Source organism: Haliotis rubra, unplaced genomic scaffold (assembly GCF_003918875.1).
Source record: "Haliotis rubra isolate DU_JTF1 unplaced genomic scaffold, ASM391887v1 Scf151, whole genome shotgun sequence".
NCBI classification, from domain to species: domain Eukaryota; kingdom Metazoa; phylum Mollusca; class Gastropoda; order Lepetellida; family Haliotidae; genus Haliotis; species Haliotis rubra.
In genome coordinates, this window is record NW_025765459.1 from 271,481 (window position 1) to 343,569 (window position 72,089).

The 72,089-nt window shown below is 40.9% G+C and overlaps 1 protein-coding gene and 3 long non-coding RNA genes across 4 annotated transcripts; 1 reads left to right on the forward strand and 3 right to left on the reverse strand.

Moving 5' to 3' along the window:
- Positions 1 to 7,039: 7,039 nt before the first annotated feature.
- Positions 7,040 to 27,456, reverse strand: LOC124270359. Its single transcript, XR_006896739.1, has 3 exons — positions 27,291 to 27,456; positions 21,293 to 21,300; positions 7,040 to 7,092 (listed from the first exon to the last, which is right to left on the reverse strand). It is a non-coding gene; the product is annotated as an uncharacterized LOC124270359 (long non-coding RNA).
- LOC124270345 (ankyrin repeat domain-containing protein 17-like) lies at positions 22,702 to 24,159 on the forward strand. The gene has a single exon (XM_046705394.1). It carries the CDS (start codon positions 23,142 to 23,144, stop codon positions 23,973 to 23,975), a length of 834 nt encoding a protein of 277 aa, XP_046561350.1. The 5' UTR covers positions 22,702 to 23,141; the 3' UTR covers positions 23,976 to 24,159.
- A 4,409-nt stretch (positions 27,457 to 31,865) lies between the features above and the next one.
- LOC124270352 lies at positions 31,866 to 34,288 on the reverse strand. The gene is made up of 2 exons (XR_006896734.1): positions 34,163 to 34,288; positions 31,866 to 31,922 (listed from the first exon to the last, which is right to left on the reverse strand). It is a non-coding gene; the product is annotated as an uncharacterized LOC124270352 (long non-coding RNA).
- A 16-nt stretch (positions 34,289 to 34,304) lies between these two features.
- LOC124270349 lies at positions 34,305 to 41,632 on the reverse strand. Its single transcript, XR_006896731.1, has 3 exons — positions 41,519 to 41,632; positions 35,041 to 35,177; positions 34,305 to 34,344 (listed from the first exon to the last, which is right to left on the reverse strand). It is a non-coding gene; the product is annotated as an uncharacterized LOC124270349 (long non-coding RNA).
- Positions 41,633 to 72,089: the final 30,457 nt, after the last annotated feature.

Sequence of the window (72,089 nt, forward strand, 5' to 3'; positions counted from 1 at the left end):
AAGCTAGACTCTCTGATGTTTATCACCTTCTTGTGTCAGAGGGGGCTGATGTGTCACTTACAGATAACAGGGGAAGAGATTGCCTGATGTATGCATGTGAGAGAGGTAACATGTCTATAGTTAGGCATCTACTATCTTTGGAAACAATCAACATCAACAGGAGAGATCACGACAACATGACACCAGTCATGATAGCAGGTAAAGCCAGACACTCTGATCTTTATCACCTTCTTGTGTCAGAGGGAGCTGATGTGTTACTTACTGATGAGATGGGCAGAGACTGTCTCATGTATGCATGTGAGCTAGGTACCATGTCTATAGTTAGACACCTACTATCTTTGGACAAAATCAACATCAACAGGAGATATCACGACAACATGACACCAGTCACGATAGCAGCGAAAGCCGGACACTCTGATGTTTATCACCTTCTTGTGTCAGAGGGAGCTGACCTGTCACTTACTGATGATATCGACAGAGACTGTCTGATGCATGCATGTGTGGGAGGTAACATGTTTACATTGCTTTTAGGAACCTCAGATAAGGTGTCTATAGTTAGACACCTACTATCTTTGGACAAAATCAACATCAACAGGAGAGATCATATCAACATGACACCAGTCATTATAGCAGTTCAAGCTGGACACTCTGATGTTTATCACTTTCTTGTGTCAGAGGGAGCTGATGTGTCACTTACTGATAACAGGGGCAGAGACTGTCTGATGTATGCATGTGAGGGAGGTAACATGTCTATAGTTAGGCACCTACTATCTTTTAAACCAATCAACATGAAAAGGAGAGATCACGACAACATGACACCAGTCATGATAGCAGCTAAAGCCGGATACTCTGATGTTTATCACCTTCTTGTGTCAGAGGGAGCTGATGTGTCACTTACTGATGACAGGGGTAGAGACTGTCTGATGTATGCATGTGAGAGAGGTAACATGTCTATATTTAGGCATCTACTATCTTTGAAAACAATCAACATCAACAGGAGAGATCATAACAACATGACACCCGGCATGATAGCAGTTGAAGCCAGACACTCTGATGTTTATCACCTTCTTGTGTCAGAGGGGGCTGATGTGTCACTTACAGATAACAGGGGCAGAGATTGCCTGATGTATGCATGTGAGATAGGTAACATGTCTATAGTTAGGCATCTACTATCTACGGACAAAATCAACCTCAACAGGAGGGATCACGACAACAGGACACCCGCCATGATAGCAGCTAAAGCCGGACACTCTGATGTTTATGACCTTCTTGTGTCAGAGGGAGCTGATGTGTTACTTACTGATGAGAAGGGCAGAGACTGTCTGATGTATGCATGTAAGGGAGGTAACATGTCTATAGTAAGGCACCTGCTATCTTTGAAAACAATCAACATCAACAGGAGAGATCATAACAACATGACACCAATCATTATAGCTGTTCAAGCTGGACGCTCTCATGTTTATCACCTTCTTGTGTCAGAGGGAGCTGATCTGTGAATTACAGATAACAGGGGCAGAGACTGTCTGATGTATGCATGTGAGGGAGGTAACATGTTTACATGGCTTTTAGGAACCTCAGATAAGGTGTCTATAGTTAGACACCTACTATCTTTAAACAAAATCAACATCAACAGGGGAGATCATATCAACATGACACCAGTCATTATAGCAGTTCAAGCTGGACGCTCTGATTTTTATCACCTTCTTGTGTCAGAGGGAGCTGATGTGTCACTTACTGATTACAGGGGTAGAGACTGTCTGATGTATGCATGTGAGAGAGGTAACATGTCTATAGTTAGGCACCTACTATCTTTGAAAACAATCAACATCAAAAGTAGAGATCACGACAACATGACACCAGTCACGATAGCAGCTAAAGCCGGACACTCTGATGTTTATCACCTTCTTATGTCAGAGGGAGCTGATGTGTCACTTACTGATGACAGGGGTAGAGACTGTCTGATGTATGCATGTGAGAGAGGTAACATGTCTATAGTTAGGCACCTACTATCTTTGAAAACAATCAACATCAAAAGGAGAGATCACGACAACATGACACTCGCTATGATAGCAGCTAAAGCCGGACACTCTGATGTTTATCACCTTCTTGTGTCGGGGGGGATGATGTGTCACTTACAGATAACAGGGGAAGAGATTGCCTGATGTATGCATGTGAGAGAGGTAACATGTCTATAGTTAGGCATCTACTATCTTTGGAAACAATCAACATCAACAGGAGAGATCACGACAACATGACACCAGTCATGATAGCAGCTAAAGCTAGACACTCTGATCTTTATCACCTTCTTTTGTCAGAGGGAGCTGATCTGTCACTTACAGATAGCAGGGGAAGAGATTGCCTGATGTATGCATGTGAGACAGGTAACATGTCTATAGTTAGGCATCTACTATCTACGGACAAAATCAACATCAACAGGAGAGATCATAACAACATGACACCCGTCACGATAGCCGCTAAAGCCGGACACTCTGATGTTTATGACCTTCTTGTGTCAGAGGGAGCTGATGTGTTACTTACTGATGAGATGGGCAGAGACTGTCTGATGTATGCATGTGAGCTAGGTACCATGTCTATAGTTAGACACCTACTATCTTTGAAAACAATCAACATCAACAGGAGAGATCATAACAACATGACACCAGCCATTATAGCAGTTGAAGCCGGACGCTCTCATGTTTATCACCTTCTTGTGTCAGAGGGAGCTGATCTGTCAATTACAGATAACATGGGCAGAGACTGTCTGATGTGGTATGCATGTGAGGAGGTAACATGTTTAAGTATGGCTTTTTAGGAACCTCAGATAAAGGTGTCTATAGTTGGACACCTACTATCTTTGGACAAAATCAACATCAAGAGGAGAGATGATATCAACATGACACCAGTCATTATAGCAGTTCAAGCTGGACGTTCTGATTTTTATCACCTTCTTGTGTCAGAGGGAGCTGATGTGTCACTTACTGATAACAGGGCCGAGACTGTCTCATGTATGCATGTGAGAGAGGTAACATGTCTATAGTTAGGCACCTTACTATCTTTGAAAACAATCAACATGAAAAGGAGAGATCACGACAACATGACACCAGTCACGATAGCAGCTAAAGCCGGACACTCTGATGTTTATCACCTTCTTATGTCAGAGGGAGCTGATGTGTCACTTACTGATAACAGGGGTAGAGACTGTCTGATGTATGCATGTGAGACAGGTAACATGTCTATAGTTAGGCATCTACTATCTTTGAAAACAATCAACATCAACAGGAGAGATCACGACAACATGACACCCGCCATGATAGTAGTTGAAGCCAGACACTCTGATGTTTATCACCTTCTTGTGTCAGTTTGAGCTGATGTGTCGCTTAGTGAAAACAAGGGCAGAGACTGCCGAAATGTAATGTATTGTACGAGATGTTATGAACAGGTAACTTTGTCTTCACAAACAATAATCTCCAAAGGAATCGACATTGAACAGTGAAATTGAAATTATGAATGTATTCGTGTCTCATATTAAATTAACTAAAAATCTTATATATTTTATTAACATGTATGCAATTGTTTGTGCACATTTCAGAAATTGAGGATCACAATTCAACTGTATTCTCTCTTTCAGAAATGTCCAGACGAGGAAATACTCAAAACACGATTTTCAGTTTTCATATTTGTGTTATAAGCCGTTTGTTGCTACCGTCCCTACATTTTGATAATGTAACTATTTGTAGCCAGAGTTTACACAATGATGTGGACAATTCCAGTAATTCTCCAGTGAACCAATCATAAGTTGAGTGGCACCTACCTCCAAACAATTTGATCTAGAATTATTCGGTGATTTGAGTGCTGTAAGTCCTTCATGTATGTGAAAAGTGGGTGAGTGAGAATGATTCATTATTGCTTAACCTCACGTTTGTTCCAATATATTTTAAGTGTTATGTCTCTTTGAGATCGTTGTAGGTTTATTTGTAGTGATTGTTGGAGGCCACGGGGAAAAAACTGAAACGGTCGTGAAATATTGAGCGTTGTTACTGGAGTGGCTAATCTTCACCACAGGTGTGATTTGGAGTTACCTCCTGGCATACACAAGATTTGATCATTCCAGAAGTTTTTTATGTGTCTGTTCGAAGATGGTGGGCTGTATAAAGGGGACAGGATGGCGATGTGAGGCTTTTAATGATCTGAATTATCTCTTTGCCAAGGGAGAGACAAGTAACCTATCTGAACAGCCCAAATACCCTAACAGTTTCAAGGAACACTTCATTTCCAGCAGCAGAGTATGGGGAAGCCGCCAAGGCTGAGTGGGTTAGTCAATGCTGACTTTGTCCATGCTAATATAAGGTTTTAGGCTCTGGGAGGTGTGAGTTGGAATCCTGGATGGGACTCAACCCAACAAAAGTACTAGGAGAATCTGTACTTTTACTGAGAAAGTGTATTCTAAATATAACATATGTTACATTTGAAAACCTTTCTTAATGGCATTGCGTATTCATAGCAGAGTGTGTGCGTCAGTCAAGACATCTCACAGTGATTGTCAGGGGTGCAGGTGTCATGTCACCCATTGGTATTGCTGCTTTCACTTATTTGATATATTTGTATTGCCTTATTTGTTTCTGTGAATCATGTTCATTTTTCACTGATCGTGTTTAGTTTGTAGTTCTGTACAAAAAGTGGTTTTGAGAAGTAAACCCACTGTAGTAAAACAATATAGAACCAACATTTTAATGATTTACAATGGCAGTTGTTGTCCATAAGTTTTGTACAAATTGCTGTTTTCCTATTTCTCCTTGTCCTACTTTTTCTTTTTGATTATCATTCATAAACCTGTGTGTAAAAATAACAGCTTGTTATATTGTCAGAATCATACAATGTTACAGTGTTAAGCTTTAAGTATTTAGTTATCATGTTGATGGGAAAGGGTTTTAATCTATATTATTATTGGTTATGTTATGGAATTTAACAGTATTTTTAGATCATTCAACCAACATGGTCATAGTTCAGACAAAGCATCAGCATGGGCAGAGACAGACAAACAAGGAAAACATACTTACAGACATGGTCAGAGTACTGACGAACATGGTCCTGGTACTGACCACTGAGCATGTGGCACGAACCAACATAGGCACGGTGCTGACAAACATGATCACGATTGTACCGATAAACATGGACAGATTGTGTGTTTGTGTGTATATACTTTGCATGTATTTTACATATGTTAATGTATATAATGCTGTAATGAGATAATGTATTCAGATGAGAAGCACGGCCCATGGCGGTTTTGACAATAGCGAGCACAGCACAGACTCAACATTGGCGGATACTGACAAACATGACCACCATTGTACCAATCAACATGGACAGATTCTGTGTTTACTTTTGTATTTTACATATGTTTATGTATATAATGCTGTAATGTGAGATGATGTATTCAGATATGGAACAGTGCTGACTGACATGGGAGCAGGGGCAGATACTATGTTCATAAGGATAGTGTTGACCGACATGGGGACATGGACAGATATAGAGATTACTAAACAGAGTGTCTCTCAGATATCATTTATCTTACAATGAGTTGTTTCAAAACGTATTTAACGAGCGAAAGCCTGACTGTCTGACAGACACGAGGGTACAGTAATCTGTTTTTAGCTGCACCATAAAATCGCACCATTTTATGGTCGAATAGATTCAAATTTCCTATTTTCTCCTCGTAGCTGTGCAATAATACCATACAATGTGTTTATGAATGGTAGACGTCACTTGGCGTCCCAATCACTGCAAGCTCATACCCAAGGTGACCCACCTCCACAAAAAGTTTCTGCCACATCTTCGCGTCATCAAGGCAGTAGTAATAATGCAAAGTAGATAAGATCACAGAAAATTAATTAAACCTCTAAAACGATGATGTTACCATGAAAATGTGTACAATTTAAATTCTTGCAAGCAAAAGTATTTGAGCGTGTGACGTCATCGTCATCATTTTGTGGTTGTCGCTCATCGGAAGATTGTTTTGGATATGTCTGCACATTGTCATTGGGGCATCTGTACTTGTTGCACAGGTTTACGTTCAATTTCTCCTATCGAATTGGAGCCAAAACTATTGAGTGTGTGTTTATTAGGTGGCAACCCTGTGCTTGAATAATGAATATGACATTGCTGAGGTTACGTTCACTGTCAATGGGGACTACTCTTCTTCGCCACATCGTTCTCGTTTTCCCCGAGCCAGAATATGCCACTTAGGTATGTAAACGGAATTTACGGAGTTGTCAGGTATGAAATATGGGTTGATTACATCGTGTATGTTATGAAGACTTGAACTTTTGTATTATCAGGCGTCGGAGGAATATCTTAAGCAATGAGCTTATGTGTAGATTAACCGTTCCTGGTACATGTTGGATTGAATAGAGAGGACGTGTGTGCCACCATTTGCACTCATGAACCCTTGCAAAAATGTTGTACATTGCTTCTCCAACGAGTGTGTTTTGGTTCTGATTGTCATGAGTAGAATGTGATAACATTAGAATCACATGGTAGCTCCGGAGCTGGAAGTGGGTTTTTCATCGTGTTTATCAATGAAATATGTCATCTTTATCAATTGATCCAAAGAAACGAGGCAAAATCGATCTCTCAAAATGGACAGGCACTTACTATCGTGTCAGATATTTTTTGCAAGAGGATTTTATGACGTATCGCATCTCCCCGATATTAAAAAGTACCATTGTTGTACATTTTTAAATATTCTGTTCTAGAATAACAATGCAACTATGTTTCTTGTATACAATTTTATACGGTTTTTATAATTGTTTCAAATAGATATTAATTCATACATTTCCATATATATGTGTATATTAAATGCCATTTTTATAAAGTCACTTTGTTACATGGATATCACAATTCGTTGAAGACGGAACACACCCCATAAAGCATAAATTATATCCCATCACTTCTCTCTCGGTGTGTCAAAGCTTAACTACCACGGCAGTAGCTTGTTAACGTATCCTCTTCTGGCCATCACTTCCATATGTCAGTATCCCAATATCGTCCGGCTAAGCCAGTGAGATCACTGCTCACTTCATTGTTGTTGTTTTCCTTAAATTACCTTTGCCAGTCTCTGTGACGATGCAATGCACTACAGCGTAAATATTACATATTACTGTATTGTTTCAATTTTGCTGATACATAGGGTCATTGTGAAACATTGCCACGGATCCTTACCCTAACAGGTTTGACTGCATGCTCCTTGCATATAAATACTGCGGCAGCATCCGCATGGAGTTCACTCTTGAACTGCAGTCAGACTTGTTGGTCATATTGTTATTGTTTAGGTAAGACCTTGCATTATATTTTTCATGTGTTACTTGACGTTACGCATTTAATGTCATGAAAGGTTACTAAATAGATTTTTAACTTATATGTAACGTCTAATGCAACAAAGCATGCTTAATAAGTTATATTTTTGACATGCAGAATAAGTTATGATCGATGAAATACTAGACTTTTGACATGTATATGTAACTTGCTATTTCATATTATCATTTTAGGTAGTTCTGTTTATGTAATTTAATATACACCTCAGGTATAAATCGCCAATCTATAATAACCATCGTTGCGTAATTTACCATCAAATATGTGTTTTGATTATGAAGCCGACCGAAGTTTGTTTTATGCCGCTTTTAGCAATATTCCAGCAACATCACGGCGGGGGACATACCAAGAAATGGGGTTCACACATTGTACCGCGCATGTATTAGGGGAATCGAACCAGCGGGTCTTCGCGAGCGTGACAGATCCAACTTTTACCCACTTGGCTCTCCACCGCCCCCCGTTTGATTATGAATTTATACTAACAACATAATTTTTCTTGTCTTACAATAAACACTCTTGAACTGCAGTCAGACTTCTTGGTCATATTTTGTTGTTTAGCTTTAGATAACTAGTGAGAATACAGGGGAAACTGCGATCTCATTCGAAGGGAATCCCCGGTCTTCCCTTATCTTTAACGGCGATTTTCACATAATTGTTTTAATTACACAGGTTTCACTGATTGTTCGAGAGATTTTGAATTCCTTGACTAGAAATCAAAAGTTTTAATAAAGGAATTAGGAAAATAAATAGATTTGTGTTATATTTCTTACAAATTCTGTTTCATTGTATAAAGGGCTTTTTTTGGCACGAGTAACAGGTTTCTGTTCGATTGAAGCATGAGTAACTTATCGATGAATTATAATCTTGGAAAGTGAGGTCCGTTTAGCCTGACCCTAAGTCATCTCACCATGGGTAGCCAATCACGACTGACCTTGTAAAACATGGGCGATACTGATGTTCATAAGGACAGTGCTGACCGACATGGGCATGGTATGGATCCAGTGATTGAGTATTGATCTATGCATCATGTAGATATGTAAAGTGTCAGCCTGATACTGACAATCGTGAGCCTGGCACGAACCAACATGGAGCATGGTAGCTATGAACATGGACAGATACTGAGCGTTCATAAGGTCAGTGCTGACCGATACAGTGTTGACGAATACAATTTGTGTGTTAACTTTATGTATTTTACATATGTTTATGCATATAATGTTGCCAAGCAGATGTATTCAGATGAAGGTGCCACGGCCATGGTACTTGACACAATCGTGGAAAGTTAATAAAGATCGACGAATGAACATGACCATGGTACCCTATGAACTTTGTATCTGTCCATGCGTTCATAAGGAGTGCTGACTGATACGATGCATGGCATGGAAAGGATCTGAGTATTGATCTAGATGCAATTTTAGTACGATAACTTGTGTCACGTCAAGTCACAACTTCTGATGCAAATGACAATCATATAAAAAAATACCATCTGTGTTGTTCGGTAACCCCTGGATGGCAAAACATAGGCGCTGAGTATTGACCAACATGGTCTGATCCAGGATTTTACACAGGATGAGTGGAGTCGAGGTGACCACTGAAAAATTAGGAAAAGTGCAGGCCATTCATTCAATTCTCTTTAAAGTCCTGACAGTTCCTTCCTAAGTTACTGGTTCATCACGTTACACCTTGAGAATGAAAACAAAGCAGATGACTTCTTTCGTTGGCTTTTTATTCACAAACAATCTCATAATGCAAAACTTATTGACAAGCATCATTGATGATAAAAAGATCAGTTACGTGAAATAAGCACCTTCTTTTGACTTCAAAATTAACTGGCATTTTGTGATAATAATTTATTTCCAGAATGTTAGCAACCTTTATCTGTCTTAAAAACATCGGCAAAACAGAGAAAAATGAACCTGTTGCTTAGCAAATTATTGGGTCATCTACCTCTATTTGACACAATGGAGGAAAAGGGGTCACCCATCACTGCCAGACTACATAACAGAAAACTGTGGAGATCCAGAGTTAGTAGATACAAATGTAAAACACACGGTACAACTTTGTAGACATCTACAGCAAAGATTGAAGTGAGATTAAATCATTTGGCATTTTGGCCCCCAAATCAATGCTCTTCTTCCTGGTTTTGGCAGAGTATTCAACTCTGCCAAAACAATTAATCTACTTTAAGCGACCCGCATGTCTAGAACTCAGACATGTGACCGATAGCGAACAATATAAGTTAAATATACCAAGTACGCTAACTTTTAGCATTAGCATTAACGTCACTTGTGTACTGGAAGAGGTTTGGAGTATGACACAAAGCGACATTTTCTAAGATCGTAATTCGTATCAAGGAAAACCATGGGAAGTAGCGTTACATCACACTACTAAAAGTATCATGTCGTACAACACATGACGTAAAGCAAGACATTTCACAAGATCGTAAATTAATGTCAAAACCATGGAAGTAGCGTTACATCCCGCACATCAAAGTGTCATGTCTGTACTTATGACATAAAGCTATGACATTTTTTCTAAGATCGTGTGGTATGTCAAAACCATGGAAGTAGCGTTACATCACACACAAAGAGAGTATCATGTCACAACATGACGTAAAGCATTTTTGACATTTTCTTAAGATCGTAATTTCTGTCAAAGGCTCCTTGGAGTAGCGTTTACATCACAATACCAAAAGTATCATGTCACAAACTGACGTGGCAAAGCATGAACATTTTGTCACAACACATTATCCAAGCTCATCGACAGCATGTTGACTTAAACATGACTGAATGACATAGGAATATCTGATAATGCGTCCTCTTTATCACCAATAAGGGCTTTCAGTAATCCCACACTAAACCCTTTGAGGCCATTCCCATGGTCCTTGTTACACACCCCTCGGTTTTTCATTGCCATTTTAGCAACCAATTTAACCTCTGGTTGCCAGCGACAGAGAAATGGGAATTAACTCATCACCTAGAAACTTAAAGCCACCAACTAGTAGGTAAGTATGTGACAGTAAAACATCCCTTCCATCAATTGATTTTCAGTTTTTCAATACTGAATTTCTCGCAACTTCAAAATCAAAGGGACAGCCTCCATGGTGTTAATATTGTCAGCCATACTGGAGGCTGGCTTGTAAAGTCAAGCATTCCTGTTGGGTATGTTAGAAGGTAAAAATGGCAAAAATTAATATCAATTGATGGTAATATGTCCTCATCAGAACAACAAGAATGGATTCAGAGTTAGTGTAAGCTCTTTTGCCGGAAATAACAAAAAGATATATGATTTGGGAGACATTAGAAGATGCTATCAACGACAACAAAGACATTGCTAATGCAATAACACAGTGAGACATGACTAACGGTTTTATGCAAGGTGATCTTTCAAGTGACACAATATTGTAATGCTGTGATGATGTGATGCATCATGTGACCATATATTACATAACACGCAACATGTAAAAACGCCACAATAGTCAAAGTTCATCATAAAAGCCAAAATGCCATATGAAGCTGTACATTGAGAAAACCAAAACGACAGTGTATGACAGTTAAGGCTACCTGAAATCATGATACTTCTTGAGATGTCTCCCGGAGGATTTAATTTGTTGTTTACGCTGTCCTCAATAATATTCCTGCCGCTATATTGGCTCGTCGGACATAATAGAATCTGGTTGACAATCCTGTGATTGATATCACAGGCATCAGTCTATTAATAAAGGGCCTGTAGATTGATTTAATGCTACCTTGAACAGACATTTCTACTGAGGTGTATGTCTCTCCAACGGAACGTATACAAATGTTGAACACTTTATTTGAAACTGATGGGCAATCTTGAGCCTGTAGACAAAACAAAGGTTGACAAACCTGATATCTGAATGCATATCAAAGGAACCAGCGTGAAGGGCACTAACACCAAATCCTAGGATGTTTTCAGGTAGATTCTTCAACAGGTGAAACCTCTTACTTTAAGATACGTAGCAGGATCAATTCATTTACGCCAAATGTTTTAACAAAATATATTATTTTTCTGTGTTGGCGCTTAAACTGCCATCATGGGTGGATTACAGATGGGTGGAATAATGTTCCTTCCTTCAACAATCCACATTTTTTCAGAGATGCCGTTCACAGTGGAAGTGTTGATATTAGTTTGTTTCAATAGAGGACTCGGTTACACCTGAAATCAAGTAGCTAACACCCCATCCCAACCCCTCCTAAAGGAACACCCTCTACAAACAAAACAACCCTTACAGACTTCAATGGCTCTCTTATTACACCGTACACAATCCAAAATAGGATAAAACGTAATGTTGTCTACCTCATTCTACTCATGTTCAACATGCAAACTAGACGATCTTATCTGGCCCTGGGCTTAACTAACTACTGTGTGCCTTCACTGTCAGCAACGACCTTTGTAGAATTCCACAAGCACCACAACATGAAAACAACATTAATTCAAGCAATTTACCTTATTAAAAATCCGCAGAGCACCGGGTTCGATTCCCAACTTATAGGTACTATTATGCGAAGCAATTTCTTGGTGGTAGCCTTAGTGGTTAAAACGTTAGCTCGTCACGACCGAGGAACTGGGTTCAGATCCCACAGGGCACAATGTAGTGATGGCTGGTGTCCCCACTTGATGTGCTGGAATATTGCTGAAAGCGGCGTAAAACTTCAATACCCTCCCCAGTCATCAGTTATGGCTGAGCATAACATTCTTACAGATAATGTAAAATACACTTTCTAATCACGAAGATATTAAGTTCTCTGGTCTCATTCCGCATGATGGCTTCCGTGTTGAACACGTCACGTGTTGTCATTCCATAATCGGCTTTGAATGTGATCAGTTGTTGGTGAAGTTGACAGGTGACTAACATTTGGGTTCAAATTTGCACCTACGAATACAGGTTGGCTATTCTGTGTGTTGATACGCTTGTGAAACAGCACAGAAAAGGTTCAGATGTGGCACACGTATATCTTGTGGCCCTTGCGTAATCGAACTTTGGATATAATTTTACTGATGTATGTTCGTCTGTAGAAACATCAAACATATTTAATGGTATTTGTAGGTAAGGTGGTGTTTTTACCAAATCAGACTTTTGATTTTCTAACATTTGTTTCAGATTATTACTTGTAAAAGCCATTATGTAACGCCATTGCATTTTGAGGTGCTTTAGCATATTACATGCTGTAACCTTCTTAACACACTACACATAGCCTTGTGTTGTATTTACATGAATTCCGACAGTCATTGGCTTCCTTCGAGGTCGTTGGTAGCAATACAAATATCAATTTGAAACAAATTACCAAAATCACAAATAAAGCCCCTTGACGGAGATTTCATTCACGAAATATTTGGCAGTCCAAGATTAATAACTTTTGTTTCATACAGTTTGACTAGTATTTAACACATAACGATGTTTTCAACAAATCATTTTTAAAATATAAATCAAAATGAATAAAAATGGCCTGATTTGGGCTCCGATAAGCCTGATTCTTAATTAGAAATAGTCATGTTATATATGGTCCGAATTGTCTCACTTGTGCCGATATGATTGGCACCCCGGAATAAATGAAGATAGTAATGCTATGAGGTTATGAGCCCAAACATGCTGTGTACACTTTTCGTTGGAATCAACCATATGGATCTACGCCATGCGTTGACGTTAATCAAACCAGGCTGTTATCTACTAAACTTGACCCAAAAAGCGCTTATCGCTCAGTGAAGTGAGTTTGCATACTCTACTGGCGTCATTTACAGCTACATGCTTATCTCATCGATAAATCACATTCACCAACAGATGCCTAAAACATTTTGGTTGAAAACAATTCTGGAAGATGTATATATTGATATCTCATATCTAAACTTGTTGCTTCACCAGTTACTTCCCCTTGTTGCTGCACCAGTTACTTCCCTTGTAGCTCAATACAGAAAGCAGGATGTACTTCCTTTGTTACCCAAGCATTACATTCCCCCTCTGAGGCGTTCTTTCATTTTTATAATGTAAACAATCCAAACAATGCTGATTGTTGGCATAAACAACCCTTCATTCACTCACTCATTTGTGTGTGAAAAGTAGTAAAATGTAACCCTTTGACCACAGACCATACAGAATTATGCATCTGATTAGAAATTGAGGTCATTTGTAGTCAGCAGTTGCAGGCTCAAAGGGGTACAGTGATCTAGCTGCATGTGACTTTTGTCCCTTATCAGTCATGTGTCCACCTCTAGCTGGCTGGAATGTTTTTCACATCTCCCTACACCCGACTGCCATTCTTTAGACAGCTAAGGATCGGAAAGGCAAGATATTTATCGACTTTTATATCTCTATTATGGTTAATGCAATGTTTCCCTTTACTGTTGGTATTCTGCTTAACAATGGAATAAGGATCTATACTGTATGGGACCCTGATCGTTGGTCTAGCACCACCCACTTGGGCTCGTGGTTCTCATATGTCAAGTCTACTATTATGACACAGTTGAGCTGAGGGTGCTGAATATACTTATTATTGAATACTACTCTTATTCAGATATGTTTGACTATGTTATTTAAGTGATCATAATTACATATTGATTATTAGGATTAAGATATATGACCATTAATATACTGAACTACAAAAAGAAACGCCACACCAATAGAGGTTTCTTTAAAGCATACACTTTAATTCCCCTTAATCAACAATCGAAACGGAGGTGGATTGAGTTCAAACTGACGATTATGGTTAACACATTTGGGGAATCACAGTTAGAGTTCACACAAACAAAATCACTACGAAACTGTACCAATAATGCATGATACCTCAAAGTTAGTTTCTGCGTGTGCGGCCTCCATTGGCATTTTCTGATGACGGCGTCTACATACGCCAGTACATTGAATGAATTAGACGGCTGATGAAGGCCACAGGCACATGGGCCAATATTCTCCTGCGATATACCTGATCGAGTCCAGCCGCAAATTGTCGGTCTTGGTTGGAGGTCATTCAGTCATCTTGAATCTCGTCCAAAGGTAAAGTTCTCTCTTTGGCCATAAATCGGACTGAGTGCAGGCCATTGTAGGGTTTGGATGCCATGTTTGGTCTTAGGGAAGTCCAATGATGCTCTGGCAGTGTGGGCACGAGCGTTGTCTCTGCGGGAAGATCTGATTTCTGAGCGTCAAAATATGGTACAACGTGGGGTCTTATGACTTGGTCAATATAGCGAGCAGCTATCATGCCATGTCCCTCGTCCTGGACCGAGAGATCCTTCTTTGAATGCAGAGTGGCCATTGCAGTCAGTTTTAGTGCAAGTTGACGTTCTCGGTGATATGCGGGACAACGATTTTGGTTTGTGACAGCAGAGGGGTTCTTCCGCGCAAACGCCGACTTCCACTATATCGCGCACTAATTGGGTATATTTCCTGACGTGCTGTTTCCGTCGCTCTGGTAAAGCGATCCAGAGCAGATGGTTGCGCACATTCCCAATGGTCTTGACGCTGAGATGTTAGTGCAAGTGAGGGTTATCGTCCAATGCGTGATCGGCCTTTGATGCCGTTAGTGACCTGATACCGCCTCCTGCAGTAGGAAGGTGAAATGGTTGGCCGCCTCCGGTGCAGACGAATGCGTCAAACGGAACATTTTACCACGTTTACCTTTTAGGATGTGCGTTTCATCAGAAAAACACACTGATGCTATGCAATAACTGCTCAATGAAGTTGGAAAAACGACGTGAACAAACCAGGTATTAATCAAAAATACAACACCTCCACCTTGTAAGAACACAATTTTTGCATTTGGTTTTGAAGCATTGGCGTTTTCTTCTATCCCGATCAGCATTACTTAGACGCCCCGATTAACATGGCATTAAGGCTAACAATGTTACATTAAAAAGGAGCAGGAAGAGTACACCTAGTATATGGGCAGGTATCCAAACCAGTATAACCACATTATGTCATGTGCATATATTTCTGATTCTGATAACCCATGATAACAGTCTGTAAAAAAGATGTCACTTTTGAAATATTGGCAGGATTTTGAAGATTGCAATCATTTTCTTATTTCAATAGGTGATATGTTGATAATCATAGCCCGAATAACTACTATAAAAGGGGCAATCCTAGGACGCCATCTTTGGATTATTCGGAAAATGGGTCCGAAAATCGAGCACACTCCAAAAAATATAAGTTTTATCATCCTTCGTACTATAGCACTGCAAGGTTTTCTGTTTACTACACAGCCGGGAAAAAGTCGTGGCGTAGTTTTAGAGGTGGAAATCTTTTATTTTTGGCGGCCATCTTGGATTTTTCGGAAAATGGCTCCAAAAAATCAGCCCCCCACCAAAATAATAATATAAGGTGTTTTATCACATGATATTTCCCAAACTCTTTGCAAAGTTTCATGCTTTAGTCCGACAAGTATCGATTTTTCACCCTAAGCCACTGCACTAAAAAGGGTTTCTCAACAGTTACTATACTCTGAGACAATAAAGCATTAATACTTTTCACACAAAACTTATGTCCACTTCTAATGCCCATGATATAGTATTGAAAATATAACATGAACTACAGGGACAATGCTTTTGAGTACAATGAAAGTACCAAGCCCATTCAGGCCAACAGAAGAGAAATATTTTATATAAATCAAACATATAGTCACCTCGACTTGAGATGGAGTCACCTATCTTAGATTGTACACCAGATCTTTTGTTGTACTAGTTACTTTACCTCAGGTAGCTCAGTTGAAAGCAGGATTTACTTTCTTCTTGTTACCTGGCAAGAACAGAGACATCCCCTCTCTGTACGTGTTTCTACAAAATTAAATAATACACATATTGCTGGATTGTTGCATAAAAGAACCTATATTGGACTCTCATTTTGCATCATGCGGTAAATAATGACACAGAACCAATATATATTTCTTGATATAGATGCTTTTACAGGACAACAACACTTTTCAGGATACATACACATTCTTCACTATATTCGTGATGGACATTGCCTGGGTATGCAGCCGTTGTGCAGCCTTTGGCCGGGTCAGCGAAGCACCAGCGCAGCATGCCCAGGGAATCCTGTTATATATTACATGCCTTTGCGAGACAAATGGAATATGACAAAAGCAATAAAACAAGTCACTATACTTGAGGTCTGTGACTCATCTCCATCACTGCTGTGTTATTTTCCTTGAAGGTACTGAATGTAGGATAAAACAGCTTGGTTGGACTTGTTAATAAACATTCACTCACTCACGAGACTTTGCGTACAGATAGATGAGGCTGCTTCAACCTGGGTCCTAGGGTATGCAGCCATTGTACAGTCCTTATAATGTTAGGGTACAGTGACTCACAGTAATCACAGTCACTGAGTCGGGTCACCTGATATACTTTTAGCATCTTTACACCACAAGCAGCAGCTGGGGAACTATTCTAATGAACACTGTTAGGGTACAGTGACTCGCAGTAATCACAGTCACTGAGTCGGGTCACCTGATATACTTTTAGCATCTTTACACGACAAGCAGCAGCTGGGGAACTATTCTAATGAACACTGTTAGGCAGGTACGGTGACTCACAATCATCAGTCACTGAGTCGGGTCACCTGATATACTTTTAAGCATCTTTACGACTGACTAGCAAGCTGGGGAACTATTCTAATGAACACTGTTAGGGTACAGTGACTGCAGTAATCACAGTCACCTAGAGTCGGGTCACCCGATATACTTTTAGCATCTTCAGCGACCGACTAGCAGCAGCTGGGGAACTATTCTAATGAACACTGTTAGGGTACAGTGACTCACAGTAATCCACAGTCACCGAGTCGGGTCACCTGGATATACTTTTAGCATCTTTACACGACCAGCAGCAGCTGGGGAACCATTCTAATGAACATCAAGTTAGGTACAGTGACTCGCAGTAATCACAGCTCACTGAGTCGGGTCACCTGATATACTTTTAGCATCTTTACACGACAAGCAGCAGCTGGGGAACTATTCTAATGAACACTGTTAGGGTACAGTGACTCACAGTAATCACAGTCACTGAGTCGGGTCACCTGATATACTTTTGGTATTCTTACATGTGTAACAGGAGGATCCTGTTTCGGGTCCTCAGGTCGGCAGCATTCAGGGGTTGAAAGTCACAATGACAACCATTTAACGCAAGATTTTGCAAACAATGTCCCAATCCTAAAAACAAGCCTAATTTCTACTAAGAAAATAACCCTACCATTAAACTCCACCTTCTTAAGATCTTTGAAAAAAAACAACAACAAAAAACAAACAAAAAACCCAACGGGATTGATAATTTGCCCTTTCTTATTTACCATGTCCACTCTTCAAATTCAGGAAAGAAACAGTCCTGGGCATAGGAATGAACAAGGGGAGGAAGAGGTACAGTGATTCAAAGTAATCACAGCCACTGAGTTGGGTCACCTGACATACTTTTGAAGTATTCTTCCTCCTTATAGAGGCGGTGGAGTAGCCTTGACCAGTGTGCAGTTCGCCTCGTCACGCCGAAGACCCTGGTTCGAATAATTCACATGGGTACAATGTGTGAAGCCCATTTCTGGTGTCCCCCGGGCCGTGATGTTGCTGGAATATTGCTAAAAGCGGCGTAAACCCCAACTCACTGACTCACTAGTATTCTTACTTGAAAAACAGCAGGCTCCTGGGGAAACTATTCTAATGAAGACCCCGACTGGGACTAATTATATACTAATCAGTGTTCAAAGATATGTTTTGTTTGTTCTAGGAAACTGGATTGAATTCAAAATGACCCTGGAATCTGAAAAGTTATGTGTGGAACAAACTAAGATATTTTGAAGGATGGAAACTTCCACAGATACTGTCACTTCCACAGAGGCAAGACAGCAGCAGGGGGGACAACCCACAACAACACAGATACCAGATGGCGGTGTGGCTGGACCTTATACAGATACTGTCACTGCCACAGAGGGAAGTCAGCGGCAGGGGAGACAACCCACTACGACACTGACACCAGATGGTGCTGTGGCTAGTACTACCACAGGTACTGTCACTGCCACAGAGGGAAGTCAGCAGCAGGGGAGACAACCCACTAAAACACTGACACCAGATGGCACTGTGGCTAGACCTACCACAGGTACTGTCACTGCCACAGGAGGGAAGCTCAGCAGCAGGGGAGAAACCCACTACAACACTGACACTGGTAGATGGCACCGTGGCTAGACCCACCACAGTGTACCGTCACAGCCACAGAGGAACAGACAGCAGCAGGAGAAACCCACCGCCACAACACTGGCACCTTCGAGGATGACGCTGTGGCTAGACCTACCACAGATACTGTCACTGCCACAGGGAGCAGGTCAGCAGCAGGGGGACAACCCACTACAACACTGGACACCAGATGACGCTGTGGCTAGACCTACAGAGACCTACTGTCACCGCCAGAGAGGAAGTCAGCATCGGGCGGGACAAACCACTACGCTAACACTGGCTACTGGATGGCGCTGTGGCTAGACAACATACTCTCCGCCACAGAGGCAGGTCAGCAGCAGGGGGGACAAACCACCACAACACTGACACCAGATGGCACTGTGGCTAGATCTACCAGATGTTCTCACCGTTACAGAGGCAGGTCAGCAGCAGGGGTACAACCCACTACAACACTGACAATCAGATGGCACTGTGGCCAGACCTACCACCAGATACCTCACTGCCACAGAGGCAGGTCACAGCAGCAGGGCTACAACCCGATTCGCCAACACTGACACTAGATGGCACTGTGGCTAGATTCCACAGATACTCACTGCCAGAGGGCAGGTCAGCAGCAGGGGGTGACAACCCATTGCCAACACTGACACTCAGATGGCACTGTGGCTAAGACTCACCACAGATAATGGCCACCGCCACAGAGGGAAGTCAGCAGCAAGGGTACAATCCTTAACGACCACACACACAACTGCCTCCACTGGGTGGAGGCTGTTTGCAAAACTTTGCATTTGTATTTCTCAAGCAAAAGGGAAGGGGGTCGTGTGTGTGTGTGTGTGTGTGTGTGTGTGTGTGTGTGTGTGTGTGTGTGTGTGTGTGTGTGTGTGTGTGTGTGTGTGTGTGTGTGTGTGTGTGTGTGTGTGTGTGTGTGTGTGTGTGTGTGTGTGTGTGTGTGTGTGTGTGTGTGTGTGTGTGTGACGAAAGCACCAAATGTTCACCAAGCTTAATCCCTTGCTTGTATAACAATCCTATGATCTTGTGTTTCACATTGAATATTTACATTGATTTATTATGTATTTTGGGCTGCCAGAATCAGACCCGTGCTTTTAGGTTTTACTAAAGTGGTTCACATCTGAGTCTCTGACTTTTACCATAAGTGTGGTAACATGGAAGACTCCCCTTTACATCCTTATCTCCCACACATCAGCGTGGAGGGCTGATATTAACAAATGACAAGTCTGATAGAGATGTCTAATTTCAATGGTTTATAATGGAGTTCGTTTTCTTTAACCTTGTAGGTTGTTCAGTTTCACATTGTGACATGTCCAACTCCCTCCAACATTGCAGTCGGAGACAGCGGACATCGAGGCTGTATATCACAAAGGTGGGATAAATCTAGATAACTACCTGATGTTTTTAAGTGGCCAGATCGCTACAACGACCTGCTGTTTGGTCCTGAAGTTGTTCGATCAACAAGGTTACAACATCCATCTAAGTTTCAAAAAGTTTTATGGAAGATATGAAGAGAACATTTCAAATGTCTGTTGCATAAATAAGCTAAAAGCAACCCACTGTACATAAAATGACCCACTGTAATAAATGACCACTGATGTATATAAATGACCCGCTGTATATAAATGACAAACTGTATTATCATGACCTGCTGTATATAAATGACCCGCTGATGACCTATATAAATGACCCAATGGTATTAAATGACTCTGTACATAAATGACCCTCTGTACTAAATGACCCGTTGTATATAAATGACCCGCTGTATATAAATGACCCACTGTATATAAATGACCAGCTGTATATAAATGATCCACTGTATTAAATGACCCCCATACATAAAGGACCTACTGTATTAAATGACCCGTTGCATATAAATGACCCGCTGTATAGAAATGACCCGCTGTACATAAATGACCTGCTCTATATAAATGACCCACTGTATCAATGACCTGTTGGATAAAGACCGCCTGTATATAAATGACATGTTGTACATAAATGACCCACTGTACATAAATGATTCTCTGTGTGTAAATGAGCTGCTGTATGTAATTGACCCACTGTACATAAATCACCCGCTGTATTAACTGACCTGTTGTACATAAATGACCCACCGTATATAAATGACCCGCTGTATATAAATGACCTGTTGTACATATATGACCCGCTGTATATAAATGTCCTCCTGTATTTAAATGACATATTGTACATAAATGACCCGCTGTATTAAATGACCTGCTGTATATAAATGACCCTCTGTATCAATGACTTGTTGGATAAAGACCGCCTGTATATAAATGACCTGTTGTACATAAACGACCCACTGTACATAAATGACCCGCTGTATATAAATGACCTGTTGTACATAAATGACCCACTGTACATAAATGACAAGCTGTATATAAATGACCTGTTGTACATAAATGACCCACTGTACATAAATGACCTGCTGTATATGAATGAACCACCGTATAAATGACCCACTGTATCGATGGTAAATTCAGCTGTATAATTTACCTGCCTTATAAATGATCAGCTGTATAACTGACCTAGCGTATAAAGGACTCGCTGTATAATTGACCCTGCTGTATAATTGAATTGGTGCATTTAAATGACCCGCTGTATAACTGAACTGCCTTATAAATGATCCGATGTATAACTGATCTGCCTTATAAATGACCTGCTGAATAATTGACCTGCCTTATAAATGACCCTCTGTATAATTGACCTGCCTTATAAATGACCCCATGTATAACTGACCTACCTTATACATGACCTCCTGTATAATTGACCTGCCTTTTATATGACCGCCGTATAATTGACCTGCCTCATCAATGGCCAAATGTATGTAAATGAGCTTCGGTGGATCTTCCATGCTGACCCAATGTTTAGTCATATTGATTATCTGTAAAAATACCGGCAGTAAATAGCATTATCTGTGGTATTCAGAATTATATTGAATTCAGAATGGTCCAAAATTTCTCAAACTTTGAATTTCAGTTTAAATTTTATGTTTGTCCTCATTTCCTCCAGAGAGTCTCAGCATAAGGATCAACCAGCTCAGTAATATGTTAGTGCAAACCCGTGCTCTTCACAAGACTACTGCTGCTCTAAGGATCTGTGAAGCGTATATGAAGAAAAACTATCAAGTATTGTTTGCTGAAAATATTGAAGAGTTTGACATTGATGTCGTCATTAAGCGAAAGTGTGACATGTTGGTTGTGTTTGATGATATCTTTGGTTCTGTTGTATTTCCCAGCAGTTTGGAGAAATTACGTAAAGTGTTCAATGCCTTGGTTGATATTTTATTTCACTTATCAAGAGACGAGGAGCTAGCAGCCGAGAAAGAAAAAGAGAGGAACATTAACAAAGGTATGAAAAAGGAAGCTGAAAAGCAATGTGATAACGAAACGACCAAAACATACCAGGTTCGCTTCATTTTCACATCCAGGAACTACAATTGGAATGAGGGATGTGCAAGACTACATCAGTTCAAAGTAAATCTGTTTAAACATGAAACCATTGTTGATATGATCAAGACATGTTTAACCATTGAAGAAAAGAAACAGATCATGACATTGTTCAGGACCAGAAGCCGAATCTGCAGTATCTCCGATAAGGACATGAAAACTGTTACAGAGTTAAAAGACAGCATGTTTGGATATCCTTTGACCTGTAAACTGTACTTCACGAACCCAATGTTCCAGATGCACAGTCTTGGGGACTTTTTCCTGAAACCAGTGACATACCTGAGAGGTGACCTTGACACCATTGTCCGTGAAGGCAGCAGCAGATCGGCTGCTCTGATTCTCCTGGTCCTGTGTGGAGGGAAACTGGACCTTGCCTCCTTGATGTGTGGGACGGACAAGCAGGTCACAGATCTGTTTCATGTTGTAAAGGAGAAGGTAGCATCATGCACTGATACAGACATAGAGAGAGAGATAAGCAATTTTACCGGCACCTACTGTGTCGTGGAGAATCATGTAGCCTCCTTTTCACATCCAGCCATCCATGATGCTGCCGCATGTGCTTTTGGGAATCTCAACAGTGTTCTATTAGTAAGACACTGTTCCCTTCAGTTTTTGTATGAAAGGGTTAGACCAAGTATGATTGATCCTCGACAGACAACCAAAGCTGATGATGTGACAAACATGATGTACATCACTTCTCGTCTTTACCCATTGATGATCGACAGGCTAGTGGAAGGTATCCGTGAAGATTGCTTCAGATGGACAGTAGGCCACCCTGTATTCAGAAACGATGAATTAGCATCCTCACTCATGACGGAACTGAAAAATGACTTGCCTCATATAGTCCACCGAAAGGACAACACATCTGGTGAATGTTTTCTATACTGGACTTCCCTGTCTAATAATGATTTACTGTTTAGACAGTCACTATTACTGATGAGTGAAAAGGAAATTCTCTCCCCTGAAAATGTCAAAGACCTGTATGAGAGTATTACAGGGTGCATAAAGGCTGGCAAGGTGGGGAATCTGCGACGTATAATTGATGTGCTAAAGCATCATGGAGAATATCATGCAGACAGAAGGACGGCGGCAGGCAAAACACTGCTCATAATTGCTGCAGAGGCTGAACAGTTGGATGTGTTCAACTTTTTTACTGCAAGAAGGAGCAGATGTTTTATTGAAGGACAGGAAAGGAAACAGTTGCCTTCATCATGCATGCATTTCAGGAAAAAGAGATATTGTGAAAGTTGTTGTTGAAAAGGTTCCAGGTATGATTGATAATTCGAATTTTCGAGGTCTTACATCTACAATGTTGTGTGCTGAGACAGGCCAGGAGGAGATCCTCAAGTTCCTGGTGTCATATGGTGCTGATCTCTCTGTTAAGACATTTGGGGGTCAGACGTGTTTGCATGTGGCATGTGCGAGTGGTCATTTATCAACCGTACAATATTTGTTGTCTTGTGAAACTATCGACATTAGTGAAAGAACAATATTAAACACAACGCCGATTATGATGGCTGCCGAAAAGGGACACTCTGATGTTTATCACCTTCTTGTGTTACGTGGAGCTGATGTGTTCCTGACTGATGACGAGGGCAAAGACTGTCTGATGTATGCATGTCAGAGAGGTAACATGTCTATAGTTAGGCACCTACTATCTTTGAAACCAATCAACATCAACGAGAGAGATCACAACAACATGACACCAGTCACGATAGCAGCGAAAGCCGGACACTCTGATGTTTATCACCTTCTTGTGTCAGATGGAGCTGATGTGTCACTTACTGATGATGTCGGCAGTGACTGTCTGATGTATGCATGTGAGGGAGGTAACATGTCTATAGTTAGGCACCTACTATCTTTGAAACCAATCAACATCAACGAGAGAGATCACGACAACATGACACCCGCCATGATAGCAGTTGAAGCCGGACACTCTGATGTTTATCACCTTCTTGTGTCAGTTTGAGCTGATGTGTCGCTTAGTGAAAACAAGGGCAGAGACTGCCGAAATGTATTGTATTGTACGAGATGTTATGGACTGGTAACTTTGTCTTCACAAACAATAATCTCCAAAGGAATCGTCATTGAACAGTGAAATTGAAATTATGATTGTATTCGTGTCTCATATTAAATTAACTAAAAATCTTATATATTTTATTAACAAGTATGCAATTGTTTGTGCACATTTCAGGAACTGAGGATCACAATCAAACGGAATTCTCTCTTTCAGAAATGTCCAGACTAGGAAATACTCAAAACACGATTTTCAGTTTTCATATTTGTGTTGTAAGCCGTTTGTTGCTACCGTCCGTACATTTTGATAATGTAACTATTTGTAGCCAGAGTTTACACAATTTTGTGGACAATTCCAGTAATTCTCCAATGAACCAATCATAAGTGGAATGGCACCTACCTCCAAACAATTTGTCTAGAATATTCGGTGATTTGGTGTAAGTCCTCCATGTATGTGAAAAGTGAGTGAGTGAGTGAGAATGATTCATTATTTCTGAACCTCACATTTGTTCCAATATATTTTAAGTGTTATGTCTCTTTGAGATCGTTGTAGGTTTGCTTGTAGTGAATGTTGGAGGCAGGAAAACACTGAAACGGTCGTGAAATATTGAGCATTATTACTGAGTGGCCAATCTTCACCACAGGTGTGATTTGGGAGTTACCTCCCCTGGCATACAAGATTTGATCATTCCAGAAGTTGTTTGATGTGTCTGTTCGAAGATGGTGGGCTGTATAAGGGGGACAGAATGGCGATGTGAGGCTTTTAATGATCTGAATTATCTCTTTGCCAAGGGAGAGACAAGTTACCTATCTGAACAGCTCAAATACCTAACAGTTTTAAGGAACACTTCATTTCCACCAGCAGAGTATGGGGAAGCCGTCAAGGCTGAGCGGGTTAGGCGGCTGACTTTGTGTGCTGGCCTTAAGGTGCCTGGCTCTGGGGGTGTGAGTTCGAATTCCGGATGGGACTCAACCCAGCAAAAGTACTAGAATCTGTACTTTACTGAGAAAGTGTATTCCCAAATATGACAAATGTTACATTTAAAACTTTCTAAGTGTGTATTCATTGTAGAGTGTGTGCCTCAGTCAAGACATCTGCAGTGATTGTCAGGAGTGCAGGTATCATCGCACCTGTTAGATATTGCTGCGTTCACTAATTTGAACCATTTGTATTGCCTTACTTGCTTCAATATATTATTTTCATTTTTCCTTGATCATGTTCAGTTTAGTTATGTGATTTCAGAGTAAACCCACTGTAGTAAAACAATACAGAACCCAACATGTTAATGAGTTACAATGACAGTTGTTGTCCATACGTTTTGTACAAGTTGCTGTTTTCCCTATTTATACTTGTCTTGGGAAACCGGCTAAATTGTTTATTGATTTTCATTTATAAACCTGTGTAAACTAGCTTGTTGTATTGTCGGAATCATACAATGTACAGTTAAGTATATAGTTATCATGTTGATGGGAAAGGTTTTAATGTATATTATTATTGGTAACGTTATGGAATTTAACAGTATTTTAGATCATTGTAACCAACATGGTCATAGTTCTGACAAGCATCAGCATGGGCAGAGACAGACCAACAGGAAAAACGTACTTACAAACATGGTCAGAGTACTGACGAACACGGTCAGAGTACTGACAAACACGGGCACAGTACTGACGAACATGGGCACAGTACTGACGAGCATGGGCACAGTCCTGACAAACATGGGCACAGCACTGACGAACACGGGCACGGTACTGACGAACACAGGCACGGTACTGAAGAACACGGGCACGTACTGACGAACACAGGCACGGTACTGAAGAACACGGGCACAGTACTGACGAACACAGGCACGGTACTGAACAACACGGGCACAGTACTGACGAACACAGGCACGGTATTGAAGAACACGGGCACAGTACTGACGAACATGGGCACAGTACTGACCACTGAGCATGGCACGAACCAACATAGGCACGGTACTGACAAACATGACCACGATTGTACCGATAAACATGGACAGATTGTGTGTTTGTGTGTATATACTTTTTGCATGTATTTTACATATGTTTATGTATATAATGTTGTAAGCAGATAATGTATTCAGATGAGAAGCACGGCCATGGTACTGACAATAGCGAGCACAGCACTAACCAACATGGGCGGGTACTGACAAACATGACCACCATTGTACCAATGAACATGGACATATTGTGTGTTTACTTTTTGTATTTTACATATATGTTTATGTATATAATGCTGTAATGAGATAATGTATTCAGATGAGAAGCACGGTCATGGTACTGACAATGGCGAGCACAGCACTAACCAACATGGGCGGGTACTGACAAACATGACCACAATGGTACCTATGAGCATGGACAGATACTGATGTTCATAAGGACAGTGCTGACTGACATGGGAACAGGGGCAGATACTGATGTTCATAAGGACAGTGCTGACTGACATGGGAACAGGGGCACATACTGATTTTCATAAGGACAGTGTTGACCGACATGGGAACATGGGCAGATAGTGATGTTCATAAGGACAGTGTTGACCGACATGGGAACAGGGGCAGATACTATGTTCATAAGGACAGTGCTGACTGACATGGGAACATGGGCAGATAGTGATGTTCATAAGGACAGTGTTGACCGACATGGGAACATGGGCAGATAGTGATGTTCATAAGGACAGTGTTGACCGACATGGGGACATGGGCAGATACTGATGTTCATAAGGACAGTGTTGACCGACATGGGGACATGGGCAGATACTGATGTTCATAAGGACAGTGTTGACCGACATGGGAACATGGGCAGATACTGATGTTCATAAGGACAGTGTTGACCGACATGGGGACATGGGCAGATACTGATGTTCATAAGGACAGTGTTGACCGACATGGGGACATGGGCAGATACTGTTGTTCATAAGGATAGTGTTGACTGACATGGGGACATGGACAGATACTGATGTTCATAAGGACAGTGTTGACCGACATGGGGACATGGACAGATATAGAGATTACTAAACGAGTGTCTGTCAGATATCATTTATCTTACAACGAGTTGTTTCAAAACGTATTTAACGAGCGAAAGCCTGACTGTCTGACAGACACGAGCACAGTAATCTATTTTTTACGCACCATTTTATGGTCGAATATATTCAAATTTCCTATTTTCTTCTCGTAGCTGTGTAATAATACCATACAACGTTTAAACGAATAGCTTTGACTGCTCACTTCATTGTTGTTGTTTTCTAAATTACCTTTGCCAGCCTCTGTGACGATGCACATGCCTACGGCGTAAATATGCCATACTACTGTATTGTTTCAATTTTGCTGATACCTAAAGGTCATTGTGAAACATTGCCGCGGGTCTTACCCCAACAGGTTTGACTGCATGTTCCTTGCATATAAATACTGCGGTAGCATCCGCATAGGTTCACTCTTGAACTGCAGTCACACTTGTTGGTCATATTTTGTTATTGTTTAGGTAAGACCTTGCATTATATTTTTCATGTGTTACTTGACTTGCATTTAATGTATGAAAGGTTACTAAATAGATTTTAACTTATATGTAACGTGTATGTAACGCTTGTCTATGCAACAAGCATACTTAATAAGTTATATTTTGACATTGCAGAATAAGTTAGATCAGAAATACTAGACTTTGACATGTATATGTAACTTGCTGTTTCATAATATCATTTAGGTAGTTCTGTTTATGTAATTGTAATATACCTCAGGTATAAATGTAATCTATAACCATGTTGTCAATTTCTCAAATATGTTTTTACGCCGCTTTTAGCAATATTCCAGCAACATCACGGCGGGGGACACCAGAAATGGGCTTCACACATTGTACCCATGTGGGGAATCGAACCCGGGTCTTCGGCGTGACGAGCCAACGCTTTACCCACTTGGCTACCCCACCGCCCCGTTTGATTATGAATATATACTAACGTCATTATTCTTGTCTTTACAATAAACACTCATGAACTGCAGTCAGGCTTGTTGGTCATATTTTGTTATTGTTTAGATTTAGATAACTAGTGAGATACAGGGAAACGGCCCGATCTCAATTCGAAGGGAATCCCGGTCTTTATCTTTAACGGCGATTTTCACATAATTGTTTTAATACACAGGTTTCACTGATTGTTCGAGAGATTTTGAATTCATGACTAGAAATCAAAAGTTTTAATAAAAGGAATTAGAAAATACATAGATTTGTGTTATATTTCTACAAATTCTGTTTCCATTGTATAAAGGGTTTTTTTTGGCACGAGTAACAGGTTTCTGTTCGATTGAAGCATGAGTAACTTATCAATGAATTATAATCAGGAAAGTAGTCCGTCATAACCTGACCCTAAGTCATCACCATGGAGTAGCCAATCACGACTGATATGGGAACATGGGCAGATATTGATGTTCATAAGGACAGTGCTGACTGACATGGGCATGGTATGGATCCAGTGATTGAGTATTGATCTATGCATCTGTGATATGTAAAAGTCAGGCCTGATACTGACAATCGTGAGCCTGGCACGAACCAACATGAGCATGGTAGCTATGAACATGGACAGATACTGACGTTCTTAAGGTCAGTGCTGACCGATACAGTGTTGGCGAATACAATTTGGGTGTTAACTTTATGTATTTTACATATGTTTATGTATATAATGTTGTAAGCAGATAATGTATTCAGATGAGAAGCACGGCCATGGTACTGACAATCGTGAGCACAGCACGAACCAAAATGACCATGGTACCTATGAACATCGACAGATACTAACGTTCATAAGGAGAGTGCTGACCGATACAGACATGACATGGATCCAGCGATTGAGTATTGATCTAGATACAATTTTGACACGATAACATGTCAGTCAAGTCACAACTTCTGATGCAAATAAATCCTCCATAAAAAATACCATCTGTGTTGTTCATGAATGCCCCTGGATACAAAACATGGGCACAGTATTGACCAACATGGTCTGATCCAGGATCACACAGGATGAGGGAGTCCGGGTGATCACTGAAAAATTAGAAACTAGGCCAATCACCATTCTCTTTAAAATCCTGACAGTTCCAAGTTACTTGTTCATCACGTTAAACCTGAGAAAATGAAAAACAATACAGAGACAGACTTCTTTGTTGGCTTTATTCACAAACAATCTTCATAATAAAATTTACTGACAAGCATTGATGATAAAAGATCAGTTACGTGAAATAAGCACCTTCTTTGACTTCAAAATTAACTGGCATTTTCGTGATAATAATTATTTCCAGAATGTTAGCAACCTTTATCTGTCTTAAAAAGTATCAAAACAAAGAAAATGAACCTGTTACTTCTAGCAGATTATTGGGTCATCTACCACATTTGACAATGGAGGAAAAGGGTCACCCATCACTGCCAGACTACAAACAGAAAACTGTGGAGATCCAGAGTTAGTGATACAAATGAAAACACGTTACAGTACAACTTGTGAACATTTGACATTTCCCGGCCCTAAATCAATGCCTTCTTCCTGGTTTGATATGTTCAACTTGACAAAACAATTATTTTAATTAAGCAACCTGCATGTCTAGAACTCAGACATGTTACCAATAAGCACACATGTTAACAGACAATGTTAAATATACAAGTACGCCAGCTTTAGCACATTGGATTAACATCATGACACTGGAAGAGGTTTGGAGTATCATGACACAATGTATGACATTTCATAAGATCGTAATTTATGTCAAAACCATGGAAGTAGCGTTACATCACACACAAAAGTATCATGTCACAAACTGACGTAAAGCATGAAGTTTTGTCACAACACATTATCCAAGTCATCGGACATGTTGACTAAAACATGACTGAATGCACAGAACATCTGATAATGCATCCTCTTTATCACCAAGGGCTTTCAGTAATCCTACACTAAACCTCTTGAGCCATTCCCATGGTCCTTGTTACCCACCCTCGGTTTTCATTGCCATTTTAGCAACCAATTTAACCTTGACATTAAGAACAGAGAAATGGAGGTAACTCATCACCTAGCAACCAACGCCACCAACTAGTAGTATTTGCCAGTAAGACATCCTTTCCATCAATTGATTTTCAATACCGAATTTCTCAAGAACTTCAAAATCAAAGGGACTGGCCTCTATGTTAATATTGTCAACCCAACATTGAGGCTGGTTTGTAAGTCACATTCTGTTGGGTATGTTAGAGATAAAAAATGGCAAAACGACATCAAGTGTGGGTAATTTGTCCTCATCAGAACCACAGAATGGATTCAGAGTTAGTGTAGGTTTATGGAAATAAAAGATATATGATTTGGGAGACAGAGGATGCTAACAATGTTTCAAGACATTATTCAATGCAATAACACGACACATGACTAACGGTTTATGCAAGGTGATCTGTTGTGACACAATGTTGTAATGATGTGATGCATCATGTGACCAAATGTACATAACACGCAACATGTAAAACTCCACAACCAGTCAAAGTTCATCATGTGCCAAATGCCACTATGAAGCTCAAATGAAGTACATGTTGAGAAAACCCAAAACGACAGTGATGACAGTCTTTACCAATCACGATGTATCTTAGATTTGTCTCTCGGAGATTTAATTTGTTGTTTACGCTGTCCTCAGCAATATTCCTGCCATATGATGGCCGTCTGTACATAATAGAATCTGGACCCGACAATCCTGTGATTGATATCACAGGCATCAGTCTATGTAATAGGACACCATGGAGATGGATTTAATGCTACCTTGAACAGTATTTCACTGAGTATATGTCTCAACGGAACCCGGTACAGATGCTGAACACTTTGACGAAACTGATGGGCAGATGTGACGCAGGCTAAACAAGGTTGACAAACCTGATATCTGAACATATCAAGCTTGAACCAGTGTGATATCCTAGGATGTTTCAGATTCTTCAACAAGGTGAAACCTCTTACTTAAGATACGTAGCGGGAATTCATTCTATGTTGGCGCTAAACTGCCATCATGGGTGGATACAGATAGATTGGTTTGTTCCTTCTTCATCAATCCACATTTTTCAGAGATGTTCACAGTGAAGTGTTGATATTAGTTTGTTCAATAGAAGGACTAATTACACCTGATACCAAAGTAGCTAACACCCCCCCACCCCCACCCCTCCAAAAGAACACCCTCAAAACAAAACAACCCAACAGATCAATAGCTCTCTTATTACGCAATACACCATCATCAATAGGATAAAACGTAATATTGTCTACTCATTCTATCATGTTCAACATGCAAACTAGATCTTATCTGCCCTGGGCTCACAACGAACCACTGTGTGCCTTCACTGTCAAAAACGGCCTTTGCGAATTCCACAAGCAACACAACATGAAAACAACATTAATTCAAACGTCACCTTATTAAAATCCTGTTTTCTTGGGATTAATGCTGTTTCCTGGTGATAAATGTTTTCACAATTTCTAGTACATCAAGGGCAAAGAATTAAAACATGATATTTTCCAGTTATCTTTGATGCAAAAATACATTGTATGGTAAAACAAATAGAAAGGTTTGGAAATGGATGGCATCATGTCAAAAGAAATACAAATAACTCATGCTGACTGTCATGACTTGTAGAAAATCTCTACTTCCTTCAAGGATGTCGGTTCCCCTCACAGCGGAAGTGTTGGGACAATGCAGGGCATGGACTTGGGGATACTCAATCATCAGCAGGACTTGGAGAACCACTCCTTTCTTTTTCGCTTCTTGTAGGGGATGCGGCTCTAGAGGCATCAGACTCACCCCGACCATCTTGCTCACCATTTGTTTGTTCCGACGATTTACTTTTAGAACGATTTCGGGATTTAGAGCGACTTTTAGACTTGCTGACCGATTTTTTTTCAGACCTGGAAACAGAAATGGACCATACCTAATCATGCTGTCAGCATTACCTTGTCTCTGTCCAAATAGTGAAAACACCTGGATGCTGAGGGTGTTTTTAACATACATCTTTACAAAGATACTGGATCTACATACGGCTGTAATAATTACATTGAGGTGCAGAATATTACATTTCCTATCCCATGGTGTAAAATAGAAAACAAACATGTATGTGGTTTGAAAAACACACACTGTTAAGCGGCCTTCACACGCCAAACTAAAATTTGACAACACATGTTGAAATTTCAAAAGTTGTCTAAGTCGCGTTTTCACACGTCAAACACATGTTGTTTAACTTACGTGTCATTTGAGCACCATGTTTCTATCGGTGTGGTCACGTGACAATTTCGTTCACTGTGATTAGTTGTTTCTAAACAACACGAGTTGACAACACTTCACACGTCACACTCGAGTTTGACAACACCGAAAGTTTGATGGAAAAGTTGGTTTCGCTCAAACACCAATCTCTATTCCAATTGTGCAAGTGTGAGTTGCTGTCTACCTGCAGCAATCCTCCGTCCAATTTTGTGAATGTTCAATGGGAGCCATTTCCGGGGAAAGAGACGACCATGGAAAAACGTTAATGTTGTTCTGAGCCAGATAATCCATCGACACCCTTGCCGTGTGAGGGCTGCAAACGTCACTGGCGTTGATGTGCCAAAATTGGCCACACATATGGCCTTTGGCAGTAGATTCTAGCAGCCCGAAGACGACACCTAATCGAATCGCTTGGCACTGCTCCCCTTGACCCAAGAACTAAGGATGCTGTTACTGTTGCTGCTTGAGTTCGGTTCCTTAGATGAGTGACCCGGATGAACAGATCTTGCGCATGAGTTGTCACTCGTTGCCGTCCGGTACGGGGATGATCAGCAGCAACCCCGGTTTGCTGATGACGTTGAGCAAGTCGTGTAATGGTGGTAAGATGACAGCCCAATTGTCTAGCTTCAGCGTTTTCAGAGCTACCTCCGTGCAACTTTCCAATGGCCATTCCCCTCTGCTCAGTCCTTAGTCTAGGCATCGTTTGTGTGGCGTGTACACCACCCAGCGTCAATACTGAACTGTTTTTTGACACAAATCTTTAGAAAGGATACCTCAGAGTGAAATGCATGCTTTTCATCCAGAACCGTCGATGCACGTGCTAAAATTATGGTTTTGCTGCACTGTTGGTGTGTTTGTGCGAATGGTTCGTATGGACGTCAAATTGCATGACATCATCTCATCTGTGATCATTACGTCACTTTACCATGAACGTTCCATAAACATGAACGCTTACCTTCATGAGCTTTCATATTTTTTAATCTTGCGTTTCTTTTGCTGTTCAGTATATTATAAAAAGCCCGCCACAACTGAAGAAACTTGATTTCCCTCTAGGGCATCAAGCAATGTCATATAGAAAAAGCAGAACAACTCTGCTATGTATAAGATGCCTCTTACAAAACCAGCAGGTTATATGACAGAGGCCAGATAAGCTGCGTATCCGGGTAAAATACGCATATAAAATTTCCAATTACGCATTGAAAAATAATTGTTGCGTACCAATTACGCATTTAAAATGTTAGATACGCAAAATGTTTAAAACAAATGCGTACGGAATATATTGATAAAAAAATCGCTTGCGTAAGGAAAAGGACATGGATTGCTATCAAGTTGTACTGTTAGTATAGGACTAGTGTTGTACTGTCAGTATAGGATGAGGGATTTTTTATGAAATCATTTCCATTATATTTAAGTTGGTTTTGATTAGGTATGACATAAGGTAGAACATACTTGCTTAGTAAACTTACTCAATGACATCATACTTAGGTGAGTAAAATGACTGAAATACGCACATATTTGAAAGCAGTGGGTAACGGAAAATGAAGTACCCACTCAACATTCATAATACCCACTTCAAAAAAATACAGTGGGTACAGTACCCACATGAGCTAAATCTTATCTTGAGCTCTGACATGAGACACATTCTAACTGAGAAGCCTCATGATGTCTGATACAGAGTGAGTGAGTTTAGTTTTACGCCGTTTTAGCAATATTCCAGCAATATCACGGCGGGGGACAACAGAAATGGGCATCACACAGTGTGCCCATGTGGGGAATCGAACCCGGTTCTTCGGCATGACGAGCGAAGCCCTTAAGCACTAGGCTACCCCACTGCCCCGGTATGATACAGAGTCCTTGTGATGAACACACAGAAAGGAAGATTCCTCACCTGCTTCGAGAACGACTCCGTGATGCTCTCCTCTTCTTGTCCCTGCTACGACTTCTGCTTCTGCTGCTCCGGCGACTACGTTTACTGCGTCTGTCACGGCTTCGGCTGCGACTTCGACTCCTCTTCCTCCTGCCTCTTGTCTTCGACTTCTTCGAGATCGGGATCTAGATCTGGATCGGTAGCTGGAAGGAGAAAAACTGGAGTCAGTTCACCATTTCACAGCTTGAATACTCAGATCTGGTGGAAAACTAATTCTTACCTGCATCTTAAAAGGGGATTCTTAGCACTACCAGTAGTATCATAACACTGATAAGTGACACAACACAGTCCTAACAACTTAGACTCCAGCCATACCACTACTGGTATATAAACCCAAAATATCAACCACAGCATATTCTACACAAAGAGGATATTTGGGCCTCATCCCAATGGCATACCAACACAAAAACAAGGACACTCGCACAAGCCCAATCCTGTCACAGATGAATCCTGTCACAGATGGATTTTGTGATTCCGCTATCATAGAGAAATTTCAATAAAATTTAACTGGCAGATATGAAATTGGAGAATTTGCATTTTCTTTACCAGCAGCCCTTTAATTTTAATTGTTTTCAAACTTTTCAACTCATTTTTTATTATAAAATAACCAAAAAATATTTAATATGAGATTCCAACATTAATCCTTCAGTAAAACAAAACTAGAATAAATCATTCTAAATTTAACACATTCCAGTGGCATTTATTACATGTATTACATAAACTATGTTTACATCGAACCATAAATAAACATAAGACACTATGCATATTCCAACTTGAATATCATGGCTCTATCACTGCATTGTCAATGACATAACACAACAGACAATGTCTGGAGTTACCTCCCCCTTCTCCTCCTTGGTGATGGTGACCTGTATCGACTGCTTCTACTTGACCTCCGTGGTCCGAAGGACCGGTCATCAGGACAATCTCGGGCCCAGTGTCCTGGACGGTGGCAGCGGTAGCACTCATCATATCCCTGGCAAGAAATAACGTTTTCATTTTAAAAATCAGGGAATGAACAACACGAATTTTGTTTCAAGTCAGTTTACAGATTTTAATGTCATAAACCATTGGTCGAATAAGAACATTTCAATGTTCTTCGATGTTCTCTTTGCAAAAAAACAGAAAGAGTTGGCAGGAAGATAGTATGTTAATCCTGAGTACCAGAGTACAGTAGCTCACCTATATGCAGTTGTACACAACTGAGGATGTGCTGAACTGACACATGCTAACTAAACACCCACAACAGCTCAGAAATATAGTTGCACACAACAACTGCAGTGATAGAGTAAGTGAGTGAGTGACAATCAAGTGATCAACATCATGAGCATCGATTTACACAACTGAGACACGATGACATGTGTCAACCAAGTCAGCGAGCCTGACCACCCGATCCCCGTTAGTCGCCTCTTGAGATAAGCCTGGGTTACTGAAGATCAATTCTATCCCAGATGTTCACTGATGTATTGATAAAGAGATGCCATCACTTTCAGGAACCATTTAAAACTGATCTGATTAAATGGAGCCATTTTTATGTCAAACATAATTTGAGTTTCCAAAGACATAATAAAGCCACTTACATAGCGCTAAACTCCACGCTGCACGGGCATATTCTAAACACATACAGCATAATGGACATTATTAGCCCAGTTAACCCAAGCTGCCTATGAGGCGCTAGAATGTTAATAGTCACATCACTTATACCACCGGGTACCAATTTTCCGTTTGGTGAGCAGAGGCAATTATAAAAAAACTCACTTGCCGAACGTGACACCACATTGTGTCACATGTGGATTGTTGTGGAGCAGGACTGAAGTCCTGAAAACTCTCGGGAGTCAAGATGCCAAGCATGGTGACCTATCCAAGAATTCTCTGTGACCAACATTGCTTTACTCTAACTGAATTGTGACCTGGGCTCTATGCACAAGACCACCAGGACGTGCACGATACAAGTTTTCATGAGGAATGTGTTTGTTGTTTAACACATATACCAACGGCAAAGGAATAATTAATTCTGGACCAGACAATCCACTGACTGATATTATCAGCATGGTCCTTGACCTTGGGGTACACTGACACGCCAACAAGAAGATAATGGAGTTTGAGCATCCATTAAGTCACCTCTTCCAATGAACATGCTTGGGACAAATTGTAACCAGGAATCCTGCTGGGTCAACACAGCCAGTGAGTGAATATTGCTTAATGTTGAGCAATGTTGCAGCTATTCACAGCTATGAGTTGATAAGGGGACAAACCCATGATTCTCAAATCCCAAGGGACACAACTCGCCAAAGCCAAGTGTGACACCTTTAACCACTGTCAAACCATCTCCAACATAATAACAATGAATGGATATTATAAACTTTATCAACACATTGGAAGATCAAAGCTGTTGTCTCGTACAATCCAGCAACAAAGAGGATAGAGAAATGTAAGAGGTGTGGACCAATCTATTCTACGGACCGGCTTCTCTACCTCCCGGTTGAATGAAGAAGAAGAAGAAGAAGAAGAAGGGTTTATTTTGTTTAAAGGCCATACGACCCATCGTACAACGTGGTACAATAGTGATTTTGGTTACCATTTTCATACAACAACGCTAACAGGAGCAGAATAAACATGTTCTAAGAACTTGACAAAATAATTTATGATGTTATTGTCGGATGATGTACATGTGCTGCGGAGTGAATAATAATATCCATGGACCGTTTTCGGAATGTAACGCCGACGCATATCCTCATAGCGTTTACAAATATAGACAATATGGATTTCATCCTCAATACTTTTACAGTGTTTACATAATACAATATCATCATTGCAGGATCTAATATATTTGATACCTAGTGCATCACACCCTGATCTAAATAATGTGAACAGACGCTTGCACTTATTACTTATGTTCAATGATAAATATTTTTCACAGGTCAACAGAGATTTATGGGACTTATAGAAGGACAGCGAAGGAAGATCTAGGGACAAATGCCACTCTTGCATAGAGTAGTTGTTAATTCTTTCAGTAAACATATATAGAAACATTTTTGTATCACCGACATCTTGTGAAATCCAAGCTGTACCAAAGCCAAGATAAAATAACAAATCACTGACATGCCGAGCCCATGTGGGACGTTTCCTGAATTCAACAGATAATAAAAAATTATAACATTGATATGGATATCTACTTTGATGCATTCTCAATAATCTTAGCCAGTATTTAATACATTTGACATAACACACATTGCTTAAGGGTGCCCTCCCACATTCCCCATATGCAACAGCATTAGATGATCTGTAACTAATCTGAAGTAAAAATTTGCAAAATTTTCGATGGACAATTTCAAAACTTTCTCTCTTTTTAAAACCCCATATCTCAGCACCATATGTTAGAATTGGTACAATCTCTTTATCAAAAATATAAAATCCTTCTGAGAGTGACATATCATATCGTCTTATAAATGACTTGATCGGCCACAGTGCCTTATTAGCTTGATCAGATAATGTTTTACATGCCCTAGTCCAAATCAATTTGGGAGTTATCATAAATCATAGATATTTATAAATATTGACAGTTTCCATTCGAATGCCATTATAGAGCCATTTTTCGTGTTTGGACAAGGGTCCACCCATTTTAAAAACAATTATTTTACTTTTATCCGTATTAATATCCATGCCCCATTTATGGGAATACATATGTAGGGCGTCAAGGCGGCGCTGTAATCTAACACCAGTATCAGCTATCAAAACCAAATCATCTGCAAATAACAGAGCAATAATATTCAACATATTTTCGGAAATAAATATACCGTCATCAAACTTATTTTCTAAGGTCAATACGAGCTCATTAATATATAAAGAAAATAATACCGGACTAAGGACACAGCCTTGCCGAACCCCACAGGTGCTATCAAAATATTCAGTTAATTTTTACCATACTCTTAGGTTACAGTGGCCTTGACATGAGTATACATATTTTTAATCAACTTGAAAAAAATTCCATGCATCCCATTTTGCAAAAGAACATACAGTAATTTAAACCTATTCACCATGTCAAAGGCCTTGCGAAAATCTATGAATGCAATATATATCTTCCCATTTTTACGTGTTAAATACTTCTGAATGATTGTCTGGAGAATAAAGATACTGTCCACAGTCGAATGATCTGTCTTAAATCCACCCTGATATTCTCCAATTATCTCAAGAAGTTGCAAAAAGTACTCCAATCTTTTGTTTAGAACCGAAACAAAAATTTTGCTCATTACATTCAGAAGAGAGATCCCCTATAATTATTCGGGTCAGATCTACTACCTTTCTTATGTAGTGGGATAATAATGCCAGTTGGCCAGGAATTTGGCCACAAGCCGGATGAGAGTATCTTGTTGAACAGGAAGACTAAATAGGAAACTATTATATGTTCAGAAACTTTAAAAAACTCTGCGGGAATACCATCATCGCCTGGGGATTTGTTACATTTTAGATGTCTGATAGCATTTATTACATCCTGATCTGTAAAGTCACATGATAGAATATCATCGTCATTGATACAATCAACACATGTATTAAAGTCATGTTTATGAACATATGATTTGGCATCTTCTGAAAAGTTGCCATCTATTGTCAACGTTGGGTTTAACAAGTCCTTAAAGTATTCAGCCCAAGTTGATGGCGTTACACTTTCTTCCATGGCACGAGTTGTGGTATATTTTTTCACAAGTCGCCAAAATGCTGAGCAGTCTCTGGAACAAGCTGCATCATGTATGTTTTGAGTAATGGAACGTTTATAACTATCTTTCTTAGTTTTACAAGTCTGTTTGAACTGAGATCTAATGTCTTTGTATCTATTCAGATTCTCAAATGTTGTTGTTTTTCTAAACACATTAAGCAGTTTATACTTTTCATGTTTAAGTCTGACACTGTTGATCAAACCATTCTGGTTGTTGTTTAGCGTTGATGGTTTTGGGTTGTCTACATTCCATATCTCGCCCACAGGTTTGCAGAATGAGCTGTAGTATATTTAATGCTTTGTCAGTGTTGACATGTAGACTCCTTATGAAGTCCTGAAACAAATCACTTGTATCAGCATTTTGCAGGTTATCAAGATATAATTGTGATTTTTCATTTTTCCATTTAAATTTATTTATGTTACTACATTGAAAATACTTATCATCGGCTGGCCTGTCCTCATCGAACAGGTATGAGATTGTGGTCGTGAGTAGGGGATGGTCAGACTCCGTCCGAGAAACACTCTTGAAGTCCCCCACATAACGGTATAACGATGCTGACACTGCAATGTAGTCCGGTGTGCTACAGCCGGTAGGACCAATATATGTATAGTCCCCCTCATCTGAGAATCTGCCATTTAACAGGTACCATCCAAAAGTTTTGCATAAGTCTAGTAATTCTCTTCCATAGTTATTTACAACAAGATCTTTATTTTTACGATTTGGGTACACAGGTGGGGCATCAAGTTCCTCGTATGTATCCTCGTCCATAGGTAGAAAATCAACACTATCATCAACAATATAGTCTAATTCAGCGCCAGTTCTGCCATTAAAATCGCCACAAATAATGAAGTCAGTATCTGGATATTCGTTTTTCATTGCCACAATGTAACTTTCCAATCGCTCAACCCCATCGTTACTGTTAGTTTTTTCCGGTGTTATATAGACACAACCCAGAATAAGCCTTTTGCCTGACCGTATACGCCGAATGGAAACAAGAAACACGGCGTCCACCCACTCCTCGTGTATACGGTGGAAAAAAGATGAAATACTGTCACCCATAAGTATACCAACGCCACCGCTGAACCGGCCGATGTTGTTTATCTTAGGGCGAACTGATTGAAATCCTGTATAACAGGCAATTTAGTTACTAAAGTCATCATAACTTTTGGCCCAGGTTTCGGTCAAACATATGATATCATATTTAGAGATAAAGTCACAAAAGTCTGGATGGATTACTTTACTATATAGGCCGTTTACATTCCAATACAATAGGCTTATTGGTTGTAGAGAATGTGATGCATCCGGAATACCCGTGGAGCACGAGCTTGATCGGGTGTCAATGTCAATGTCGATATCAGTCACAGGGTCAAGGCCAACCTGCTACAGAACACTGTGGTTTGGGTCAGCATGACTTAGCGAGTGTGGTCCTTGTATATCTCCGGCGAATTTGACTAGAGCCCCAGAACTATCCGGCAGGAACTTAACATCAACTATAACTAGAAAGTCGCTTTTGATGTATGCTGTTTTGCCTTGGTCCCTGGCTTGTTTGAGGTGGGGTGTGAGTTGTTTTCTTCTGAGTCTTGTTTTTGGAGAGAAGTCCTCAGATATTCTCAATGTTGTGTTGCCTTTCAGCTCTGCCTTAGCCTTGTTGAGGACGCTACGTTTGTCGTCTCTGGAGACGAACTTCATCATGATAGGCGGGTTCCCCCCCTGTTCACGCTTTGTACCCCATCTGTGGACAGTGTCGAAAAGAATATCATCTCCATTTTGTAGACATAATGTATCCTTCAGAAATGAATAAACTTTCCTTTTAGATTCACCAGACTCTTCCTACCGTCCTTCCATTTCCATTCCAAATAAAATCAAATTATTTCTTCTGGAGTAGTTCTCACTTTTTTCAAGTTTGGCCTCTAAAGCAGTGATAGTGTTTGCCTGAGACGTCACTATCTTCCTAAGATCTCTATTTTCGGTTTGAATTTGTTCCAGCTGATTATTTAATTTGGCATTGTTTTGGTCCACTGTATTTTTCAGGGTCGTTAGCATTTCACTCATGGACACTATCGTCTTATTCAACGCATCAAATTGGCCAGTCAGTGCTTTTATAGACTCACTCACGCTGTTGTCCGCCTCGGTGTCCGGCTGGGATCCCTTCCCCCTTGTGTTGGGGCCTGGTCCGTGCAACTCATCTCGCACGTGCACATGCTTGAAATTTCTTGACAGTAATTAAAATTGTCTGTGCTGGGTAAATTAGAGAAAATATGTTCGGGATTAACACTGTATATCAGTAGACTGTGACTCATTAGCATAATGACAGTTAACGTGACACCAACTGCGTACAGCCTGTAGGCGAGATCCATACCTGGAGTCCATGTTGTCTCCGACATGTACTTGCTAACATGTTCAATTTGTCTGTGACCCCTGGGCATCTTAAAACACACAATTCTACATCTCCAACTGTCCACGTCGATCCCCATTCTTCATTAAGCGTATTGTGCCCAAGAAAAAGGCTTGACAAAGAAAGAAAACGTATTTTTTTCTCCCGCGATGTCGTTGCCGTATCTACCTATTCAGGGGCAGGTAACCAACTCAATGGCTGTCTTACCAAAGGTCGCCTTGGGTTGCCTTTAGCCCACTCCACTATAATGCTTGAGCCACACAGTTCACGCCCATTCTCATACTTGACAGCATCCTGAAATTGGTGAACATGTGTGAGGCACTGACCTTGTCCCATCGAGCCATAACAGGGTCACAAACAGCATACAAATAACATGCCTGATTTGAGTCGACACATCCCCTTGTCTATCTCTCTATCTCCACTACCTTTAAGTCGTTTCTGCAACTAATTCCCTCACTTACTGTAGAGGCATTGCTACAACCTGTCAACCTTTCTTTAAATCATATCTTGCTGTAACAGATTGTTCTTAAAGGTTCCAGTTTGAAAATTCTCCAAATACAAGTTGAAATGTTAACAGATGTAGAATAATCTCTAGCCTAAAATCACATATCTCAAACTGTACTAAATTGTTTTTAAAGGTTCCAGTCTGAAACCTATTGTGGTAGAGTATTCCATTCCTGTCTCAGTGCGTTCTCAAGCTCATCCAGCGTCTGTGGTTGGGCAGGAAGATGTAAAAGTCGGTGCTGGAACTGGTCCCATACATGCTCTATTGGAATCAGGTCGAGTGAGAGGGCAAGCCACACCATTCGCTCGATAGTTTCCCTTTGCAGGTTCTCCTCAGCCATACGTGCACGATGAGGACGGGCGTTATCGTCCATCAGAATAAAGTCTGGTCCAACTGCACATGAAAACAACCTTACAACTGGGAGGAGAATTTCATCCCTGTGTCGGGTGGCATTTAGAGCGCAGCGTCGTATTGCTACCATGTCATTGCGACCCGCAAGAGGTGAGGTGAGGTGAGGTGAGGTGAGGTAAGGTGAGGTGAACTTGGGTTTAACGTCGTGCTTGAGAATATTTCGCTCATATGACGACGTGCATGCGTGTGTATGCGTAGGTGCGGCTGCTTGTACTAGCCCCGATTGAAGCTGGTTTTATAGTGCTAGCCCACTGAGATACCATGCCGCAGTGAAGCATGAATACCCCACTCAGACACAGTCCGAGCCGACCAGTCCTTGTTGTACCCACAAATGCCGAGCGCCAGGCAGGGACCAACAAGTACCATATTTTAGTGTCTTTTGGTATGACGCGGTCGGGGATCGACCCCGCGACTTTCCACTCTAAACGCTACACCATGGAGGCGGTCGCGACCCGCAAGGGATATCCCACCCCATATCATCACAGAGCCACACCCAAACAAGTCAAAACATTGATTACACAACAGTCTCGTTTCCTGCTGACTGGGTTCCGTCCTATTGCGCAACTTAGTACAATAACCAGTCAAGAAGTTTGAGACAAATTCATTCAGCTGGATACATAAATATTAATCAGGATTATTTGGTACATATCCAACCACTTGTATATTGCAACACTACGCTCCTTCTAATCCATGCAAACACGTCGTGCAGCCTGCCCTGTCGTACAGCGTGCTCTGACAAACGGAAATCGAGGAAATCTCAAAAGGAGGCTCTGCCGCTAGAAAGGTTTGGCTCTCTGGCACGGACTTGATATTATATCAATCACATTGTGCGTTACAGAACTACACTAAATCAGCGCAAAGAATATATAACAGGTGTAACCAGTGAGCCAGATGTGTTGTGAATCATTTTACGACCTCATCAAACTGGGGCCGTCTGTGACGTCTTAGTTTAGATCATGCTGCCTACACCTCTCCATAAAATATGGAAATACGAAGTTATTAAAGTTTAAAATTAAAATTAATTGTAAATACCAAATTTCTTATGCAACAAGGAACTGAAATTAAGTGTAACCGTAGTTGTTTGTGGTGTCTCTTTTTTTCTTTCACACGAGAAAATTCGGATCGGCTGAAAAGTAGGTCACTGTCTAAATAGGTTAATGAGACTCATGTTTCGGTTTGCGATTGTGCTCATTTACCAGACTCTGGCTGTATTGCTGTCTGGCCTCCACAAACGCCTACAGCCATCATGGAAGTCCAGACAGGACCTTTACTCATTTTTGAAAAGCACTGACTCCCAAAAATCGTCGATCCCAATCCACGTGTTGACATGCAAATTCCAAGCGTCCTTGTCGACGTGGAAGAGGTCTGGAACGCACAGCTGCCATGTAAGCCCTCAGGTGACCATCATGCTTGTGTCTGTGTTTTAAAGTCTGGGGCGCTATGTGTAGGCCTGGTGCAGCATTAAACTGTCTAGCCAGTCTTGGAGCAGGTTCGAAGCGCTGTCTCCGAGCCAATTAACGATGTAACGGTCTTGGCGTTGTGGCACGTGGTCTACCACTTCTAGGCCTGTCATTAGTTGTACCAGTCGCCTGGAATCGTCTCAACAGTCTGCTCTGGAAACGCTGTACATAGCAACATTGCGTTGCGTTTGTTGTAGCGTCTTTGTGGGGGCATGCCTTTACCAAAGTTACGTTAATTATCCGCACGTTTTATCCATACCGTGGCGCTTCCTCTCAACTTATTGTCAGTGTCACACCACAAATCAAATTTTAACATATTTTTTTCGTGCAAGTGCCAGCCGTGAACAAACATGCAGTGAACCACATTAAACTCCTTTGAGTGTCATTTAGAAGTTGATGTGATGAACCACGAGGAGAGGTCTATGGATATACAACTCCTTTAATATTAATATAAGCGACGTTACGGTGTAGCTACTAACACCGTTATCAAGCAAGCGTTATATATGGTAATTCACGTCATATTATTTTTTATTACCATCATCACACGTTTATTACTATACTATCGACAAAAAATAAGGGAACTAAGAAATTGAATGCAGCAAACGTAGAGGTGAAAGGGTGCATTACCGTAGCGTTGCACCCGAACGCAACATCCAATGCCAATGAAATTCCACATGATGCATTACCAACACGTGATGCACGTGCACACAGAAGTCAACCTCTGTCAACGTATTGGAGAACTCACAATCACTAATGCAAGAGAGTTCAACACATGCTGAAAAATGCCTCCGAGGCAGTATCTCAATGAACAAACAAAATGGAGAATTGTGGGGATGATAGAGGGGGGGGGGGGAGGGCATCATTGTGTCAAGTTGCCCGAATATTGGGTAAATCAAAAATTGTAATTGCACGCCTGTGGGACAAGTACAGTCAAACAGGTGGGGTTGCAATGAGACCTGGGGGTGGTAGACAAAAATCAACGACACCACGACAGGATCGTCTCATTACATTAATGGCCCTACGCAATAGGTTCCAATCAGCACCGGCCATCAATAGGGAATTCCGTACACTCACTGGGCGACGAATTTCACACTCAACCGTTAAAAACCGGCTCTATCAAGCACGTCTGAAAGCAAGGCGGCCTTTCAAGGGTGTTACCCTTACAGCTCACCATAGGCGCGTGCAGCTCTTCAGGAGGAATGGCGGGCAATACCACGGGCAACCATCCGGAAATTAATCAACAGTATGCCATCAAGGTGTCGTGAATGTGTTGCCAAACATGGCGGACACACCAGATATTGAACTTTACGCCCACATTTGATTTAGTGGACATTCAGAGCAATTTCACATTCACTGTCATTTCATCAGTTCCCTTATTTTTTGTCGGTAGTATAATAATAATCCGCCATCGGTGGTACATGAGTATAACAAAGGAGTACCTACGATATGCAGAACAAGATGACTAAATGATACATCAATTAAAGTGTTTACAAACAAACTTAATGAACTTGGATACATTTTAAGGGTAGATATTTTACTTGAAAAAAGTTGACGGAACTTTGACAAATTTGGCCAGGAACGATAAAGTTCTTTTAACAAAGATTTACGTATGTCTGCAAATTAATTACATTTAAACTTATAGTGAAACTCATCTCCAATCAAATCTGAGTCACATATGTTACAAAATCTTTGTTCTTTTGGAGTATTTTGCCATCTCGCAGTTTCTATGGGAAGTTTATGGTTGCATTTTTCCAACATTTCAATGATCCCTAGTTTATTTTCTCCAGTATATATAGATAAAACAAGCTTACACAACGCAAGGTGGGAGACTGTACAAAGACACAATATAAACAGGTAGCCAATTAGACAGGATTAATGTACAAGGATAACAATGTAAGCATGAAGTTAATGAGACTAACGGTATAACAATGTAAGACGAAGCCGATGAAAACAGCACAATAGAGTATACACTGGGAAGGTAAATTCTTGGGTTAATGGCTGGCTTATTATAAAATCCCGCCGCGCGTATAGCGCGAAACGGGGGATATAGTATTAGGCTACGTCCGTCCGTACGTACGTACGGATTGAAATATCTTAAGAATCGTTGACTAGATTCTTTTCACATTTGGTACCTAGGTTCATCACAGTATAAGACAGGTCCCAGTCAGGTTTGGTGACCTTGACCTTCATTTGCAGGTCACAAAGGGACTATAACGTTTTACCCTTGTCAGCGAGATATCTCAAGAACCGTTCTCTAGATTATCTTCATATTCAACACCAAGCTTTATCTGGAATTTAACTATGGAATCCTAGAAGGGACATTGTCGCTATGTCGCATTGTCGCGTTGTCAAAAACAAGTTGAAAGTGAGGCAAAATAAACCAAAACGCGACACGCGACATCGCGACAACGCGACATTTCGCCCATTTGTCGCATTGTCGCGATGTCGCATTGTCGCGTTGTCGCGTTTTGAATAATATTTTTTGTATTCCTCCAAAGGGAATAATACATTCGCGACATAGCGACAATTTTCAAGGTCAAAATATGTCGCGTTGTCGCGCGTCGCCCTATCTAAGATGTGTAAAAAGAAGCCTAAAATTAACTAAAACGCGACACGCGACAATGCGACATTTTATATGTCGCATTGTCGCGTCGCGTTTTCGCCCTTTCGATTACCGGTGCGCATGCGTAGAAAGTCAATGAGTCTACGCATGCGCGGAAAATTTATACTCTATTACACATTTCAGTGGTCTTTTGTTACCTCCAATGGTTTTTACAATGAAGTAGTACGCGTAATGACAATGGGGGCTGCTTTTCTTGAACTTAATGGAAATCTTTCATTGTTGCTTTGAAAATTATTGTATATATTGTAAATGTATTTGGCCAATCAAGTGTGTTTTAGCATCAAGACAAATTATTAGCGCTACTATTCATTGTAATCACGGCACACGGTGGCTCTGTCATTCAAGGCGGGGCAATTTGCTGTGCAGAGTTGTGTCTCTTAGTCACACCAGAAAGCTATGATCATAGGTTCGAATCCCAGCACCATACACACTCGTCACTTTGCACATTTCACCCATATCAAGCTCACAGGTTGTGAAAAAACTCAAATATTGTTAAAATTCAGGCCACATCGGCAGAAATATCAAGTGATGTCCACGAATGGGTCACTATGTTCCACAGTGTGGCTCCTCAGAGACATTCTCAGTACAGTCCTGTCCGACGCTGATGAACTTGTTCAGCCAGCAGTGGATGGATACCAGGTAGAATGACATGGTAATATCACTTAACCATCCAGCACCTCAAAGACAGTTTTGGTCGACTTTGAACGTGATATTGTTCTTGGGAAAACGCCATACAAATGGAATGTTATGATTATGATTTTAAAAGCGGTCGAATTGCTTGGCAGAGTTGCGTACTCTTGGAGTGCCAGAAATCAACCCTCGCTCGCTCGCTCCCTCCCTCCCTCCACTCCCCTCCCCACTCACTCACTCACTTCACTCCACTCCACTCCGCCCCGCTCAGCTCAACTCCACTCCAAACATCGAAAAGTAATCATGCTTGTGATAAAATCCGCCGTAACTAATGAAAACGCGACACGCGACAATGCGACAACGCGACATTTTGATGAAATGTCGCGTTGTCGCATTGTCGCGTGCGTCGCGTTTTGTTAAAATATTGTGTACAGTATGTATCACTCACTCACTCACTCTCCCCCCCGCTCCACTCACCCAGTCACTCACTCACTCATTCCACTCCACTTCGCCCACTCACTCACTCCGCTCCACTCCCCAATGCCTCTCCACTCACTCACTCACTCACTCCCCTCCCCGCTCCACTTCTCTCCACTCCACTCCGCTCCACTCCGCCCCGCTCACTGACTCACTGACTCACTCCACTCACTCACTCATTCCTCTCCGCTCCGCTCCGCTCCACGCTATGCTCATTCACTCAGTCACTCACTCATTTCAAGCCGCTGCAATCCACCCACTCACTCACTCCACTCCCGCTCCCCGCTCTACTCACTCACTCACTCACTCACTCAGTCTTCAGTCTCCGCCCCTCCCCGCCCCGCCCCCTCCCCACTCCGGTCCACTCCCCTCCCGCTCCTCTCCACCTCCAGTCACCTCACTCACTCACTCCGCTCCCTCTCCTCCTCACTTACTCACTGCGTTCCACTCCGCTCCACTCACTAACTCCACTCCGTTCACTCACTTCCTCCACCCGCTCCTCCACTCCCTCCCCGCTCCCTCTCCACCCACCCGCAATCCCTCTCCGCTCCTCACTCCCCCCTCCACTCCCTCTCACTCACTCATTCTACTCCACTCCACTCCACTCACTCCGCTCCCTCGCTCCTCTCCCTCCTCCACTCCCTCCCGCTCCACTCCACTCACTCGACTTCACTCCCTCCGCTCCACTCCACTCCGCATCACTCCTCTACCCTCCGCTCACTGACTCACTGACTCACCCGCTCCCCGCTCCAAACCTCACTCACTCCCACTTCCTCCGCTCCACTCCACGCTACGCTCACTCACTCAGTCACTCACCATTTCACGCCGCTCCAATCCACCCACTCACTAACTCTACTCACTCACTCTCTCCTCCACTCCCTCCCTCCTCCACCCACTCCCTCTCCTCCCCTCCACCTCCACTCCACTCCCTCCACTCCACTCCACCACTCACCAAAAGTAATCACTCCCTAGTGATAGTTTATAAAATCCGCCGCCCCGCCTCGCTCTCTCACTCCACGCACTCCTCCACAACGCGACATTTCGCTCCACTCCCGTCGCAAACATCGAAAAGCGTAATCAAATGCTGGTGATAGTACATAAAATCCTCCGTATTTTAATAAAAGACGACACGCGACAATGCGACAACGCGACATTTTGATGAAATGTCGCGTTGTCGCATTGTCGCGTGTCGCGTTTTATTAGTTACCGTGGAATTTCAAAACTATTACAAGGATGATTATGTTTAGATGTTTTTAAAGGGCTAAGATACACAGGGATCGAACTCAGAGTAATAATAAATGTGGCCGTGAAGTCTGTGGGTTAAGAGTTCTTGGTTAATGGAATGGATGTGTTGAAACTGGCCATTTTGCTGAAAATTATTATGACTGAGTAGGTGTATGTTTGAAACGATACAAGTACATGTGTATCGCTTGGTATATTATTATTATTATTATAAATAATATAGGATTCAAATAGAATTGAAAAACAGACATCGCAACACATTATTGTAATGAAATATCTTGCTAATTTAACAAGTTCCGTAAACCTTGAGTGAGTGAGTGAGTGAGGAGTGAAAGTGGAGTGGAGTGGAGCGGAGAGGAGGAGGAGAGGAGGGAGGAGGGAGGAGGAGAGAGGAGAGGAGAGGAGAGGAGGGAGAGGAGGAGGAGAGGAGGAGGAGAGGAGAGGAGAGGAGGGAGGAGGAGAAGGAGAGAGAGGAGGAGAGGAGAGGAGAGGGAGGAGGAGGAGGAGGGAGAGAGGAGGGAGAGGAGAGGAGAGGAGGAGGAGGGAGGAGGAGAGGAGGAGGGAGGAGGAGAGGAGAGGAGAGGAGAGGAGAGAGGGAGAGGTGAGAGGAGAGGAGAGGAGAGGAGAGGAGGAGAGGAGAGGAGAGAGAGAGGAGGAGGAGGAGAGGGAGAGAGGGAGCGGAGGAGAGGAGAGGGAGGAGAGGAGAGGAGAGGAGGAGGAGAGGAGAGGGAGAGGGAGGGAGGAGAGGAGGAGAGGAGTGGAGAGGAGGAGAGGAGAGGAGGAGAGGAGAGGAGCGGAGAGGAGAGGGAGGAGGAGAGGAGGAGAGGAGAGGAGAGGGAGGAGAGAGGAGGAGAGGAGAGGAGGAGGAGAGGAGGAGAGGAGGAGAGGAGAGGAGAGAGTGAGAGAGGGAGGGTTGGTTTCTGCCTCTCAAGGGTACGCAACTCTGCTAAGCGATTTCATCGTTTCTAATATCATAATGATAACAGTCCATTTGTATGGCGTTTTCCAAAGAAGAATATCACGTTCAAAGCCGACCTAAACTGTCTTTGAGGTGCTGGATGGTTAAGTGATATTACCATCTCATTCTGCCTGGTATCCATCCACTGCTGGTTGAACAGAGGCAGATGTCGGACAAATTCATCAGCGTCGGACAGGATTGTACCAAGAAACACTGTCAGGAGCCACACTGTCGAACATAGTGACCCATTGGAGGACTTCACTTGATGTTTATGCCGATGTGGCCTGAATTTTAACAATATTTGAGTTTTTTCACAACCTGTGAGCTTGATATAGGTGAAATGTTCAAAGTGATGAATGTGTATGGTGCTGGGATTCGAACCTATGATCATAGTTATCTAGTGTGACTAAGAGACACAACCCTGCATAGCAGATTGCCTCGCCTTGAATGACAGAGCCACCGTGTGCCGTGATTACAATGAATAGTAGCGCTAATAATTTGTATGGCTGCTAAAACACAGTTGATTGGCTAAACACAGTTACAATATATAAAATAATAAAGCAACAATGAAAGATTTCCATTAAGTTCAAGAAATGCAGCCCCCATTGCCATTACGAGCACTATTTCATTGTAAAAACCATTGGAGGTAACAAAAGACCAGTGAAGTCTGAAATAGAGTATAACATTGTCTGCGCATGCGTAGACTAATTGACTTTCTACACATGCGCACCGATAAATCGAAAGGGCGAAAACGCGACGCGACAATGCGACATATAATATGTCGCATTGTCGCGTGTCGCGTTTTAGTCATATTCATTTATAATACATACTATACTCAATATTTTAACAAAGCGCGACACGCGACAATGCGACAACGCGACATTTCATCAAAATGTCGCCTTGTCGCGCGATATCGCGTGTCGCGTTTTAGTAAATTTTAGGCTGTTTTACACATCTTACATAGGGCGACGCGCGACAACGCGACATATTTTGACCTTGAAAATTGTCGCTATGTCGCGTCGCCCTACTGGAAAGAATGAAAAATATATTATTCAAAACGCGACACGCGACATCGCGACAATGCGACAAATGGGCGAAATGTCGCGTTGTCGCGATGTCGCGTGTCGCGTTTTGTTTAATTTTGCTTGTATTTGAGAGGGCGACAACGCGACAATGCGACAACGCGACAATGTCCCTTCCAGGATTCCATATGAAACACCTTCATTTACTCACTTTTGTGTCGAGTAAATGTGGTACATATCTAACCCTTAGACCATTGACCATACAGGGCGTTATGCTTTACTGTTACATCTGAGTAGAAACTGAGGTAATTTGTGGCTAAAAAAGGCATGACGATCTACTGGCATAGATGGGACTTTGTCCGTCATAAGTTAGGCGTGGACATGTATCAGTCAAACGTCATCTGCCTGTCTCTCAGTAATTTGACCTGTTCCTCAGTAATTTGACCTTTTCATTTATAAAATGGTGTGGCCCATTTGTCACACACCTGATTGATGGCAACCTGTGAAAAGATGGCATTTGGAAATATGTTGATTTAGAAGATTGTAATGATATTTGATTTCAATAGGTGATGTGTTAATGCATATTTAATGAATAGCTATTAAACGGGTTTCTAACAGTTATGCCGCCATATAGCTGGAATATTGCTGAGTGCGGCGTAAAACTAAACTCACTTCACTCTAACAGTTATTACAGACTGAGACATTACACATTATTGTGAACTTATGTTCATGTCTAATGTCTATGGTAAATCATTGAAAGAAAACCCACATCATCTGGGACAATGACTTTGAGTAGAATGAAAATACCAGCCAATCCAAGCCAACAGAAGAGAACAACGTCACTTAGCTGCAGGTGTGTGACTTATCTAAGATTGTACAGATCTTGTTGCTGCACAAGTTACTTCCCCTTGTAGTTCAACACAGACAGTGGGATTTACTTCCTTGTTACCTGGACAGGACAGGCATTTGCACTGAGTTCTTCACATTTACAAGGTAAGTAATACAAATAATGCTGATTGTTGCATGAAACAACCTTCATTCACTCACGTTTGTGTATAGTAAATATGGTACATATCTGTCCAACAGACATCTGACCATACAGGGAGTTATGTCACAGTTAACATTTAGACTAATGTCGTGCATTAAGTGGAGCAGTGAGGGTCACCTTCACAGGTGGGTACCTCGATCAACCTCGATTGTCTTGTGGTAAAATGTGATCCACTATTACTTCTGATTCTGGAAAGCCTTGATGACAGTCTGTAAAAACATTCCATTTTGAAACATGCGTGATTTCAGAGATTGTAATGATATTTCATTTCAATAATTTATATATTAAAGTACATGTAAGAATGTATGATCACTATGGAATAACCATATAACAAAATCATTTAATAAAAATATATCGTTATCTCTCACAATGACTTTGAGTACAATGAAGATACCAGCCCATCCAAGCCAACAGAAGAGAAATATTTTATAATCAAACATAGTCACCTGACTTGAGGCTTTATCTGTGTCACTTGGCTGTGGGCGTGTGACTCATTTAAATCAATATAGATCTTGTTACTTTCCCTTGTAGCTCAACACAGAAAGTAGGATTCACTTCCTTGTTACCTGGCAGGACAGAAACATCCGTCTGTACCTTCTTCACATTTTGCAAGGTAAATAATACACATATTGCTGATTGTTGCATAAAAGAACCTATATTGACTCATTTGTCCATGCAGTAAATATTGACATAGAACTTTTGACAAATAGATAAGGGCTCATCCTTAAAATAAATACATACTGGTACTCTTCCTGCTATCATCGTGTTTGGATTCTATTTGACAGCCTGCACTGTTCAGATGAAACCAACTTAATTGGTGATAGATGGCACACAGGGCAACACAACTGTCAGGATAATACACATTCGTCATACTATATTCGTTATGGCCTCAGCCTGTCTCTGGGCATGCATCCATTGTGCAGTCCTTGGCCGGGTCAGTGAGGCACCAGCTCAGCATGACCAGGAAACCATGCTATATAGGCATTGGTGAGACAATTGAATATGACAACAATAGTGAAACATGTCACTAAATTTGAGTTCTGTCCAAATGAAAGACAGAACCTTGTCCTTTGGCATTACGAGATTCTTCTTCTTCTTCTTCTTCTTCTTCTTCTTCTTCTTCTTCTTCTTCTTCTTCTTCTTCTTCTTCTTCTTCTTCTTCTTCAGTTTCCTGACACAAATCCATCATTCGTAACGCCACATGTTCATTGTGTTCAACACCAGACAAACCACTAACTCATCATTGGTGGTGAAGGAATCGTTCATGTTGTAGGTAGCTAGTTGAAAACTGTCTATCTGCTAAATAAAAGAATTTTGTAATTTACAAAAGGGAAGTAACTCTTTATAAGTTTCAGAATTTTGAAAGACTAATGATATGGGCGGATCCAGGATTTTGGAGAACGGGCTTGCACATATATCACAGGTTAGGGGGAAATACTCCTTGGGGACATTTTTCTCGGGGGAGAAGGTGGTGATGGGGATGTGTGTGTGTGTGTGTGCGCGCGCACGCGTGTGCGTGTGCGTGTGCGTGTGTGTGTTCTTGCGCGTGCGTGTGCGCGCGCCCCCGCACCCTCCCTAGATTTCGCCCCATCGTCAACTGTTTTACAACGTGTGAATTCTTGACCAAATATAAAGCCTCTTGGTTTCATGCCCTGATTTCATTCTACTGTCAATATGGATCAGTTGTATGTACACCTAAGCCCGTTTTATTATTACGTATATGATACTCTGTTCCCTTACATATGCTAACTTGATATGAAACATAATTACACAATTTTGCCATAAACCTTGTAATATACTGCCGTAATTTTGATTGATATACTGCTATATTGGTTACACTTGCCAACAACACTCAAATGATTATTTTATGAGGTCACCACAATAATATTATCTTCTCTCTATGCTGTACGGGAGAAGTGTTTGCATAAGCGTCTGGCTTGTTCACCGATCCACATTTCTTGCATTTCGAAATATAATATGTTTAAACTACATATGCTAACTTACATATGAATCTTACTGAACTGTACTTCAGCAATGCAACACACAACAGATGCTACTTTTTGTTTGAGGACCCTCTAAAAGTGTCCGTTGGTCAGACTATATAGTAGCGACTTCTAAGGAGACCGAGGTGTTATCAGCAGACATGCCCATCAACTGTGTCATGAAGTCAACATAACCTGGTTACTAACAGTTACGCTGGGGGTTTATCTCTCTCTACTCTGGTGTAAGTAAACATTGTGAAAGCTGAACATGGTCGAGATAGCTGTCTTGGGGACGGAGTTTGTAATATAGTGTGATTTCGTCATGGATTATTTTACTGCTATTTCTTGGGTATAAATCGATGAGTCAAACTTTCCTTTTATTGTAGGCTGTAGTTAATTCACAGTAAAGATATACAACCGTTGGTAATCCTGTTATTTTTGGTAATCCGTGTGAGAAATAATCCCCGAATTCCAAGTAACATGAATTTCGTGAACAGTGTACTGAGGTTGTGATAATTGATAAAGTTATGTGTCTTTTTATACTCAATCACTAAAACTGGATTAAAGGAGTTCCTGTTAAAGGTAAAGAAACTATTCTGTATAACACATCACCTTATGAGGGTAAAAAAATGCCTGAGTTGTCATAGTAGTACATCATGTGATTTACATCATTATTTCGCTGATATAGAAACGTGTGTTTTAATTCATTTGTAGGTTGATATATGTTGTCACCTGATCTCACATTCCCATATCGTCTACCTACCATCGGTACAGAAGACAAATATATTCACACCTGTCAATATTGTGTACATAACGATTGATAAATGGATATAGAGAATCACGTGCATGCTGATAAGAACGCTGTGTTCCATGACGTCACCGAACAACCGAAGTATGGTGTCACGTGAGGGGGATTAAAACACCTGTCAAAAATAAGCCCCTATACAACAAATGAGATGTAACCAAGCCAAGCTTTGGGGTGGGGTGTGTGTTAACGTAAAAAGATAACAACATAATACGAAGCCAATTAAAAAAGATTAATGTGCAAAGCTAACAATAAAAGGATGAGACCAATGAGATTAACGATATAACAATGTAAGACGAAGCCGATGATTATAGCACAAAGGGGTATACACTTATAAGATAAATGCCTTAATCTTGATTTGTTGCCTGGAAATTTGATGGTCGCGAATTTCGATGTCAGATTTGTTCTGCAGAGGTCTTATTATAAGTTATCACATCGTGTCTCGGGAAATACGGGGTTTTATTAGTTCCGAGTAAGGTTGTATTCCCCGAGCCGGAGACTGATAAAACCCCGTATTTCCCGAGAGACGATGTGATAACGAATTTATCTAGCCGAATGTTTTTACTAAATCAAAAGAAAAGAATACGCATCGAATCGACTTGTTTTTATTGCTGCCATGTTGACACCAGGTGATCGATTGACCTCAATGCAGCGCACGTTACTAAAGGCTTGGCGATGCACGCTTTTCACACTTCGCGTGGTCACCGAGGCGTGGTGGGATAATATGACTTTTGTACTCTCTGTTCGCGGACCGTGACGGGTGTACATGGTATTTTATCAGAGTCACGTGAACCAATCAAAACTCGACATTCTTCTTACATGAGGCTGGATAAGTTCTTTTGTTCTGGTGGTTATGGGGCGTGATGTCTCTCCTGTGGAGTTGCCTCCGCAGTTGCAAGGTAAATAATACAAATAATGCTGATTGTTGCAGGAAACCACCTTCATTCACTCACTCTTGTATATAGTAAATATGGTACATGTCTATTCCATAGACCACTGACCATACCGGGCGTTATGCTTTTCTGTTTTATCTGGTTAGAAATGTATTTCCATTTCAAAACTAATGTCTCTCAATTTGTCAGACACCTGACTTAGGGACTGTTCATAAGTTATGGCTAGGGGGGTGATGATATTTTTAAGAGGGGTCACCCATTTTGTCGTGGGGAGGTAGGGGGTCACCAATTTTGTAGGGGGGGGGGTATTTTGCATATATAACTATTAAAAATTATGCTTAAAGCTTGAGTGTGTGTGTTTGGGGGGAGGGGTGTCACTTACTTTGTACATCAATTTTAGGGGGGTCATTCACATTGTAATGCTTCTCCATAAAAATCATCATCACCTAAGTTGAATAGGCTTATTGATTATTGAGTGATTGATTGATTGATTGAATAGGCTTATTGGACTCATTGAATACCACTAATTACTGGCAAACAAGGATAAGTTGGACCCGAGCAGAGAAGGCGTTTATGAGAAATAGGCGGTGCACGGCAATGAGCAAACCCTTGCGCCTTGCTCATAAGACTGCCACGTGGTCGGTGTAGCAAGTTGGTTATATTCGGATATATAGATATATATTTCGAGGGAATTAAAGATGTCAAGTTAGGTAAGAACGATCATATAATATATTCTCAGATCCGAGAAGTGGCATACAATGTTATTAAGTACATGGAGAAAGAATGTACATCTACGAAACAGGCAGTGTTAAAAGCTAGCAATGCCACCGTTTATCCCTCTCATCACTGAGGCGCATCCGAACAGAAGGTGTCGATCGTGATAATGGGGAGGGTAGTTTCGTTAGCCCAAGCAAGTCGCGAAATTGTCTTGTGATTAAATCCCAACTCGATTATTTCAACCAATGCACAATTCGCCAGTTTGTGCAAAACTCATATGTAGTGCAAAGCAACTCCCAGCCCTTGACAGTATCCATGAGATGGTCAAAACAGATCTCAGTTATGCGTGTTCTCGAGAATGTTTACGGTTAGCTCTGAAGCAAATGGGATTAAGATGGCTCAAAACGCAATCAAATCGCAAGCTATTGATGAAAAGGACAGATATAGTTACAAATCGAATGCAATACTTACAACCAATGAAAAAAATACCGAGCTGAAAACCGCCCAATCATCTGTATTGATGAAACGTGGTTACATGTGCACCACACTGTCCCGCAATGTTGGCAACTGGAGGGTGACATGGATATAGGTGGGGTTCGACCACCGTCTGGGTCTGGATCTCGGCTGGTAGTAGTGCATGCAGGTTCTGAGAACGGATTTGTGCCAAATGCACTGCTAATATTTGACAATAAACCCAAAACGGCAGATTATCATGATGAGATTAATTTTGAGAATTTCTCAAAATGGTTGAGTGAAAAATTGATACCAAATAGTCCACCCAACTCCGTTATTGTTATGGACAACGCTCCATACCATAGTAAGAAAGATGACAAGTGCCCAACAACCGCCATTAGGAAGGATGACATCAAAGCTTGGCAAAAGTCACGATATTGCTTTCAACGACAAAATGCTCAAAACCGAACTGTTGTTTCTTGCCAAACCTAACAAAGCCGGTCCCGTATATCGCGTAGATACCATGCTGAAGCATCATGGCCATGTCGTTCTGGGGTTACCTCCGTACCATGCAGATTTGAACCCAACTGAGTTGATCTGGGTCAATGTCAAGAATTATGTTGCCAGGCAAAACTTGCAGTTCACAAAGACATCGCTTGTGGCACAATGACGTGACGATTAGAGCTGTTATATCCCGCTGCCAGTATCAAGTTTACAGTGCACGGACACACAATAAACATTAAGGAATTGTTACAAGGTCCTATGACACCTTGGCATTACTTTCAGTTATTTCAAGCATGGCCGGGTAACGTTCATGCCAGGCAGACATCGCAGATCGCGGACATCCTTGGGCCCCTTCGCTCACAATGGCAAGCACCATACATGCTAATACGGGTCAACTGTCAGTTGGTGCTCAGCTTATCCTTGTTTGCCAGTATCATGTGACGACCATGTTATTTTAGGATTATAGTTATGTATAGTTGAATTTGTAGGATTAAGATATATGCTCATATATCATATTTAGACACCCCAAATTAAGTCACAGCTAACATAGCATTTAGGTTAACATCGTGCTTTAAGTGGAGCAGTAAGGGTCACCTATGGAGGAGGGCACTTATACCAACATAGCCACATTTTGTGTTGTAAATTTGGTGCCCTTTTATTTCTTATTTTGAAAGCCCTTGATAAAAATCTGCTAAAGGGTGGCATTTTGAAATATGTGTGATTTAAGAGATTGCAATGATATTTCAATTCAATACTTGATATATTAAAAAACATTTAATCAATAACTACTATAAAAGGGTTTCTCAACAGTTACTATAGTCTGAGATATTAAAGATCACATATACTGTAGGGGGGGGGGTACAAATACATAAATCAGTTATTGGCATCGTTATAAATGAAACTCCGTCATTAAAACTACTCATTTCGACATTTAATTACCATAAATCGACCTTTTTGACAACAGTGCACAATTCTCTCCCGCGAACGAAATTTCAACCAATCAGAGGGGAGCGTCTCCGTGACGTAATGTGAGGTATGCCTATGTGGGGCGCTGGAGAATTCATGTACTTTTCCGGGGTTAAATTAACTTGTTTACAGGTTTGTCTAAACCTGAAATCGTGACAATTGTTGTGAAAAACGAGAGCTTTATGTGTTCACAATCTACAGTTATTTAATCTTGTCACCTGCTTTGCCCAGCTTCCGAGTTACAACTTGTTTACATAGACGATTCTGTCAAAAACAATCGCTTGTTGTCATAACCGTTATAAATCATTATGTTACAAGCTGTTGTGTACCAATCCTTTTGGTCATGATTCAAATACAAATCCAACTACGATTAGGAAGTAGTTTTGATTTCTTACTTGATGTAAAACAAACCGTTTTGATTGAAATTGACTTTTGAACTGACTTTTTCCCTTGACGTCACGTTTTTAAAATGGCGGCGCCCTGTCGCGAACATCAGCCAGTTTGAGAATAAATGCTTCTTTTAGGTTTGTTTTCACCGAGTTACAAAATCAAAACTACTTTCTACTGGTAGTAAAATATGTATTTGATTGATGGACAATAGGATTTTTGCATGACATAGCTTATAACATAACAATTTCATTCTTGGAAGCGAGGTGGGTGTCAATATTATCGATCTACTACTTACAATATTATTGTCACTTCGACCACAACCTCGCTTCTGATTAAGAAATCGTTATGTTACAAGTTGTGTCATGCAAAATCCTTTTCATCATCAACCATTTACTACAAGTGGTAAGTAGTTTTGATTTTTTACTTGATGAAAACAAATCTAAATAGCATTTATTTCTATCTTGGAAGCGAGGTAAGGGTCATATACAACAGGCTTCCACAACGCTTCGCTTTGCACTCACAAACATAACCCATTTAGCACGAACTGCGGGTCCGGTGGAAATCTGTGCATGGTGACACCATCACCCGACCCTGGGAGCAATTGACGACAACGCAACGATTCGGCATGTCTTTGTTGACGTCGAGAAATCAACCAATGGATGAACTTGTTCACACTTTATATACAACTAACTGAAAATCCTTCCTCACATGACGTCACTTCCGATTCGCTGCAGTGCTCTGGCGACAGAGTTACGTAACCTGTCTGTGGTTTCATTGGCGGGTGAGAGTGTGAAGACGACTTTTAGGCAACTTTTAATCGCTCGGTATTAATTAACCACAAGTTTTTTAAGAATGAATATGGTGGTCCGCTTAAGACTAACCACAAGTCTTTCATATGTAATGGTTAAAAGAGGTAAAAAACAACAACAAAAGTTTATTTGTTCTTTAAGCATTATTTCTACAAAACTTTTATTCATGTCTAATGCCCAAGATTTAACATTGAAAATATAACATAAAAGAACCCACATTGACACATTTTGTCCATGTAGTAAATATTGACACAAAACTTTTGACAAATAGATAAAGGCTCATCCCTGAAATACAAACATACTGCTACTCTTCCAGCTTTCACCATGTTTGGATTGGATTGATTTGACATTCTACATTGTTTAGATGAAACCAACATATTTGTTGATAGATGTCACGCAGGACAACACAAATCTCAGGATAATACACATATCGTCATACTATATTTGTGTTGGCCACAGCCTGAGTCTCTGGGTATGCAGCCATTATGCAGTCCTTGGCCGGTTAGCTAAGCACCGGTGCTGCATGACCATGGCACACTGCTATATAGGCCTTGGTGAGACAAATTATATATGACCACAGCAGTGAAACATGTCACTATACTTTAGGTCTGTTTCCATCTTTGTTATGTTGTCACACATTGTTTCATTTTCCTTGAAGTACTGATTTTTGGGATATAGCACTTTGGTTTCTGTGTACTGTCACAAGTCAGAGATCGCTGATGTAGGCTCTTGATGTTTTCCAGGGTATCAACATACTGGACTCACTCTGACTCACACTCACCCTCACACTCTCACTCACACTCACACTCACACTCACACTCTCACTCACACTCTCACTCTCACTCACACTCACACTCACACACTCTCACACTCACACACTTCACGCTCTCTCACTCACACTCTACACTCACACTCACACTCACTTCACTTCTCACTCACTCTCACTCACACTCACACTCACACTCACTCTCACACTCACACTTCTCACTCACACACTCACACTCACACTCTCACTCACTCTCACTCTCACTCACTCACACTCACACTCACACTCACACACTCACACTCACACTCACACACTCACACTCACACTCTCACACTCACTCTCTCTCACACTCACACTCACACTCTCACTCTCACTCACTCACTCACACTCACACTCCTCACACTCTCACTCTCACTCACACTCACACTCTCACACTCACACACTCACACTCACACTCACACACTCACACTCACTCACCACCACACACTCACACCTCACACTCTCACACTCACACTCACACTCACTCTCACACTCACACTCTCACTCTCACACTCTCACACTCACACTCACACTCACTCTCACTCTCACACTCACACTCACACTACCACACTCACACTCACACTCACACTCACACTCACACTCACACTCACACTCACACTCACTCACCTCACACTCACACCTCACACTCACACTCACACTCACACCTCACACCTCACACACTCACACTCACACTCACACTCACACCTCACTCACACTCACACACACACACTCACTCTCTCACTCACACTCTCACTCTCACTCTCACTCACTCTCACTCACCTCACACTCACACTCACTCACACTCACTTCACTCTCACTCACACTCACACTCTTACTCACACTCTCACTCACACTCACACACACCTCACACCTCACACCTCACACTCACTCACGCTCTCACTCTCACACTCACACTCACTCTCACACCTTTACAGTAATCTATAGCTGTGCATGTGACTTTGTTCGTTATCAGTCATGTGTCCACCTTTAGCTGGCTGAAATGTTTTCACACTTCCTACACTCGACTGCTGCCATTCATTAGACAGCTAAGGATCGGAAAGGCAAGATATTTATCGACTTTAATATTCTATTATGATGCAATGTTTCCATTTATTGTTGGCATTCTGCTTAACAATGGGATAAGGATCTATACTGTAAGGACCCTGATCGTTGGTCTAACACCGCCCACTTGGGCTCATTAGCTGTCATATGTCAGTTCATTTCGGCTGACACAGCTGAGCTTTCGAGGGTGCTGAGAGTATACTTATTGAATACTACTCTAATTTAACTCTATGTTATTTAAGGATCATAATTATATATTGGATTATTAGCATAAAGATATATGACCATAATTATACTGAACCACAAAAAGAAAACGCTACACCGGATAGAGGCTTCTTAAAGCATACACTTCTAGATTCCTAATTAATACTTCAGTAATAAAAACGGAGAATTGAGTTCAAACTTGATACAGTTATGATTACTACATTTTCGGGAACCTAATGCTAGAGTTCACATAAACAAAAATCTTCACTAGAAACCGTACCATTAGGATACCTCAAAGTCAGCTTCGTGTGTGGCCTCCATGGCATTTCGACGACGGCGTTGCATCGCCTGGTACATTGAAAATTGAATTAGACGGTTGATGAAGACGATAGGCACTTGGGCCAATATTCTGCGAAACGTCTGATCGAGTCCAGCCGAAAGTTGTTGGCCTTTGAGTTAGTGAGGCATACATGGGGTTGGCGGGACATGGTCCTCCCAAGGGTCTTTCAATTTAAAACATGAGCCCTTTGGGAAGTCCTCATCATCCTGCAGCCCCATGGTGCATACTACTACTTAGGTGCACATGCAAAAATTTGATGAAAATCGGCCGAATAGTTTCTGGAAATATTGACTTTAAGTGAGCATGGTGTCAGTCGGGAAAAAGTACTCGGGTCGCCCTTCGTGGTTGGTTGATCCTCCGAGCACTGTGGGCGGACGAGTCGCAGTGCGTGCGTGTGTCTCCCCTTTGGCTTGGTGTATGGGTGGGTGGGTGTCTGGTTGGCTATATTAAGCAGAAAAATAAGTATGCAAGACTGATAAAAAAATCATGACGAGAAACTATCATCACACGGTGGGTGATGTGTATGGGACTGTGTGGTGAGGTAGGATCACTAACCTCCTCTTGGACGTAACGCTCTAGGCGGCCCGTCTTTCCAAGTGAGTACAAGTTCAGTTCGCCGTCTTTGATGTCGTCGACCAGGCCGACGTTGTACGTTTTCAGCGGATATATATTGGATCGGTGGCGCGTTTTCTGCTGTCTCCCTCATATTCACCTCGGCTGCATAAGTACCTAAGGCTGACGTATGGATCGGGTAATGTCTTTTCTCTGTTTTATCATGAATGCCGCCGCCGCTGGTGACAAATTCGACTGATTTCATTTTGATGGCTTCGACGGTTTTGTCCACGAGTCTGGTTGCTTCATTGTTGATGACATCCACCACTCGTGGCAAGCGTACAAACCCATTCCGTGTTTCTGTTTCCGGGATCGATTAAATCTTGCGAGTATTGGTGCAAGAACAAGCGTTCAGCTAGGGTGCGATTGAATCTCTCTCGACGATGGTTTGGCTGGGTGAGCACCCGCTGTACGTTGTCTCACTTTGGACTTTGTGCTTGGCCAGCAGTTGTGACACGGTTCCCATGAACTCGCGTCCGGATCGACGGCAATATTGAGAAAACCCAAAACGACAGTGATTACAGTTATTACTAACAACGATGTATCTTAGAATTGTCTCCTCAGAGATTTTATTTCTTGTTTAACGATGTCCCCAGCAATTCCTGCTATATGATGGCCATCTGTACATAATAGAATCTGGACGGACAATCCTGTGATTGATATCACAGGCACCAGTCTGTGAAATAGGACACCATGGAGATGGATTTAATGCTACCTTTGAACAGTACTTCACTGAGTGTATGTCTCTACGGAGCCAGAAAGGCACCAGGTACAGATGCTGAACACAGTGCAGACGAATCAAGGATGATTTGATATCAGAACAAATCAAGCTATAACCAGTGTGATTGACACTAACTTGGAAATCCTAGGGATGTTTTCAGAGTGTCAACAAGGTCGAACGTCTTTCTTAAGATACATAGGAGGTATTCATTGCCAAATGATTTAACAAGAATGTTATTTTCTATTTTGGCGCTAAACTACCATCGTGGGTGGATATAGAATAGATTGGATTGTTCCTTCTTTCCATCCAATCCATTTTTTTGGAGATGTTCACAGTGAAGAGTTGATATTAGTTGAATCCTCAATAGGGATGGACTAATTATACCTCAAGGAAGCCACCCCTTCCCCAACTCACCCACCCCCAAAATAACACCCTCACAACAAAACAACCCCACAGGTCAATGGTTCTCTTTAATACGCTATACACCATCAACAATAGGATAAGGTAATATTGTCTACTCATTCACAATCCTTGTTCAACATGCAAACAAGATCTTATCGGCCCTAGGTGGGCCTACAACTAACCACTGTGTGCCTTCACTGTCAAAAGCGGCCTTTTTTGTGAATTCCACAAACAACACAACATGGAAACAACATTAATCCAAGCAGCACTTCTTGATTAAAATCCTGTTTCTTGGGATTGATGCTGCTTTCAAGTGATAAATGTTTTCTGCAAATTCTAGTACATCAAGGGTAAAGAAATGAAACATTATATTTTCTAGTTATCTTTGATGCAAAAATACATTCTATGGTAAAACAAATAGAAAGGTTTGGAAATGGATGGGTATCATGTCAAAGAAATACAATAACTCATGCTGACTGTCATGACTTGGAGAAAATCTCTACTTCCTCTTCTCAAGGATGTCGGTTCCCCCTCACAGCGGAAGGGTTGGGACAATGCAGGGCATGGACTTGGGGATACTCAATCATCAGCAGGACTTGGGAGAACCACTCCTTTCTTTTCGCTTCTTGCACGGTGATGAGGCTCTAGAGGCATCAGACTCACCACGATCATCTTGTTCACCATTCGTTTGTTCCACAGATTTACTTTTGAACGACTTTTGATTTAGAGCGACTTTAGAGTTGCCAGCAGAAATGGTCTATCTTTTCGCTATCAACATTACCTTGTCTCTGTCCAAATGACAGTCAAACAGACAGATATATGCATTATGAGACAAGACACAAAGTATAGGAACTTTTATGTGCTCTTATACGAATGCGATTACTGTGCTAAAACATGTATAAGACGTTTTCCTTAGGATCAGCCCTATCAAGAGATAAGAGACTTTCAACTTCTTCCAAAGCCTACATCGGCAATAACCATGGCCCTACGCCAGATGGATCCTCGCGGCTCATTGCCTCATTTAAATCATGGGACCTTGTGCTCGAGAAGACTTGTGTAGAGATCTGGACACAATATCCAACAACACACTTGTTCAGTAAGACCTCCTACTGGTACAGACAAATCCTGGTCATCAGGAAAGTGCCAACAGAAAAGATTAAAATAACTACGCAGGATCAACATCAAACACTCTAATCTATGAGGGTTGGTCTCCACTGGTACCCAAGGATGACGTGGAAAGAGATTATATTTTAGATGGAATTAGATATGGGTTTAAACTTGCAGAAACAGATAGCAGTAGGCATGCAATCTGTGTGTACTGCTAACCATAGATCTGGCTAATAAACTTTAAAGACTTAACATAAAAACAGACACAGTAAAAGAGTGAGGAGAGTGAGTTTAGTTTTAACAATAACAACTTTTAACAATATTCCAGCAATATCACTGGCGGGGGACACCCAGAAATTGGCTTCACACAGTGTACCTATGTTGGGAATCGAACCCGGGTGCCTCGGCGAGACGAGCGAACGCTTTAACCACTAGTCGATCCCACCGCTCAGATAGCTCAAGACGAGTGTGGTGTCCTCTTGGTGCGATATTGAAAGCTAACAGTAAGGTTGATTCACGATGGGACTATACCTGTTGACAAGGGATGAACAGCTCTGGTTGATTTTGAAACGGAATATATGGTCGATCTCCAACGAAAAGTGTACACAGCTAGGTACAAGGTGTCCAAAATAGACTTGCTTGCTCCTTGTAATTCTTTTTTACCAATGTAAAGTCAACATGTTTGGCTCTCTAAGGAAAAAATCAGTTGCCATCACTAATCTCTCTCAAAAAGTGACTACAAAATTTGACAAACTCTTTATGGATAACAACTTCTTGTATTACGAGAGTTTGACGTTTCTTGATACAGATTCTTGTAAATTAAGGTCAAGCAGGAATGTAACATACATTGGTGGCAATGTATATATATACTGATTGTAACAAAGAAAACAAAGATAACAAGGTAATTAATACACAACAGGGCAGGCTTAGGAGGTGATTAAATAGGTGGATAGACAATGAATAGAGCCAGAGGATGTACACATGAAAGTGGGTGGGGTGGTAGTTTAAATCAAAAGGATGAGATGTTTATACAGCTGATTGGGCTCTGGTGCAGGAGTGCATTATAAGCAGATGGAAATGGAATATCCAGCCAGACCTCGATTGACAGTAGCCAATGGCGTTTGATATGAATGGCTTCCCGGTGAGCTGTCCCTTTGGTGAAGTCCTTTTGGTTGCTGCTGGCCAGAATGGTGATATCAGTTCAGTTTGTGTGGTAATTAGGGTTTCTGATTAGATGTGATCAGAGATGGCTGATTTGCTGTCGGACTTGGTGATGGAGGTCTGGTGTTCTTTTCACTCGAATGTTGATAGGTCCGGGAGGTTTCGCCTATGTAACTCTGTCCACAATCACAGTCTATGTTGTAAATTACACATTCTCGACTCTTTTGTTTGTCGATAGGGTTTGAATGTTTTCCTGCGTTGTTAAAACCTCACTAAAAATAAAGTTGGTAAGATTGTAACGGGTGTCATATACATCCTATGTTATTGTGACATGGGTTTATTTATATAACATTCTTACAGAAAATGTAAAGAGCACACTTTCTAATCACCAAGATGTTGTCTGGTCTCATCTATGATGATTTCCATTAACTCGTGTCACGTGTTGTCATTCCCTTATCTATTTGAATGTGATCAGTTGTTGGTAGTTGTAGGTAAATTTGGGAGTTAAAACTTACTCTACGAAAGGTTATTCTGCGTGATATCTTCGTAAAAACAGCATGAAAAGGTTCAGATGTGGCACACGTATATCTTGTGGCCCTTTGCGCTAATACTTAGAATATAATTCACTAGTATTGTCTGTCTGTGCAAGCGTAGCAACATATTTAACAGTATTTGTAGGTAACGTGATTGTTTTTACCAAACTAGACTTTGGATTTCCTAACATTTTTCTTAGATTATTACTTGTAAAAAATATTATGTAACGCCATTGCATTTGAATTACTTTATTATATTAATGCTGTAAAATGTAACACACTACATAACCTTGTGTTGCATTTACATGAATTGACAGTCATTGAAAACTGTACTCGCTGGTAACCTCAATAAAATATCATTTGAAAACAAATTACCGACTTCATAAATTAACCCCCAGACAGGGGATTTATTCACGAAATATCTGGCAGTCAGATTAATGAACGTCTGTTCATACAGTTTGACTACATTATTTAACACATAACATGTTTTCAAATAAATCTTTTTTTTAAAATATAAGTCAAAATGAATAAAATATGTACTGTTTGGAATCATTCTATTAGCCTGATTCTTAATTAAAATAGCTCTCATATTATATATGGCCTGAATCGTCTCTAATTTGTGCTGATGTGATGATGGGCACCCGGAATAAATAGAAGTTAGCAATACTCAAATGTTATGAGCCCAAACATGTGTGTACACACTTTTCGTAGGAATCGAAAAGCCAAGGCTGTTATCTACTAAACTTAGGCCAAAGCGCTTATCGCTCAGTGAAGCGAGAGATTGCATACTCTATTAACGTTGAATTAACTTTGGCCGGTGCTGGCGTCATTTTACAGCTACATGCTTATCTGATCGATCGCGTCACATTCACCAACAGATGCCTAAAACATTTTTGGTTAAAAACAATTCTGGAAGATGTATATATTGATATCTCATATCTAAACTTGTTGCTTCACCAGTTACTTCCCCTTGTTGCTGCACCAGTTACTTCCCCTTGTAGCTCAATACAGAAAGCAGAATGTACTTCCTTGTTACATGGGCATACATTCCCTCTGTGCGTTCTTCATATTTTATAATGTAATCAATCCAAATAATGCTGATTGTTGTATAAAACAACCTTCATTCACGCACTTCTGTGTGTAGTAAATATAGTACAAATGTAACCCTTTGTCCACATACCATACAGGGGAATTATGCATCTGATTAGAAATTGAGGTCATTTGTATTCAGATTGTGCAGACTCAAAGGTTATAGTAATCTAGCTGCATGTGACTTTGTCCCTTTATCAGTCATGTGTCCACCCACCTCTAGCTGGCTTGAAATGTTTTCACACATCCTACACCCTGACTGCCACTCTATTAGACAGCTAAGGATCGGAAAAGTTATTGTTGCAGCCTGTCCTGGTCCAGTCAAAATGACCAAGACGGCGGGTCGTGAGAAATGTGTTTATTTGCTGTGTCGATGTGTCGCTATGGCATGTGACACTCTGTAATAATAACAACAAAATATACAGTCAATATTTCAAAACACATTCACATATATACACACGGGTAAATTATATATTGCAAAGAACAATTAAGATATCATTATCAAACCAATGCATACATATGATATGCAGTAATATAAGTACATAAGAGGTTCATAAACATAATCTCATACCCAAACAACTATTAGTTGATTGTCACTGATTGTTAAACACATACTAAATCTGCATTGATTGATCATATATACATATACATGCAATATAACATTTGCATCTTGGCATATCAAGATGAGAAACTATAAAAACGCATACCCTGTGGGTGACACAAAAGTGTAGCCTCTGACCTGGGTGGTCGCCAACGCTCAGAACACTGAGCAGTACTCGGAAGGTGTAACCTACAGTGTAAATAATATAAATAACATAACATTGTTAATAGTGAGTACACAATGCAGTCAACATATACATAATCTAAATATCATAACTTCCATATTTACAATTTCCTGATTATTACACCTATGACAATAATCATACAGATAAAGCTTAAAATATGCATTTAGATTAAAACAGTACACAGCCATTACAATGAGATCTGACACATTCGTCCATGACTCCATTCATAACATTCATGCTCATAAATCCTTACTATTTACAATATCACACATTAGATTACTTAAAGGTATTTAATACAATCATTAAGGTTAATATATTCATACGGTAGACTTAGTTTAGTAAGTAATAATTTTAACTAACCTGTGGACTGATCTGTATGGTGGATGCAGTGCAGTGATTGTGATAGTGCTGAGAGGTGTTAAAATGGCTGGTGACATAGATATTCAAAATCACCAATCAAGACAAAGAATCAGGTTTCAGTCCTTTGATCAAGACAATAGAATAAGTACACTAAAATGGAATAACCTGACTACCCTTAAAACAAGAATGAACTGACCCTATAAGCTGATTGAGCTATAAAAGTATATACATGAGGTGAAGATAGACAAACAACTAATTAGATTACTTATTATAAACAAGCGGTAGTCTGTTGAACAATCATATACACTATATACAATGATAAAACCCGATTGGTACGAAGTTAAACAAGTATTATAATTGTTTGACTTCATGCCTGTTACACACTTCCCCCCTCCAACCAGTGACTCACAGTAATCACAGCCTGTCAGTCGGGTCATCTGATGTACTTTTAGCATCTTTACACGACAAGCAGCAGCTGGGGGAACTATTCTAATGAACACTGTTAGGGTACAGTGACTCACAGTAATCACAGCCACTCAGTCGGGTCATCTGATGTACTTTTAGCATCTTTACACGACAAGCAGCAGCTGGGGAACTTATACTAATAAACTCTGTTAGGGTACAGTGACTCACAGTAATCACAGCCACTGAGTCGGGTCACCTGATGTACTTTTAGCATCTTTACACGACAAGCAGCAGCAGGGGAACTATTCTAGTGAACACTGTTAGGGTACAGTGACTCACAGTAATCACAGCCACTGAGTCGGGTCACCTGATATACTTTTAGCATCTTTATACGACAAGCAGCAGCTGGGGAACTATTCTAATGAACACTGTTAGGGTACAGTGACTCACAGTAATCACATCCACTGAGTCGGGTCACCTGATATACTTTTGGTATTCTTACATGACAAGCAGCAGCTGGGGAACTATTCTAATGAACACTGTTAGGGTACAGTGACTCACAGTAATCACATCCACTGAGTTGGGTCACCTGACATACCTTTGGTATTCTTACATGTGTAACAGGAGGATCCTGTTTCGGGTCCTCAGGTCTGCAGGATTCAAGGGTTTAAAGTCCCCCCTTTTTAAGATCTTCACAATGAGAACCATTGAACGCAAGATGTTGCAAACAAAATAAATTTATTTCAAACTCAACTAATATATATCATAGAATCAACAATCTACAATGTTAAATAAAGAACAAAAACAGTATCGCCTCCAAAGATCCTAATAAATGTAAAATAATCCTACTGGAAATACCTATACTATGCCCCTTATCTTTTTCCCAAGTTAATTCCCCTTAATTCCCTACCCCTCAAGAGCTAAATGGACAAGCCCAATGAAGCCAAAGCCTGGTGTATTATTTTGAGCCTATGCCTAACCCTATCCCAATCCTAAAAACAAGCCTAATTTCTACTAAGAAAATAACCCTACCATTAAATTCCCCCCTTCTTAAGATCTTCACAATGACAACCATTGAACGCAAGATGTTGCAAACAAAATAAATTTATTTCAAACTCAACTAATATATATCATAGAATCAACAATCTACAATGTTAAATAAAGAACAAAAACAGTATCGCCTCCAAAGATCCTAATAAATGTAAAATAATCCTACTGGAAATACCTATACTATGCCCCTTATCTTTTTCCCAAGTTAATTCCCCTTAATTCCTCACCCCTCAAGAGCTAAATGGACCAGCCCAATGAAGCCAAAGCCTGGTGTATTATTTTGAGCCTTTGCCTAACCCTATCCTGATCCTAAAAACAAGCCTAATTTCTACTAAGAAAATAACCCTACCATTAAATTCCCCCCTTCTTAAGATCTTTGAAAACAAAAACAAAACAAACAACAACAAAACCCAACGGGATTGATAATTTGTTTTGCTTTTTCAAGTCTCTTCCTTATTTACCATGTCCACTCTTCAAATTCAGGAAAGAAATAGTCCTGGGCATAGGGATGAACAAGGGGAGGAAGAGGTACAGTGACTCAAAGTAATCACAACCACTGAGTTGGGTCACCTGACATACTTTTAGTATTCTTATAGGGGCGGTGGAGTAACCTAGTGGTTAAAGCGGTCGCCTATCACGCCGAAGACCCTGGTTCGAATCCCCACATGGGTACAATGTGTGAAGCCAATTTCTGGTGTCCCCCGCCGTGATGTTGCTCGAATATTGCTAAAAGCGGCGTAAACCCCAACTCACTCACTCACTAGTATTCTTACTTGAAAAGCAGCAGCAGACACTTTGGGAAACCTATTCTAATGAAGACCCCGACTGGGACTAATTATATACTAATCAGTGTTCAAAGATATGTCTTGTTTGTTCTAGGAAACTGGATTGAACTCAAAATGACCCTGGAATCTGAAAAGTTATATGTGGAACAAACTAAGATATTTTGAAGGATGGAAACTTCCACAGATACTGTCACTTCCACAGAGGCAAGACAGCAGCAGGGGGGACAACCCACTACAACGCTGACACCAGATGGCGCTGTGGCTAGACCTTTCACAGATACTGTCACTGCCACAGAGGCAAGACAACAGCAAGGGGTACAATCCTTTTCAACAACCACACACAACTACCTACCGGGTGAGGCTGTTTGCAAAACCTGCATATGTATTTCTCTTTACCAAGAAAATGTTTCCCAAGTTTAATCCCATGGTTGTATAACAATCCTGTGATCTTGTGTTCACATTGACTATTTACATTGATTTATTATGCATTTTGGGTTGCCAGAATCAGACCTGTGCTTTTAGGTTTTACCAAAGTGGTTCACATCTGAGTTTTGCATGATTTCCGGACTTTTTATCATAAGTGTGGTAAACATGGAAGACTTTGGTCATTTCAGAATGTATGTCGCTCCCTTACACCCCATCTCACTTACATCAGTGAAGAGGCTGTGATATTAACCAGTGACAAGTCTAATAGAGAGATGTCTAATTTCAATGGATTATAATGGAGTTCTTTTCCTTTCTTCAACCCAGATTGTTCAGGTTCACAATATAACATCTCCAACTCCTCCAACATTGCAGTCGGAGACAGCGGACATCGAGGCTGTATATCACAAGGTGGGATAAATCTAGATAACTACCTGATGTTTTTATGTGACCAGATGTATAAACGACCTGCTCTTTGTTCTGAAGTTGTTCGATCAAGGTTCCAACATCCATCTAAGTTCAGTAAAGTTTCAAAAAGGTTTATGGTAGATATGAAGAGAACATATCAAATGTCTGTTTCATTAATAAGCTGCTAAAAATAACCCCCTGTACATAAATGACCCGCTGTATATATATGATCCCTTATATACAATAACTCGCTGTATTAAATGACCCGCTGTATTAAATGACCCGCTGTACATAAATGACCCGCTGTATTAAATGACTCTCTGTATACAGATGATCCACTGTACATAATGACCCGCTGTACAAAAATGACCCACTGTATTAAATGAACAGCTGTATATAAGTGATCCGCTGTACATAATGACCCACTGTATTAAATTTCCCAATGTATATAAATGAGCCTTCGTATATAATGACCCGCTGTATTAAATTCCCGCTGTACTAAATGACTCTCTGTATATAAATGATCTGTTGTACATAATGACCCCCTGTATTAAATGACCCGCTGTACATAATGACCCGCTGTACAAAAATGACCCACTGTATTAAATGAACAGCTGTATATAAGTGATCC

Excerpts from the sequence above, each read along its gene's own strand:
- LOC124270345 (XM_046705394.1), top strand. The coding sequence starts at position 23,142 with ATGTGTTCAACTTTTTTACTGCAAGAAGGAGCAGATGTTTTATTGAAG.